The sequence below is a fragment of the Haplochromis burtoni genome, unplaced genomic scaffold (assembly GCF_018398535.1).
Source record: "Haplochromis burtoni strain Fernald_Lab_line unplaced genomic scaffold, NCSU_Asbu1 Contig_278, whole genome shotgun sequence".
NCBI classification, from domain to species: Eukaryota; Metazoa; Chordata; class Actinopteri; order Cichliformes; family Cichlidae; genus Haplochromis; species Haplochromis burtoni.
In genome coordinates this window covers 305,788-376,834 of record NW_024582639.1, presented here as the reverse complement: position 1 = coordinate 376,834, position 71,047 = coordinate 305,788, and the positions used below count along the sequence as shown (strand labels likewise).

Below are 71,047 nucleotides of genomic sequence, written 5' to 3'. Positions count from 1 at the left end.
TTAGTTATGGCGTCACTTCCAGCAAGCTCCATCCTGACCTCCAGCTGACCCCTTACGTCTCTGTGCTCGCACAGGGCGGACTGGGGCAGGGGATGAGGAGGGGCATGTATCCTGGGGGCGGGAACTCACATTGCAGGGGGCCGGCAAGAGCTGGGTTGGCGTGCTGCCATCGTCAGACCTGGGTTTGATGGGACAAAGGAAGAAAGTTGGATGTTGAGGAGCTAGAGGGGAGAATAACTGAGACGGAGGATGGGAGTGCTGACTTCAGTGCCGCTACTGTTGAAAACATCAGTTTCTTCCCGATGAATCACTTGAGGTTAAAGGCATCCCACGTCTCAACTCCCCCTCTTAAGGTCTGTTTTAGTACTTTCAAAGCAAAGTTCCCCCTTGAGACAGGAACCCCACAAGCTAATGTGGCAGCAAGTCTGCCACATTAGATGGAGGGATTGTTTTGAAAGTATTAAAATCAGATTTTCCTCTCATCCTGCCCGGTGGAGATGGGTGGTGAAGGTCGGCGATTCCAATGGTGGCTCCATGGATTGAGTACATTAGAAGCAATGTAGAGCAGACTGGATTCTCTGTCTCCCTTTTTAGAACGGAGGATCTTTTTTGCTCTGCAGTGTCTATACACTTCTCCATAGGATCTGTTTGTAGGCAGGATAAAGGTAAAATGTTTATGGGGAGATAACTTCACCTGAGACACCTAAGGGGAGGCGGGTGTTAATCCTAGGATGTGTGATTGGTGCGCTGAGATTCGGGGTGCCTGTGGTGCTTTAATTGTCAGCTAAAGCCCTCCGAATGCGGGCTCCTTCACTGAGACTGGACCAAGTTGCCTGTTTTGTAAGTTTCTGTAAATATGTGTGACATCATCACTCCAGATTGGACTCCTCATCTCTCCTCCTTTTAAGTCATCCATAATTAAGATTTTTGTTTTTTATTTTCTTTTTCTTGGCTTTTGGCTTTTGGTCCTCTGATGATGTCACTCATCACTGCAAACCTATAACTGCTTCCTTGCACTTCTCTGTAGAGTATTTCTGAGGCAAGGCTTGGCCGTTTGCTCATGATGTTTCCTTTTAATGGCATTATAGCAGAATGTGACAGAAGTGTGAGTTTGAAGCATCTCTCTGTGTTTCTAATTCGGTTTTTGCCTTGCTGCCTTTCGCATGTGGGTGTCCTGTGTGGTTAATTCCTACAAAATGTTCTCGGGAGACACACCTTCAGATGCTTTCTAACACATTTTTCCTTTCTCATCACCGAGCTAGAATCTTGCTCGAGGGGTGAAGCCCTCCTCCTGTGTGTCACCTTGACCTCTACCCATCTTGCCATGTTAAATTTGTGCTAGAGAGCATGTGAACGTGGTAGTCCCATGCTGTCACAGTAGCACCCTGGTGACTGCTTGATAGAAGATGTAGCCAAATGAAGAGCAGATGTTTGCACTGTGAACAATCAGCTCTCCTTTCTCTAGTTTTTGAATGAAAATGAAAACTGAAAATTAAACTTTATTTTTTTTTTTTTCCCCTTTGGATGCTGCATGGCCAGGCCAAAGTATAAGCTGCTATCAATGCAACAGCCAAGATTAGGGAGCATGAGTTTTCACTTGATATTGTTTGCTGCTGTAAATGCTGTGCCCCTTATCTCTCCTCTCATGTATTGAAATACTAAGCCCTCTCTTAAACCCTCCCCCCTCTTCCTTCCCCCTCTATCCCTCTCCAATTTCCTATTGGAAGGTAAGAAACTCAAGATAAGATTTTTGGAACCTGTGTGTGTTGGTAGAAAAACAAGAGAAAAGCAAGCAAGAGAGAGTTGAGAGCGTTAGACTGAGAGGAAAAGTGACTGGAGCCCTTAAAGGAAATCAATGATTTACATTAACCTAGCTCATCACTGTCAGTCCTGGCGGCAGTTTGAGTCTGGCCATCATTCTCTTTCTAGATCTGCTGGGGTCTTCCAGGCAGGAAATGGACTGAGGAAGTTTACTTTGCTCTCAGGTTTCTCTTATATCCCCAGATGGCAATGAATGGATTATGATGTGAATGGGTTTTGCAGAGTGTAGCAGCCTGTACAGCCAAGGGGCATAAAATGCCCGAGAAATCCATTAAATGCATGTTGTGCTTTGGAAACATCTAAGCTTACTTTGTCACAGTGACTGAGGTGTTGGGGATTCATAGATGTAACGTAGGTTAGAGGTACGAACGAACTATCATCATCAGTAAATCTTAACTTTTCTACCTGTTTCTCTCCCCTTCTATCCTCCTTTTTTCCACAGCATGCAAAAGTTTACTCAACAAGAAGTCAGATTCTGCTAAGGTAAGGTTCTCTTCATCACCTCTCTGCCCTCTTTTGTTCTGCTACATGGTGTCCTATCTCTCCTCTGTCAGCTGACCTCGATTTTCTGCCTTCTGTTCTTTTTCTGTCTTTCACAGTCTTTCTTTTGCGCACTTTTCCTCCTATTATTTCAATGAATATCTTTTGTTGTGCAGTAGTTATTATTCATTTTAAGGTTGGTTTTTTTGGGGGGGGGTTTTCGTTTTCACATTGACCTTGTTTTATATCTGCAGAGGAGTTTCTTTCTATGGTGTGTTTTTAGATCCCATAATCCTGCAGTCCTTTCCACAAGTTTTTAACTTTTTTTTTTTTTTTTAAACCAACGTTTTCACTCATAATTTATAAATATTAGTTCCGTAATGCTGGTTTTATTCTTTCACCTTTAGTCAGTTTCAGTCAAATGTCTGCTGCTCTGTTTCCCAGCAATCTCCATCAGCCTCTGCTGCTATTAAGCATCTCGCTCCCCACTCCTCTTTTTCTTTTCTGCCCCAGGGGTCACTCTGTGTAGTTAAGTGGGAGCGGCATAGAGAGTTAGTGAGGCAGTAAAAGGGATGATCTAGAGGCCATTCTGTGGCACTCACCCTCTCATTTACCCTGTTAGCTCTCAATAGCCCGGGAGCTTCCACCAACATTAGCCCCGTTTCCTGAAAGGCGTGTTTCAATTCTAATGCATCTTTCTCTATGTGTGTGTGACGTATGTGTTCACTTTGAGTGTTTGCGTTCTCGTCCCAGCCTTCTACCAACAACAGTAAGAACAGTATAGTGAGCGCCATCAATGCCCTGAAAGACACCAACATGGCAACGAACGCACAGATGGTACAGTAGGCCGCCGCAGTGTCAGCCCTGCCTCTTAATCCCCCTGTTCCCTCAGTAGTTGCATAGTAACCCATTGGGCCTCATCCTCCATCATCTGCTTGTCATCCTTCATCTACCACCCAGGAGATCTTGCTCTGTAACATCCCCTGTCCCAATAAGCTTACCAACCGTGGTGCACGTGTGCTCCTGATTTAGGTGAAACACTTCTGGAAATTATTTAAATTTAGTTAAAAAAAATCTAAACAGGTGCACATGTGCACCCTGTCAGCCACAGGAGCATGACCTTGTTTGCAGGACTGTGTGTACCTAAAGTGGCAGCTCGTAAAGCTGTCGAGACCCCGTTTGGAGACCTCCACCTGTTAATATCAGAGTACAATTCAGTCTTATGTAATGGGCCCCATGTTTATATCTGTATATAATCCTCAATCGGCTACTTTCTTATCTTTTTCCCATCCTAACATCTTTCTTTGTCATCTACATATTTTAGCCAGCTGTTCTTTGTCATTCTAACCTCGCACCATCCATAACATCCCCATTGACATCCTCATTGTAGTGAAAAACTTGACCATTGTGCTCCAATCCAGCACTAGCATGCTGTGGTTTTGAGAAGCTTTTACTAGCATGCATTAAATTACATCTTGTAGTGTTGTGGTTGGATAACACTGTCGGGTTGGTTTGGTAGTGCTTCTCAACTGGAGGTACAGGTCCCCAAAGACACAGATATTATGTTTAAAAAACCGTCTAATAGAGAAACTGATGATCAGCTCAAAGAGCAGTTCCCCAGTTATGTAATGCATACACGGTAAAACTACACGGAGCCAATCAACCTACTGTTAACCTGCAGCAATTATCATGAAATATTACCCGTTTAACTGAGCAGCTTCTCATTCTCGAGGGTTTGTTATTATGTATTTTTTAAATATTTTAAACTGAGTAATAATAGTTAAGCTTTTCATTTATGGATTTGCACTCAGGTCTCAAAAGTACAAAACTCCTTCCGTAAAGTAATTTATGCATTTATTGGTTATATGAGCAGAATTGAAAACAAACAGAAGGACAGACTGTGTGGTGAAAGGAAAGAAGCTCCGTCCTGAAATGGGACAGAAACAGTTGCCAGATCTCGTGGTACTTCTGGGTGCAGCCTCGGGCGTTGTATTTAAACTGTTCCAGTTTAAAATGGGACGTTAACTCTTTGACCCAGTGTTTGTGGGACTGTGGCCACATTTTCTTTGCTCTGTGAAGTCTCGGGTCAAGTATCAGGTGTCTGTTTTGAGGTTATTTAAAAGCTAACAGAATCTGCGTCTTTTTTTTTTCTTTTCAAAGTAATATTTATGATACTTTCACATAGGGCTGGGCCATATTATACCGTTCACGGTAATACCGGTATAATGTTAGGCAACGATAGGAAAATGAAATATCGCGATAGAATGGGAGTAAAACGCGCATGCGCAGTGCCTTTGTTTTCATACGCACATGGCCGATTGTTGAGTGAAACAGATGAACCAGAATTGGTTTGTAAAAATGGTGCAACTTCAGTGATGTGGAACTGGTTTGGTGTTTGTCCGTCAGATACACAACAAAGCACATTTTTTTGCAGAACATGCAAGCGGCCGTTGTTATTGTCGTATTTGTCGGACTAAGATGCTCTTAAATCTGGGAGTAATCTGGGTCCTAAACTCCGTCTTTTTCAGGTCAAACAACACTGCAGCATCACTGAGAGTTAAAAAATCTCTAAATTCTTTCATCTTTAATAAAACGATCAGCGTTGCTGCTTTACCAAGTGTAACTATGAAGTTTAACTTCCAGGCATCCATGAAAACAAAAGTTATTACATTTAACGGAGTTAGAAGTTAGCAGGAAGCTAGCGGAAGTTAGCTCGCTAGTTTCGCTAGTTACCTAAGCATGATATTGCATGTTCTGACTGAGAGATTTCTGAAAAAAATCAAACGTACAGCTCTGCTATCACTTCCAACATAAATGAAGACAGGAAACTAAACAGCAGTGACGTTTGTAGGGTTACTGAAGTTGGGCTAGCTGGTATATAATGATGTGCTACGTGATCGCTAGCGACACAGCTATGTTAGCATAACATAAACAGTGAAGCTGGAGGACGAACACTAACACTTTTCCACTTATAAAAGTTAACGTGAAGGTTCCTGATGGTTAGAGACAAATGCAATCGCATGGCAGGATGCTGTAAACGGACCAAACTTCAGTCAGGAGAACAACTGAGATAATCCATCCACAATACGAGGTTAGTCATTAATATACTGCAACAACATGGGAATAGAGCAGCTGCCAGAGAATTCAACATTAATGAATCAATGGTACAGAAGTGGAGGAAGCAAGAAGAATGAGTTTAATAAAGTTTGATTTATCTGACTGCTTTGTTTCGCTTAATGTGCCTTATAATCCCGTGCACCTTATGGTCCGAAAAATACGTACTGCACACTGCAGTTTAATGTTGCAAAGCACCTCTTTTTAACTTCAGTGGATATTATACATGGTTATGCTCAGGATATGTCAGCCCATTTCTACTGGAAATGCCTTTTGGTTAAACTTTCAGCAAGGAATTTGCATTTGCACTGTTACATTTTTATAAAGCTTTAATGTACATAAAAACCAGCTTCTTGTTTAAGTGAAAATAAATGGAAGGTTGTCTTTTTGCGCTAGTAATGTTGTGGAGTTGTATTTTGTCTCGCATCAATTATATCGTCAGTTATATCGTTATCGCAAATTTTCAAATATATATCGTGATAAATATTTTTGGCCATATCGCCCTGCTCTACTTTCACACATAAAACAGAAAACTGCAGCTAATGCATTTAATTCTCCTAACTGTGTTTTTGTAAAACAATAACGCTGTATGCTCTCATTATCTCGGTGTAGTTCCAGTAAAATCTGATAAATGATAACAGACCAGAAATGATGAGGCTATTAATTGATTGAGTGAGCTCTCAGCAAATGATTCCCCTGTGTTTCGTCTTCTCTGAGAGCATCTCTGTGTTTAGACTAAACAAACATCTGAAGATGTTAGTGTGTGACCAGCGTTTGGGGAAATTACAAACTCTTTTCTGGTGTTTTATAGACGAGACATTCATTATTTACAGCTCAAAATAAGTATCTCCTCTCCATTGCCACGGGCACTCTTGAAAGTTTTGGATCCACTAGCTGTTGTGAAGATGTTTAAGTTTTGGCTGAGGTAAAAAGTAAAGGGGCCCACTTTAAATCCAGTTGAGAGGCACTGTTTGAGGACAATATTTTGGACTAACTGTCTTGTTCTGTATCGCAGGAATCTCAGAGCACAGTGGTGCACAATGCTCCCGATGGCGTCAAGGTGAGATGTATGTTTTGTTGTTTTTATTTCTGTCTGAAAGCCCGACGCAGAGCATCACACGCACCTGATGGGCTCGATCCTGCCGGATCCTGGCAGCGTTTGATTTCAACATGTGTCTGTCTCTTTCCTCTGCATCTCAGGGATCAACAGAAAGCAATGCCACCAACGACGAGGAGGAAATGAAAGGTAGGAAAGGTACTCCAGTGTTTTATTCCCTTTATCCTGTTCTCTCTTTCTGTCTCCCATTTAGTGAGTTTTTTTATTTATTTATTTTTGAACTGTACTGACTGGCAGGTGTGCTGAGATATGACGCGTGTCTGTCACACTTTTGACTGTGTCTGTCGTGTGTGTATTTATTGTGTGTCTGGCTGCGTTTTGTATGTGTGTTCTAGCGGACAGTACGGCGCTGAGTCAGGGCAGCGCTACAGAGGAGATGCCCCCACTTCTGCCCTCACCTCAAAGCTCACCTGCCAGTAAGTTTATCCATGGCAACCGGAAAGCTATACAGGCGCCTCTGGCCAGGACATAACCGCCCCCCCCCACTCCCACTCCCACCCTGGCTTTCTGTAGTCACCAGCAATAACGTCTTACATCTCTGAGCCCCCACCCTCACTCTGATCCACCAAGCTTTTTTTTCTTTTTTTTTCTTTTAGGGTTCCCGCTGGTTTTAGATTTTTGAAATGATTCACCTTTGTTTGGCTTTTACAAATTTCTGTAGGTTAATTCCAGTTTATTGCATTTTTGATCTTCGTTTGGTAGTTTTAGCATAACGACACCATTTGGCCATCTTGTAGCAACGGCTTTCCAATTAATGCTGTGTAACACGGCTTAAATAATCAGTTTTTCAACAGGATCATGGGGACACGACAGCACTAGCTTGCTCTGAAAACTATTATTTTCAGTAGCATTTGCTGCACATTGACAAATGACAGATTCCAGTAGAAACAAGTCATTGAATTAAATGACAAATCTTTATTTCCCCAGTAGCAAAACTATTTCTTGGACTCAGGTTTCCATTGAGACGTTTCAGTATTCAGATAATTAATAATTAATTAATCTTTCATTCACCGTACCCACAAATGCACAAAAAATGTTCCTCCCTTTTGCTCTACTCTGTCAAGATGATCCCAAACTGCTTCAATCATTTTAAAAACAGTAAACAGGCAGATTATAAGTGCTTCAAGCGAAGTCTTCTGACTGTGACCACACGATCAGCATCATGTTCTCTTCGAAAACCACCAAATCACTAAGTCACTGCTTTACATCTTTACATCTTGGGTAATCGGTCAATTGTGTTTTTGGCCTATTGGATTTCACCTCAACAGTGCCACTGCATTCCCAGATATGAGCAGTTAGTTTATATGCAGTCTTATTGAAATTAAGTTGTAATAAACTGGAATAATCTTTCAGCAGTTATGAGAAACATGCTATTTGTTTGGGTTTGCTGACACACTTCCTGCTCTCCATTCTTGCTCGCTGTGTGAGAGCAAGGCAACATAGATCTTGTGTAACTTCTTCTAATGGACACTTTAAGGGGAACCTGTTATGCTCCTTTAACACGATCTTGTTTTTAATGCTTTGACTCAACTAATGTTGTTTTGTGTGATCAATAGTTCATTTCAACCCCCCCCTTCTTTACGCTCACTTCTTTCTGATTGGCTGCCCCTTGCAAACAGAAGGTTTTGAACAGTGGACGGTGGGGACGGGTGCATCAGACGACCGTTTTAATTATGTTTTTGATATCATCTAGAACCAAGAGTAGAAAAAAAACGTAATTTATTCTGGCTATATGACACTTTGTTTAACATGAGCATCCACTATAGTAACAGACAGAAAATGAGGAAAAGCATCACGGTCCTCTTTAACATCACTGTGCTCTGATCAAACTTTTAAAAAATAACAGACCCCGTCTTATGTTTCTTTTCTTCTCATTTTAACTCTAATAGTGGAAAGTCATTTCAAAAACACAGATTTTTATTGTCATCGGGGCCACTGTGGGAACCCTGAAACCTGCGTGCGCGTGTGCGTGCGCGTGAGTTTCTTTTTTTGGTGATGGCTACATCTATCCCCTTGTCCTCCTAACGTGACGGCTCCATCTGGAGGAAGTCTTGCTTACCTTGCGGCTGATCGTCCTAAAGTAGTCGCCCAGTCTCACAGACCTTGCAGCCTGTCTGACTTCAATGGAACCTTGCACGCCATAGAGCGTCACGTCCTCACACTTTCTCAGTCTTCCTGTACTCTCTCTTTTTTTTTTGTGTGTGTGTGTGTGTTTTTTTATCTTCTAATTTCTTTTCCATTTCTCTTAATACACCATTCTTCACCAATCAAATTTTCTCTATCATCTTTCCTCTAGTCTGTTGACCTCTTCTCTTCATCCTCCTGCTCTTGCAAGGCAAACTTTCACTAAAGTACAATCTAATCTCTCCCCCTCTCCCTTCCTCCTCTTCTAACTTCTTTCCTGTGTGCATTTTCCACTCCTGCCTTCCTTCCTGAACATGCTAAGTTTCCCCACAGGCATAACTTGAGCAAATAACAAACAATGGCTTCGATCGTCTCTTTGCTCAGTGTTCCAGTTCATCAGAGGAGGCTTAATGTTAATGTGTATTAGCGTTATGAGTAGAGTAGATGTGAGCAGAGCAGGCATTTAACTGACTTCCACATCGCACAGCATCACGATCAGAGCGGCACTGATCTGGCTTCCAGCTACCACCCTGTCCTCATGTCACCCATCTGCATGTCTGTCATAAACGCAATGTTAGCCGTTTCTTTCTTATTCTACCAAATGTACTAACCCACATCACCTTCATCAACCTTTTTTTCCCTGCATGAGCTAAGTGTGTGCGCGTTATGTGTAAATGATCATATTTCTGTCATTTTTGTCTGTTGTCCATCCACATGTTTTTGTTTGTTGACCACCCCTTGTGTGTTTCAGTTCCACCGCATGACGTAAAGCGCATTGCATGGAACAGCACAGGCAACAGCTCCTGCCCCGAGTCTGAACTCTCACAGTCATCCATACCTGCCGCTCCACTAGGGAGCAACACTGTCGCTGCTAAAAGCAACACTAAGCAGAGTAAGAACACATCCGCACTAACTGACTAACTCGGTTTTCCCTGCCAGCGCCTCACTGTTACCTGCTGCTCGCTGAAACTTTGCATTCGTTGAGTGTGTTAGTGGTTTTTTTTTTGAGTATTTATTTATTTATTTTTAAAGCTGGTTCTGAATAAATTGTCTGGTCGCCAGTTTTGCTTCTTTACAGTTAACTTGTCTTGATTTAAGTTCCATGTTGAAGTAGTGAAGGCCGATGAGCTTAAACACCCGGGTCAAAAATCCGAAGTAAAGCCTGATTTGCAACAAAACGATGACAGCAAGACTAAAAGAGAAGATTTCCAAAGTTGATAGTGAGACCTGCTATAATGTGTGGCTTGGAGAGGGTGACACTAACAAAAAGAGAGGAGGCAGAGCTGAAGATGCTAAGATTTTCATTGCGAGTGACTAGAATGGACAGGATTAGAAATGAGGACGTCAGAGGGACGGCTCGGGATGAGCTGTTTGGAAATGAAGTTAGAGAGGCGAGCCTGAAATGGATTGGGCATGTGCAGAAGAGTGATGGTGGCTATATTGGAGAATGGAAGGAAGAAGGTAAAGAGGAAGCTGCAGGGGGTTTCATGGATGTAGTGAAGGAATACATGCAGAGAGCTGGTTTAACTTTAACCATAGTGTGAGATGGAGGCAGTTAATCTGCTGTGGTGACGCCTAAAGGGAGCAGCTGAAAGAAAAAGAGGTTATTCTGGTTTTGTTGCCCTTCTGAGTATTTCAGGCAGCCAGATGGTGTGTGTGTGTGATTAAAGGTGTGTTCATGCCTTATTATTGAAGTAATGATACAACTTGTCAGGTGGGGGAAAAAAAGACATTAATGTCCCCTTAATTCAGTGAATCGCGTCAGAAAGCTGTCTTTAACGTCACATGTATAGAAACATGCCAGATCATTTACAGCAGTAGTAGATGGCAAGAACTTTTATAGCAAATTGTATTATTAAACTACAATTTCTTAGTAATAATCCCTGAAATCGTAATAGGCAGCCATTAAATATGGCAGTGATTTTCAAATTATGTGGGTGCACCGTAGATGAGAAAAACATGGAAAATGAATAAGATGAATGAATGAATATGATTTTAATTTTCACAGCAAAAATAAATGTGAATTTCCCAAGTGTCTGTCATGCTGATCTTTATTTCACTTTTTACATCATTAGTAACAGAAATTGTGGTTTTTGAGGTGTGAATTTATTTTTTTATTTTTTTTCCCCTGAAGTGGGGCATGCAACACAGTTTTTATGAACTACTAACATAAAATGACCTAGATAATACTGTAATACTGTATAGTAGCAGTAATCCTGACAATGCAGATGAAAGGATGTTTAGCAATTATTTACTAGAAACCGTTGATATTTGTTTAAGTGCTCCGAGTAATGAAATAAAACTTCGTTGGAGTGTCTGTATTGTTTCTGCTTTTCATCTTAAAAGTAGAAGGAACAACTTAACAACTACACGAGTCAAGATAAGCTGTAGCGCTCATGCTGATTTTAATAACCAAGCATGTCGTCTGGCCCATCGGTGTGGTTCACTGATGTGTTTAGAAATCAGAGCTCTTAAGGCACAGAATAAAATGCAGTGCTCTCGGTTTTTTGCTGGTTTTAGTGTTTTTCATAGAATTTGTCGACTACAAGAAAATATCGCTTGATTGATTTTGTGGAGAGGAGGGTTGTACCACGTTTAATCTCTTCATTTGGTTTTACTTTTACTTTAAAAGTGTGTGAGGCACTTTACACTGAATAACAACTAGCATAAATAAATGGTAAACTTGTAGGTTCATGGCTTGTTTGGTGTGGAACAGATGTTAACTAAGAACATATAAAGAAACTTAAAGAGGAAAGGGATTGAAGTTGATCAGACTGTTACTGTTAATCAGTTCATGGAATAGCTGAGGGAATAAAACCATCAAAGTCTGGCAAGTTTGCTCACTTGTGCCTCTAACAGTTGGTCATAGCAGGAGAAAGCTAAGTGGGCCTTGAGTGAGGAAGGCTGTGATCTCTACTAGCAGAGTTGTTGCTTCTGTTTGGTTGGCAGTGTGTGCTCACAGCGGAGAGTCGTGTTCAGTCAGTTGTTGTGTCGTAGCAAAGGCGAGAAGCTGAGCGAGAGACAGCGATGGGGGTCGAGCTCCGGTGACGAGGCAGCTTTTGGATCCGGGCGACCAGGTTAAAGAGGGGACTTGAGCCGTAGCCACAGAGGAAGAGCGCGTGAAGGAAGGCAGGAGCTGAAGTGATGAGACAAAATGTCATTGTGCAGAAACCCACCACACTGTTATTGTCTCACCTTCCAACTGGCATCTCACCAGCTGCCATCTGTTTGCCTCTTTCTGTCTCTTGTTCTGTCTGCAGCTCGTAAACAGGAGATCATCAAGATTACGGAGCAGCTGATTGAAGCAATCAACAATGGAGATTTCGATGCCTACACGTGAGTACAACTGTGTGTAAAAGTGAAAAGCAGCAGATGCTTTCTGTGAGTGAAAACGAGTGCAATTTGGTAACAGGCTCATCTTGTTTTCGTTTTTTTCATGTTCAGGAGGATTTGCGATCCTGGACTCACCTCTTTCGAACCAGAGGCTCTGGGAAACCTGGTGGAGGGCATGGACTTTCACAAATTCTACTTTGAAAACTGTGAGTCTTCTTCTTTACTTGCATAATATACCGTTTATTTTAAGGGGTTTGAAATACCAGGCAAGTTAGGAAATAGCAAGAATAGTTGGCAGTGTGGATAAACTCCACTATTGGACTATTTATAACTGCAACTCATCATTATTTCATTATTTAAAGAAAATAAGCTCCGCTCATACAGCTTTGGTGGCTCTTTCAAGTTAGTTGTAAACAGAATTATGTCCAATAAATAAAAGGGAAATTGTTGAATTTTGAAGGTCAAGATTCCTGATTTAAGCAGGAAAATGTAACCATGATGATGGTACACATCCAGTCCCTCATTTTTCTGTCAATCCACAGCCTGAACTAGTGTTCAGCCCTTAGTTAAGACGAGTATCTGTCAAAAATGGTTGTGATTGTGTTTTTAAAATATTTATTTTAAGGATTTAAATATGAAAAAATAAATTCTAAATAAAAGTGCATTAAAAAAAAAGAACAATGATCTCAAGAATTCAAAGCTACGACAACTCTTGTAGTATTACTTGATCAACACATTTCAGCCTTTTTTTTTTTTTTTTTTTAATCAAGCAAACAAACAAATAACAGAAGAATACACTATACAGTATTAGTACCAGGCATTAAAGCATGTAGTGAGGTACACTGTAGGCTCCTATAGGTAAAGCTGGCAAGTCTGCTAACTGCACAGTTTATGGGACGAGATGTTCTTCCAGTAATAGCTGAATTGTTCCCAGTGAGAGTCAAAGAGTATTTTTGCTTGGCTGTCAGTGTGAGTTAATCCTGTGGTGTCTCTGTATCCAGTGAGGGCTGTGATCCATAGACTGTAAGTGAAATATGAACACAGCCACACTGAAATCATGTATGCATGAGAAGGTGAAGGGCTAAGCTTTGTTAGCATGGTGCATTCATGGACTGTTGCATCACATCAACACAGAAAACTGACATACACGTAAATGGCATTCTGTAACATAAAAAGACGAGAGGTCCACTGAAGTGACATGAATAGTTTCAGTGAGCCAAGCCCTTAATATTTACAGTTTACGTCCTAATAAATACTAATGGGTGATTTCACGGTTTACATTAAAAAATGAAGGGGAAATCAGCTATACACACCAATTTATGCCAGGCTTAAATATGGTTGTTTCACCTTTTAACGTGAGGAAACTTCAGGTACGACCCGATTATGGATTGAAGGAACTGCAGCTCATTTGTCATGCTTGGAGGTCGCTGCTGACCATGGACATATCTTCTACTTTGTGCAGTGTTGAGCAAAAACAGCAAGCCCGTGCATACCACCCTGCTCAACCCACACGTGCACCTGATCGGCGAGGACGCCGCGTGCATCGCCTACATCCGGCTCACACAGTTCGTGGATTCCACCGGCCGCCCCCGTTCCAGCCAATCAGAGGAGACCAGAGTGTGGCATCGCCGCGATGGCAAGTGGCTTAACGTCCACTTCCACTGCTCTGGAGCGCCTGCTGCACCACTACAGTGATCAGGTACACATCCTTACTCCTCACAAGAGTTTTTTGTTTCTGCATTACTGGGTTAAACATGATCGGTTACAGAAAAGTCTAAATAGTCCACAGGAGACCGTTTTAAATATTTAAAATATATATTTTTTTTAATATTTTTAGTAATGTTGAGACATCCCAGTAGTCACATCCAGCTGGGAATCTCTGCTGCAGGCAGACCAAAAATGCCCCCTAAAACTACCCCTGGACCCTTGATCATTTTAATCTTGTATTGTTTTTCCCTAATGTGACTTTATTTAGTGTATCTGATATCAACAGGTTGGTGTTGTTTCCTCAACTTCAAATTAATGGTGCTTCATGGACTATTTCAACTGGCTTAAATAAGGCTCGGTTTGGTGTTATGGGATGGAAGGAAAGGAGAAAAGGTTAGAAGGGAAGGAAAGAAGGAAAACTGATAGGGATGAAAAGAAGGTAGAAATGAAGTTTTGGGAAGAATTGGGAAGGAAGATAGGAAAAAAGGAAGTGATGATGATGGATGATGGAAGGGCTTGTTGGACTATTATTCGAATTTTTTTTTTTATTATTTTTTTTTTTTTAATCATCAACCGTTATCTGTGGCCATTTTCCTGCCCATCTGTGGCCAAACTCTTGAGATCAAGAATCTGGCCACAGATGGGCAGTGACAGGAAAAGCTGAAGCTCCTGGAGAAAACTAGCACAAAGTAGCACAAGCCTCCAGTCTAACTCCACGCTAAAGGGCCCTATCAAGGTCCAAACACAGGACTGTCTGCTGTGAGGCAACAGTGATAACTGCTGCACCACCAAAATGGCAAATTTAAGCAAAAAGAAGAGAATATCAGTAAATCAGATGCTTTGACAGGAGTAAGAACTTAAGTTAAAGAAAAGCCTTTCTGGCAGAAAGCGTTGAAGACACACCTGCCATCCCTAGGTTGCAAAAATGTGATTGGTTCATTTCAGTGATAGTCCTGGAGCAGCACTGACTGTGATGTTGTAAGAAAAACACAAACTTAGTGAAACAACAAAAATAAGAACCAGCAATAAACTCAAACTATTCTTGGAACTGTTTACATTCTGATGATTCCAGCTGTGGTACCAACCTATCCTCTCTCCTCTCCCCTCCCCTCCCAGTGGTCCTGAGCCTCCAGTCTACTGGAGTGTGTGTTTTGGGGGGCAGTGTTTTTTCAGCGAGCGTGTTTAAGAGGTCCGTCCTCTGCGTGGATTGGCTAGTGCCAGGAGCCCGGCCGGGCGAGATCGCATCCCTCTCCACGATACCAACCAATCCTGTCCCTCCTTTGACCTGCTGGGGGCTGGCTGAACACAAGACTCCGCCCCCATGGGATGATGCATGCATCTGGCGCCTGATTGGAGGGCGCGTCTTTGCCCTCTGTCCCTCCCCTGGCAGCCATCTTTTTTCTGCCCGCGCGAGATGAGACGTCCTGGGGGAGCAGAGGATTTACAGTTGAACTTGTGACAGTTTATGAGTATGAGTTATGAATATACTGTGTAAATTATGACTAGATGTACCAGAAAAACCACCAAAACCCAACCAAGCATTTATATTCACTATCTAATAACGGAGGAACAGGGAGGAGTGTCAAGTTAGCAGCTGAGATTTTGGTCACATTAGGGATTACTGGGTAGAAACTGCTCACTACCTGGACTGTTGCTGTTAAGATGTAGGGAGATTTTTAGTTTGTTATTTCCCCCACTGAAATAAAGAGGGAAAAACAAATCAGGTTGGCTCAGTCAGACAGTCGATGACCAGAGAAACTTGATATCAAAAACATGACGCACCAAAGTGTAGAACTTTAGGCTTTTTACGTGTTTGTGTGCTTGTTTAATTATTATTTTGTTTGTTTGTTTGTTTTTTCACCAGAACGGAAACTGTGTTATTGTGGGGGTGGGGGGGTGGTATGTGTTCTGTTGCATTTTTAGCGTCCTGATCCCTTTTGCGTTCCTGTGAATAACCGGAGCCTTTTCGCTTCATTATGTTTTCTGGCTCCTTTTTAAAGCAGCTGAGTTTTTGTTGTTTTTTGGTTTTTAAAAATGAGGGATTTTTATTGTGCAAATTTAAAGCTAACCTTAGCTGCTAGCAGGTTCTGTTATGTCTATATGCAGTGGAGGGAGAGAGTGGGCTGCTGCTGCCGCCTCTCCCTCATTAATCCCTTCCCGCCTCTCTTCTCTCTTTTAACCAGTTTCTTTTTTAACCTTCCCTCCCACGCTGTTTCTCTGCTTTCTGCAAGGCCCTGGTTTGTTTATAATCACTGTGTAAATACAGTGTATGTATAGATATATGTAGAAAAGTGTAATATATGTACATGTATCTAAGAGACACTCATCCTGTGCACTTGGGCAGTGGGAATCACCCCATGACCTCTGTGACCTCCCCGAGTAGATTAGGAGCAACATTTGTTGTTGGGTTTTGTTTTCCCCTGTAATTTAAATTCTCCAACCGATCACGACAAACATGAATACACACGCTTGTGTAGGCTACCAGCTTTAGATCCATGGCCGTACGACTGTTTTTTGTTTGGTTTTTTTTTTTGTTTTGTTTTGTTTTTTTGAGACGGGGAATAAAAATAAAATAAAAATAACAGGTTGAAAAGTAGTTTGAACACCCCTCCCCCCAAATTCAGCCTAATAGATGCATATTTAGATATGAAGACCTTCATAATAGTGTCGTTAGTCCTGATCCCACAATGCTGTGAGCCATCTTTTCATATCATATTATGCACACGCGCACGCCTGGTGGTGTTTTTAAGCTGTGTAACATATCCACACCGCTGCTGCAACCATCGGCGCCGCCCTCGCCGTGCTGCTTAATCGTCTCCATCCATGTGCGACAGTTGTATCCGAAACCGTCCCCACCCCCCAACCTGCAAGGTGTCCGCCTCCCCCTCCCTCTGTGTTCAGACTCTGCTCTTGAGATGTTTATTTGTACCTCTCTCTCTCTCTCTCTCTCTCTCTCTGTTGTTTCCGTGTTACTGGTTTGAGTTCTTTCGTTGTTGTTGCTGTTAACTTTGTCGTTTTGGTAATTTGCCGATCTGCCAAGCTGGAGTTCTGCACTGTCCCTCGCACACAGGAATTTAAAAAAAAAAAAAAAAAAAAAAAAGAGGGAAGCAGTAAAGACAAAAATGAAATGATAGATATTGATCAGGACTAAATTATTTATTTATCTAATCTACCCTTGGTGGTTTTAAATCGTGCCTGCTCAGTCGGGAGGAGTTTTGAGAAAGTTCTGGTGTGGGCGTGCAGGTTTTTGGGACCTACACATGTCACGAAGCAGAGCGGGAAGACCTAGTTATATGCATGTTTCAGTTACACATTTCTACCATGTACCTACCGGAATACGGATGGAGCTAGTGTTAATATATGATATTTGCATCTTTTGAAATATGAATTTCCTCCATCCAGAATGTTTAATAGGTGACATGAAAAATATTTGAAAAAAAAGCAAAATTTAAAGAAAAAAAATAGATTCAGGAGCCGTAGCTTGGTATGAGGCCCTCGATGTTTTCCCTGCGTTGTAATGATATAATATTGGGCTGCGCTTTCTCCCCAGCCTTCACATGGATGCTGGAGTTTTTTTGCATGATCATGATGTACAATGAAATACAACCATGAATTGACGACTATCAAGTGTTTGTCTGAGTGTTAGTTGGTCTTCATCATAGCTTTGTTATTCTTCAAACTTGGATCTTGAAAGTATTTAATAAAAATACTATTTCAGCACTGGTTTGTCTTTAGAGTCATTTATTATCGTGAGAACTTTCACAGAGTGCTTCAACACAAGCCGATGTCAATACGATGCACTCATCTGTCGCTTTAAGTACACCACGTTAGTACAGATGGATTCCTGTCCTTTGTGGCAAACATTCCTCTTAGATTTTGGTCCATATTGACATGACAGCATCACACAGCTGCTGCACATCTATGACGATTCTGGTGACTGGAGGCTTTTTGAGTACAGTGAACTCACTGTCATGTTCAAGAAGTCAGTTTGATATGATCAAAGCTTTCTGACATGACATGTTATCCTGCTGGAAGCAGCCATCAGAAGAAGGCAACACTGAGGTCAAAGGGATGGACGTGGGGTATTCTTCGGTATTTAAACAATGTTTAATTGGTATTAAAGCCCCCAAAAGTGTGCCAAACTGCACACTACACCAACACCAGCCTGAACTATAAGTACAAATTAGGATGGATCCAATTTTTACACCAAACTCTGACCCTACCATTCAAGTATTACAGCCGAAGAGACTTTTCAGACTGCACAGATCAGTCTTATATTGCCCAATTTTGGCAATTCAGTACAACTTGTAGCCTCAGCTTCCTGTTTTGTTTTAGCTGACACGACTGGCAGCTGGTGTGATCTTTGCTGCTGTAGCCCATGTGCTTTAATAAACGTTTGATGTGTTGTACGTCCAGAGACACTCCTCTGCGTACAACAGTTGGAATGAGTGGTTTGTGTCTAATCTGGCCATTCGCCTCTGAGATCAACAGGCATTTTCACCAAGAGAGTTGCCACACACTGAATAGTTTCTTTTTTAATCAGACTGTTATTTGTAAATCTGTGCAGATCAGGGTGGACCACTTAAATCCTTTCTTTTCCTTTCTGATGGTCAGTTTGGACTTCAGCAGGTTGTCTTGATCAGGTGTAATGTGCTAAAATGCATTGGTTTGCATTGGCCCCAGTGGGCCCCAGAGGATGATAATGCTATGCTGTTGACCTGTTTTTCATTCAATTCAACTTAGATTCTTTTTTGTTGCTATTTTTTTTAACCTCATGAAAGCCACTGTCAAATGGAAACATTTTTGTCCTTTCTCTTAAAAAGAAAAAAATCTTAGTAGAAAGGTATCCATCGCTTGCACTCCATCCATTCCCAGACAGAGGAACCTGCCAAAAACCCTTTGTGTTTACCCAGTGTGCTTTCTGTCACCATGGTCGCTCATACTTGTCCTGAAATCACCAAATTTGGCGCTAATAGAGATGTAACACACTTTGCAGATTATGTAACACTGCAACATTGATTAGTTATGCTGAAAATCTCTGCTCCCATACTCGCTTTTGGGGAATTTTAGGAAGGATACTAGTTTGTCCCAGGCGATGTTAAGCAAGGAGACACTGGCTTGCTGCAGGAGGAAGATTTTGATTAGAGCAGAGTTAAACAAACTGGCAGTAGGTTGTGTGTCACTGGTTGGCAGGATGCACTGAGCAACAACAGCTGGCATAATATTTGCCCTCTGTGCAGGACTGTCATCGCATCACGAATTCAGATTAAGCCCAGAGTAACACTGCAAAGCCTGCAGGCCATTAACATGCATACAGACTAAAGCAATCGCTGCTCAACAGATAGTGCAGCTTCCCTTCTCACCACTTCAGCCTTTACCGTTTTCCAGTGGTCTTATTTGAGCCGAACACTGAAGCGTTGAGTAATGATTCAGCTTCATTTAAAAAGGTTTTGTGCTGTTATTTATGATGGTCCCGGTTATTTTAAGGGTCTGACTTGTGTGTGTGTGAATCTGGGATGTAGGACAGCTCCCCCTGGTTCCTTTGCTTTCTGTGTGATTAATGAGAAGAGCTCTGCAGTTGGTTAACTTCCACACTTATACTTACTTTATCAAAGACACAGAAAGGGAGGAACTCTGGAGGGAATGTGTCTTGTTAGCTCTCTCTGACCTCTGACTTTTTAGTGCCTATGAAATTGGGAGAAAAGCCAGAACAAGTCTCCTGAATGTAAATTACTTTTGACTTTGAGGTCTGAAAGGACTTTTCCCCGTCTTTCATTCTTTCATCTCAGAGTTTGTAAAAGTCTTTTCAATCATGCTCAGCTTTTGTGGCAAGGTGATCCTGCAAAATGCTTGTAACTACTTAAAAAACATCATATAAAATCACACATTTGCCACCGAGGCGTGCCGGTATCCAGTCCACAAACCCGCTCCACCCATTTCGGTTGTTGTCAGCCTCGCACAAACAAAATCCCTCAGCCTAAGGTGGTAACCACTGATGTCACTACCACTAGAAACTCACCAGTGACTCATAGATACAGCCCACAGATTCTATCCACTGTGAGTTTATTTGGTTAGTTTGCAAAACTGGAATCGTTTTAAAATATAAGTTTTAAAAATAATAGTGAGAAAAGAGCAAATGTCCCAGCTTTCAACATCAAGTGTCCAGGTGAAATATGTGCTCACTGACTGCAAGTCCCAAAAGTCAGCACATCAAAGAGTACAAAATGCTTTTAAAGTTTTAAAGTGCTTTTAAAGCATTTACTGGGGACAGTTACAGGGACATAAAAACTGAAATTTGACAAAAACCACTTAAAAGGTTTGCTGACTTCACCCCAAAATAATGTTTTTAAGCTCTTTTTAACCCCTAAAAGTTAAACTTGTTCCACTATCTTTGCTGTTGCAGAGTTCTCTTTTAGATTTCAGTGTCTCTGGCAGTACAAAAAAGCAAAGTTTCAAAGGCTATCACAGGAAACAGCACAGCTAAGGGGGGGAAGTTGTATGTGTGTTAGAATAAATTCAGTATCTTCACACTATTCACTCCAAATCTTTTGTCTCATAAAGCTTTTACAAAAGTCCTTGAAGCCCAAAAACTGTTAACAACGCATCAGACCATTGCATCATGCAACCATGAGCATCAGCATTGCAGTTTATTTTGTGTTATTCCTGCACACAGCACCCCGATACTATATATCCTCTCAGGTGTTTATTCGTGTCTAGATGAGCCACACCACAATGTAAGTTTACTAAAACATAAAGTGTTTGAACATCTGAACATATTACCTTAGGTCTGACAGGACTGAAATGCCCACTTTTGAACCTTAATCCTGTTAATGTGTAGAATACATATCTTGATATTAAGCTTTTACAAGGATTATAGCCATAGGATCTGTGCTACAGGGTAAATATGGGTCGAGTTCTTCATTCAAAGTCTAGAATGAGTGCAAACACGCTCCGTCCTGCTAAGCAAGTCCAGAAGAAGGCTGCGATTCTTGTGCATCCTGTGGTCCACAGTGATCTTAAGATTGCACAGCATGTCTTTCTCTTCAGGCCTTCAACCCTGTGGAGGCTCCAGGTGACTCTCATACAAAGATGTCAGGCGTTCATGGAGAAATTCTGTAAAAGTGCAGCTCTCGCAGGCTTCACCTCCATCCACTGTGGCAGGTTTGTCTGTGCTTCTTTCTTTTATTCCTTTAAACTGATCTGAGACCTGCTTGCAGTTTGCAAACTAGCAGTGGTCATTATTGTCCCAGCAGGCCTCACAGAAGTTGAGGAAACATTGCAACAGACATGGGCTCAGTGAAGGGCTCAGTGAAGACCTCAGAGGTTGAGCACTGAAACTGTTCTTCACACCAGAGACTGCTGCAGGAAGCCATGGCGGCAAGCTTACGTAAACCACAATGTTACTTCCTGGAAAACAATATCAGCTTTTGTTTTTCATCTCCGAGCTCGTGTTTTCTTTGCCCTGATACTCAAACATACTGAATAAGCCAGATTAACTTGGCTCTAATCTTTCAGTTAAAGGTGAACTAACATATTATCTTGTATCCTACCGAAGGCCCACATAACACTATTCACTGGCTCACACAGATGCATCCACTCACCTGAGGGTATGAATGCAGCCCATACACGTGCTCTGCAAGCTTAAATTAGAAAATGACACAGCAATTATCCGTGTGCACGCACCTCTGTGCGCTGTTTCTCTATAGCTCATCATTATCTGTCTGAACTTTTGCTCTGGTGTTTGTGTCAGTATTACCGCTGCTGACCCTGTTTTATCCAGATGTTTTTATGTACCATTTATTTCTTACATTTGACAGATTTATCAGACAATTTAAGTTGTGTTACTTGGAAAATTCTTTTTTTTTTTAGTTTGCATTATCTGAAGGGGTTTTATCACAATTTTCCTTCATTTCGATCATATATACACTCATCTGACACATTATCGACCGATTGCTGATCAGATATCTTATCCTCCCATCAATGCATTTACACATGTAGACAGTAAAGATATCCATCCTTTTATAACCACCAGAGTGCATTTGGGATGTGGTGGGATGGGATCAAACATGTGACTGCTCAGATGCTCAATTTCACACTTTTTTTTTCTATTCTTGGCTTTCTATGACATCAGAGGGAGGGGATTTCCCTAATATGGTCATCTGCTGTTTGTTAGTGGCAGCCAATCAGAAGAAAGGCAGTTTAAAGGGAGTGGAGCTAAGGCAGAGGACCCAGTACAAGTTAAATAAGGATTATTTTGAACTATAAGTCAGATAAAACTAACTTTTTTTCTAGGTTTTTTTTTTTGCATTGTGGTATAAGTACCCTTAAATGAGAATAAATTGTACTATTTCATCCACGTCTGAAATAAAAGGAATAAAGGGAAAATTAAGGAAAGGTTACAAGAAGACAAACAGTGAGAAAGATAAAAAGCAAAGATTTTTTTATACACTTTAATGTTAATCCGATATTCCCAGCCCAAATTCAAATTTGTATCCCAATAATCGCATCCCATCTTGTTCAAATCATTAGCATCATTAGTCAGATTTATAAATAATTAGCCTTGTCCCAACAAAACCATCTCAATTATACTCGTTATAAATCACTTGTTCTACAGTTTTCAATAGTCTGGTCAATCCAGTCCAGCAAGGGTATCCTCTGATCCCCTTTTATTTCAGAGGGGAGCCCATTCCAACAAAAGAAGAGATTAACGGCGCTCATGGGTGACTGAGAGCAGCAGCTAAGCAGATTTACTTTTCAATTACTTGGACGGTAGAAACGTTTTGTAAGCAATCTCCCACTTTTTCCCCCCCAGTTTATAAAATCCATGTTTCTAGTATGGAAACCAACCAAGATTATTAAAATCAGAAAGATTTTTTTGTAGTTTAATATTTCTTAGTGGAAAGTGTTGAGACAATATAATCTAATTCAGCGGTCCCCATCAGCGGGCCACAGACCGGTACCGGTCCATCAGTCATTTGGTACCGGGCCGCAAAGTTGAGGCTCGGGTGTAAAATTGATGGTTTTCGGGGTTTTTAATCGTTATTTTTTTTTATCGTTAGCTCGGTTTCCCTGGGTCTTTGTGTGTTATGAATAAATCTTCTTTTTTTGGTACCGTTACTGCTTTTATTTCGTTGTATTTATCCGCGACACCTTAAAAGGTCAGTCCATGAAAATATTGTCAGACAAGGTTGGGGATCGCTGATCTAATGGACATGAAAACATAGACTGTAAATAAAAGATGGACACAACCACTAGTTTAGGTTATTTACAATTTGAATTTTAGCATTTTGGCCACATTTTTCTTTTCTTCTTGGCGTGAGAAGTGCCCATGTGTAGAATAAAGTACAGTCAATAAAAGTAACCAAACCACCGTTTCAGGTTCTAAACTTGTTAATTCACTCCCTTTCAGAGCCTCAAGTGGTCATTAGAGGAACTGCATTTTTTAGCTCTTTTCTTGTTTTCTCGCCACATGGGGAAAACAGAGTTCAGGAAAGCTAATTAATAAATATCTGGTGCTAAAAACAGAGATGACAGCAACACTCACTTGTTCTCAGCAGGTACACATTTTTAATACTCAACCATGATTCAGCACATTACACTGAGGAGCAGCTGATGGGTTTAACACAGGTAAAGCAGGAGTACATCTGAAACCCTTTAGCCTGTCTGCGCCCTCATCGCCCAGCCAGAGACATACAGTATTTACATGAACCAACAGGATCTGCATGGTCAAACATCAAGTCTGTGGTAGCAGGGCTTGAGTTTATGTACAGGATTATAACAACAGGCTTGGAGAAATGTTGGAGTTGAAGGTTACAGGATGCTTCACGACACAATGGTTCACAGTATATTAAGCACAAGTCCATACACTTACAGCATAAACAGTATAAAAAGAACCACCAGGGTACCTGATGGACCCTGTTAAAATAGAGCAATGTCGCCATCGTCTGGTCAGATCACACATCTGCTCAGAGAACAACAGATCAGACAACGTTTAACTTCACCAGCTCGGCTATCTAATCCAGTCAAGAATGAATGCAGAACACATACTATCTAAATGCAGAAGTAGCAGCTAGCTATCTGTCTATCTGAGGACCTGTCTATTTATCTATCTAGAGCCAGTACAAAAAGATATTTATGACCCAACAGTCAGCTTCCAATGGCTTTAAAAGGAGAGTCCTGTACAATTTTAAAGGACCATACCAGTGTTTTTGCACATTTTAGCTCTTTAACCAGTACACTTAATGCAACCGTGGACTTATTTCCAAACAAGGTTGTTGTCATTCAGCCACCGTTTCCTTTGTTTCCCTGCTCAGACATCAGAAATCAATGATCAGACGCCTGCAGCTGTTTGTTCTATGCTGTTATCATAGGATGAGCGGCCTGGTTTACCCCTAGACTACTCTGAGAAAATATCTACAGATAAGACATTTAGTGTCATGGATTTTGATTTAGTATTGCACAAAAATCACATTAATTAATAACACATTAATCACACTAGCAGGGATTCTTCTTTTTAACCACAGCCAAAAGAAAATCATTGGCATTATTATAAAATTGTATTTTAACCATTTTTTTAAATTTATTTCATTTAACCAAGAATAATATGCATTTTGTTGTTATTAAAGGTTCTGGCATAATAGAAAAAATCATATATTTCTGTAATATAATGTAACACACAATGATTAAATTTCTCATATGTATTTCAATTTTTCTTATTTCCTTTTGGTTGTATTGGGTTAGTCTAAGTTTGTGTGATATTTGCGGCTTACTGCAAATATCAATGATCAAGACAAAGCACATAATAATCCCTTACTTTGCATGATTGTACTTTATCACTACATCAGTTTGTTAAGGTAGAGGTCTGTCCATAAATATTTGGACAATAAGATTTTTAAAAAATTTTTTGCCTCTGCACACCTTCGCAGTGGATTTTCAATCACGCAATCAATATGTGGTTAAAGTGCAGAGTCTCAGCTTTAATTCAAGGGGTTTTACTAAAGTATTCCATTAACTGTTTGGGAATTACAGCCATTTTAAAACATATTAACTGGCATTATTTTCAATATAGCGGTTGTTTTTAATTCTTGGATCAAAACCCCCGCCTGAAGTCTAAAACCTATGGACAACATCAAATGCTCGGCTTCCTCCCTTGCAAAGCTCTGACAGAACTTGATGAGTTGTTTCTCTCCTTCTTCATACATTTGTCTTCCCATCATTCTGCCACAAGTTAATCTTGGTTTCATCTGTCCCTCTGTTTTCTGGCAAAGCCTAATCTGGCCTTGTTGTTCTTGAGTGTAATCAGAATGTCCCAGATTGCTGATTTGGCCATTCCTAAAGTTTTTGCTATCTCTCTGATGGGTTTATTTTGGTTCTTCAGCCCAATGATGGTCACCTTCACTTTCATTGCTTTGTGCCTTAAATATTTCAAATGCATGGTCAACACTTAAAATCAACTTTGCATCTTTTATCTGTTTAATTTATTATAGAAAAATTAGGGAACTGCCCTATCTGGTCATGAGACTGTTTGTCAGTCAATCGTACAACAACTTTGTATTAATAATTCCCAAACAGTTGATGCAATAGACTTTTTTACTACAATGATCAGACAGTAAGTACAATGTTGGCAACAGTGGGAAGGAAGAACTCAATTTTACCAGGAAGAGACCTCCGGGTCAACCAGGATCAGGGAGAGACCGTGACTGGTTGAGAGGTGACGTGAAAGGAAGGAAGATAAAAGAGATTACAAAGAGATTGGCTCAGTAAGGCATTAATAAGCGCTTTAAAAGGGGCAAATAAGGTTAATCTATCCAAATAAGAAACAAGCTAAAGGAGAACGTGTGTAATGCAAAGTGACCTAATTTGTTAATAAATGCACTAAAACTTGCTAAATCAGTGGTATGGTCCTGAGTTAAGTAGCTTAGTCATGGGTCCAAATGAACAACTGCACTTTCACCAGTAAAGGTATAAGACAACAGCCTGAAGAGAGAAGCCCTGTTTGAAAAAGAAAGCCACATCTGGATTTTTATAAAAACCTAATGTGGGACGAGCCTCACCTTCTGCGAGGAGTTTGGAGTTTATCTACATTAATCATCTCAAAGGGACATCAGTGATGATCAGTCAGCCTTTGTACTTGATGTTTTGCTCTTTTTCTTAAGCTCACACAATGTAAATAGGTGAAATTAGCATAGATTCTTGTGTGACCGTCTCAAAATTTTCCCCCCGGAATACTTTACACGAGCAGTAGATTCCTTAAAGTACATGCAATTGGGATTTTTTTTTATTTTCAGTAAAAGGGCCTGATCGGCGTGCTGATAAATCTGTCGACCTGTTTTGGTCTAAACGGGCTGAAACTCACACGTCGAGCACCGCAAATGACCCGTACAGCTCAGGAAAGCCTGCCCACAGCACACACCCGCGATTCACGTAGACTGAGTTCAGATTTGACAGACGGCCATTTGCACTGACTGAAGTTTGGGAGCATCTTTCTTTTCTTTTCCTCATCCTTTAACCCTCCTCAGGTGGTCACATGGCACAGGTGGTAAGCCAACGGCACGGCCTCAATCAGACCAGAATTTGTGTGTTTGCGTCCTCCGCCCGGTGTGTGTGTGTGTTTTTGGTGTGTGAATGATGAGAGTGTGTGTGTTTAATCTCATTGATTTCATTTGATGGCTGCTGATCGTGTGCGTGTTTGCTGTGCGTGTGGAAGGACACATCTTTGCCCTCGCTGTGCATGTGTGTTATGTCATTGTGTGGCAGATCTCCTTGTATATGTGCGTTTGGCGCCTCCGGGCGTGCTTGCACATTGATGACCTCGTCGATCCAGCTCCTGAAGCGGCTGACTCGCGTGTAGAGCGCAGGTGAGGAGGGATCAGCGCAGCCGTAACCCCCGGCGACAACGCCAGTGAGGATCCATCGACCTGTCTCCGCCTGACACACTAACCCGCCTCCAGAGTTGCCCTGGCAACTGTCGTCATGGAGGAGGCTGGTGTCTGGAGGACTGCCAGCACACAGGGTGCCGTGACTGGAGAAACTGTTGCCATAGCGCTTCTTACATTGCCATGATGACATCAGAGGGACCCAGGAAGCAAGAACAGAGTCTAGAAGAAGAGAAAGAAGACAACAGGATTACAAATACTAAAGCAAACAGCTGATTGAGGCGATGCTACAGGTATAAACATGTTTCTGTGCTCATTTTGGGCCGTGGTATATAACATGTTAGGCCAAAGGACTCATTAGTGCTGTGTTTAAGCACATGAGAGAGTACCAACAGAGCACTCTCACATCTGCAATCAATAACTTATAAACTGATTTTAGAAACAGAATATAAAGTCATCTTTCTGCCCGACTGGTCTCATGTTTATCCATGTCCAACCATCTTTCAGGGGTGTGTCTAGAAGAATCGCATAGAGTGGCACCAACCCTTCCTGAACCCCCACCCCACCATAGCCACTGGAGTAGAGTACCATTAATCTTATAGTCCCCAAAACCACTGGATGAGAGCATGGACAGAGCCAGCAGGAATGTTACAGAGTATATTTATTCAAGTACTTGTACTATGCTGCGCTCTGATTTTACTCCATCGCATTCTGAATGTGAATATTCAACTTCATACTCCATTTACTTAATGTTTTAGTTACTTATAACTTCTCAGATTAATTGCATTATTTTAGATCAAGCTACTAAGGAATATATAGAAGTATTTAAAATCATCAACATATCACTAATTCAATAATTAATAATAACAATATTATACTAATACTTTACTAATTTTGGGTTTTGTTGCTGTAGCCCATCTGCTTTAACTACGGTTGGATAAAGGTGTTGTTGCCATTCATTGTATGAACTACTGATCGTTATAGTAAGAATCTGACGATCTGTTTAAACAAAGTCTTGAAAATTGATGTTGTTCTGTGATCAGTACCTTAATTTTTCAGTTATTCAAGATTATTGTTACATTTTCTTTGCATGTTATCATAAAAATGTAATCACTTTGTGAAGGCCTTCAGTTCGAAATGTCGCAACAAAATGAAACAATAATTTTGAATATGGCTTAATCCAACATTTATATTTCTGCTTTGGAAAAAGTCTGCAAATTAGAGCATTTTTAGAAAGATTACAGCAGCTCTGTGAAGCCGTGATTATGCGGGGGGTGGGGTTGTTAGTATTCTAATGTAAGCCCTAACTTTTGCTAATTAGCACCCGACAGTACAGAAGCAGCTGATGGAAATGCCATTGTTGTACAAGTATTTGAACAAAGACGATGAAATGTGATGGGATCTCCAGAGTTATTAAAATTCATCTTGTGGGAGGGCTTAGATGTGCGTGTGTCATGTTTTCTGTTTCTTCGTTGCCTTTTGTGTTACGTAGCCTGATGATTGATGTGCATTTTGCTAATTTTTTTGTCAGTATGAATTAGCTCTACTGCATGTGATAACTGAGACAATTCTTTTTCATTTTCAAGCAGCTGCTGTAACTGGCTTCACCAGACAACAGATACAAATGAACCTTTAGAGTCATGGCTCATTTACAGTTATTTTCCTATTGGTCAATTAGCACTTTCACTATTAATTAAACAAAATCAAATCACAGGGAATGAAATGAAATGCAGTTTCCTGTTAATCCATGTACCACTGAGGGCTAGTTTCATCAAACAGTGCACATATTAACCACACGGTGGCGCCAGAGGAAAAGTTAGGAACTCATTGATGTCATTGTGATTTGTTTGCAGTGGAAAAGGAAAACCTGTATTAAATTTCATAGTAATTTCATAGCAATCCGGCCACATGTTGTTGGGATCCTGCTCCTGACACTAGTCCAGCTCATCTGCTCTCTCATTTATATTCTGTCCTCTATAAAATACTGATATGAAGATTTGCTGATTTTCACTGTTCTATACGTTTGTTTGTTGAATGTTAGACTGTCATTAAAGATGTTACTGCAGATGTAACTGAACAGATTTTCAGAATGAGAGTGTTTCTGATTTGTAGCCCAGCACCTTCTATAAAACTTACTGGTCAAAGTAAACCTCAAAAATTCCACAATTCCAGGTTATTCTTGTACTTCTGCAAATTTGTGCACCTGTGTTGAAACACACTACTCACAAACTGGTGATCTCCTCCACCCAGATGTTTCATCTAAAACATATTTTCAGACTTTATCTTTATATAACTGCCTACCTGGACCCGTCCAGCCAGCTGTAACCGTGACCACACAAGAAGATGGAGTACTTCCCCCTGAGTCTGTGTCAGTGGCAGGAAGGCATGCTGCATTGGTGTTGGGATCAAAGGTCAGACAGTGATTCTTTGAGTTAGGTAGCTTAAGCAAAGCCAGATCGTGTCCACCGCTCTGACCCTTAAACTTCCTGTGAACCACCACCTGCTCCGGTGTGAGGCGCCGCTCGGACCCCCCAACTATCACCACGTACCGGGACGGATCGCCGCCAAACCTTCAGGAGAGAGACAGAAGCAACTTAAGGGTAATTTACACTTGTGTATTACTGCGCTGAGTGGTTCCACTGCAATGTAGAAACTGATTTATTAATATTGCTTTGGATTTACCTGGTGACACAGTATGCAGACGTCAGGGCCCAGCAGGGGCTGATCAGAGTGCCACTGCAGAGAGGACTGCTGTCTTCTTCCTGAGACCGAAGCCACACAGACACCTGCCATGGCCACGTGGTCCTGAGCAAGAAGAACGAACAGATCAAAACTACTTCCTGCTTCTCTTTTTGATCTTGTTGCCCTTTCAAATTAACTTTTGTTCAACATATAAATGTCAGTCAAACCAAAATAACCACAAAATATGTGATGTTTTCCAACTCGGAAGCAAAAGTTGTGCAAGATTCACCAGCTAGCCAAACGTTTCATATGTCTGCTCTGGGAGCAGCAGGTCAGCAGGTCCAAGTCAGACACACCACAGAAAAGAGGAGCCGGGGTGGAGGTGGGTTGCAAAGCAGCTTGCAGGCAGGCAAAAGCAATTTAAATAGTGTGTCTTATATGAAGTTTACTAACTGGATGTGTAGAAAGAGATCAACTCAGCCATCAGCTTTTTTCTACTTTTTATAAATTGCATACAAATTATTATAAACTAAGAATCTTAGAAAACCCGTTTTTAATAGTATTAATCCTGTAAGTCCTGCATGTGCTGTATATGTTATTTCTGTGAAAGCCACAGGTTGCATGAATAATCCAGCGGGAGGTGGGAGGTGAGCCAAATATTTATATATATATTTGTCTATCCAGTTAAGCTACCAATGAGAATATTTTTGAGAATATTTTAGAGAAAATGGTCTGAGAAGTGAAGCAAAACAGGTTTAAATTTTCATTAATTCTGTTTTACCTGATTTTTTTCCCCCTACCTGAGTATGTTTTCCTCTCCCTGATTCCTCCTCTTGCCATCTTCCTCGGCCATCTTCCTCAGCCCACAGCTCGGCTCTTCAGGCTTAATCTGTGCCGTTGATTCTCGTGGCGTGATGTCACACCGTACCCCTGCATCCTCCCTTCGTCTGCAGCCCTGGATGCTCTGGCCCAGAGAGGGACACTCGCCTAGGAACTCCTCTTTCCCTGTGCACCTCACCTGGTCCAGGTGGACGGGTCCTTTCCCCTGACCAAACCCTCCAGCTGCAACTGCTCGACCGCTGGGGATGACACACATTCAAGAAGATGTGACTTTATGGTATGTTTTTGTTTTCACTAAAACTGTCATCTCTCATTCACCCTCACAAACATTAACCTGTGTCCAAGCTGTCTGCACACCACGGCTGCGTTCAGATCGTTCCAGCCTGAGTCGCAAATACTTCCCCAGTCACCATGGAGATACACTTCGACTCGACCTTCCTTCCTGCTGCTGCCACCCACAAGACGCACCAGGGGACCTAACCAATAAAAAGAAAAGAAAAACAACGCTCATTCATATTCATGCCTGTGCATCTACAGAGACGGTAGCTGTATGTCCGCTGACGGTGTTAAATGTCATCTAGTGTCTCTTTATCCGGCCGCTGTTCTCATTCTAATGGACTGTGTGTGTCGACAGGAGAAGCAGGACCTCTGGAGAACAGAGCCAGTAACATCGCTTTATTTTCACAGCTGTCAGCATGTGACATGTAAACCATTTGGACAGAAAAACACCAGTGTAAACAAGGAAGGCAGGCAGCATGCGAGCAGCGGCCTGCAGCAACATCTTGCCCTTTTGTGGCAAAATAAATTTCAGCACCACCAAATTTCTGCAGTGCGGTGCAATGATACTCCTGGTTTAACTGGTTTATTTCTTCCACTATGTGAAAAAGAAAATAAACTCTTTAAAATTGTGATTATGTTCTGAGACAGGAAATATATCTTTGTAAATTTAATTCAAGTTATTATTTTTAAAACCTGATCTTTATTTTTGTCCATACAAACACTGGGCATGAGTGGCTTAAAGGGTGAGGAGGAGAGCTCTGGAGGTTTGCCAGTTTGGGGAAATAAATCTAAGTGGTGAGTGCTGCTGCTATAATGTCCTTCGGCAAGGCGGTAGCCTCAAGTTGTTCACAACAAAGGCTGTATATAAATTATGACTTACAGTTGGTTTAAACTTCTGCGTTCAATCTGCGTCGTATGTGTGCAATAACTCCCCTGAAACAGCTGTGACTACTCCGATTGGCCTGTTCAGTACCGCAGATTCCTCCTATGCATTTCTGACTACGTTTTCTTTGCAGCTTTTTTAGCGTTTATCAGTTATTATTGAGAGAATAACAGCCATCGCCTCAATATAAGGTCTCACAGATGTCAGAATCTGTCAATTCCTGGTGGGACACTGCCGAAACTATCAGGAAGGATGTGATGGAATCATAAAAAGTGGAAAACCTTGAGTGACAAACATGTTTGCCTCAAAAGATGCTCATAACACAAAGCAGGGATCCAGCAGCGAAAATTTTCCCAGGAATGTATTTGTCTACTTGACTCCCTCTCACTTAAAAGCATTATGTGACACTACCAGAATGTATTGGAGGTGTGTAAAGGGCGGATCCTGAGGAAAATTATCCCAAAAGTTAAAAATGTTTCAGAATTTAAAAAACGAATCGGCTGATTCATCCTAAACTACTGCATGAAATCATCCCCATCACTCACCTGTGGAAGGTGCGATGACCGGCACCTCATTAGTCTCCTCATCGGACCTTCCTCTGCAGCGAACACCGACGTCCTCGCTGTGGGAGCAGTCGGTCCGTCCCCAAATCCCATGTTGGCAATCCAGCAGCGAGGTTTCAGATCCCTCGCACTGGACATCGTCCAGGAGGATCAGGCCCACGCCCTCGCCAAACGTCCCATCAGATACGACCTCAGCGTGACCCCTGGAGATGAGAAGAGTTTATCATCTACTTATAAAGTGATCAAAATGCAAACAGCAGTCTTCTTAGTTTTAACTATGGCAAACTTGGGGTGCAAAGAGTGCAGCTGCAATTTTCACTGAAAAAAGCTGCATGCAAAAAGACTAAAACTGTGTTCATACCTGTAACCCAGCTGCCTGCAGACCACCTCTGCATGCTGCTGGGTCCAGTGGTCGTCACACACCGTCCCCCAGTCACCGTTATGAAACACTTCGACTCGGCCCTCCCAGGGACTGTCTCCTCCAACCAGACGCACCACACCGTCTGAAACATTTTGTGGTTATAAGCAAAAATCAGATCCTCTTTTCTCAAAGGGAAGATTCTGTTTTATAGATGCTACATCTGAAATTAATATTAAAATGTGTATTTTTGGAGTTTGGTCACATGTATTGATATGTTACTGCTCGGCTCACATAAATCCTGTTCCTACTTGTCACAAACAGGATGTTGCTGCTCTATGCAGTAATGATTTATTGATGTTCAGAGCCCAGCGGCTATAAATAGCAGCTTTAAGCTCATCAGTGTGTACAATTGCTATGTGTGACTGTGTATATGTGCGTGTGTTTGGGTGCGTGTACCTGTATAAGGGCTGCAGGAGACCCCAGCATCCTCCATGTGGTCACAGTTGTGCTGCTCCCAGTTGCCATGAGGACACTGATCCAGGAACAGCTCGTTTCCTGTGCATTTCATCGCATCCAGCAGGATGGGACCTGAACCCTGACCGAAGTGAGCCCAGGACCAGGCTTTCGCCACACCGCTACAACACAAACACACACACACAGGTTTTTCCAGAAGGTTACTTAAGATAAGATAAGTATATTGTCTAAAGGAGCAGAGAGGGTAGTAGAGGGACCTGAGAATAAATAGGCCATTAATAAATAGTTAAAAACCAATTACCTCAACACCTCAGTTTATTTATCAGGTTAACTGACAGAGTCAAACAAGTGATGGCAGTTTTACTTAAACAAAGGGATCAGATAAAATGCTGTCAGGCAGCCAAACAGTGAATAGTACAAAACTGTCGTCCCACAACATTTGTGTTGGGGTGAATTGTTAAATGTTGTCATTGTTGTGCTTAAATTTGTAAACCTTGTCTTAAACTGCATGTTTAGATATTCTTCTGTTCTCCTCCCCCACATGCAGGATGGTAGAGAAGGTTATAGTGTTTAACTGCAGGCACATTCCATCTAAAGCTTCTGGTTCCTTATCTGGTAAGGGATGGCTACTCCCAGCCATTTAGGGGCTCGCCTGTGCTTGTATATGGCGAACCATTAAAGGGGTTAAGCCATATACAGATGAGGGGAGATGACCTTTGGATAACTAGGAAATGTGGTTGAACAGTTGTAAGCATATATTGTGTGGCAGGAAGTCACATCTACAGAGACACATACACATGCACTCACGTGCTTGCACATGCATGCACACACACACAGTGACTTAGGTTTTACGATACACCACATGGGTTTTACGGTGAGAGGTTGTGTAACGGAGTGAAAGCTGTGAGGGGAGACTGGAGCTTTGGAGTTGGCTACAGGTGTGCTAGCTCTCCCCTTGTAAGTAATACGTACGAGTGGATCTTGTGTTCTGTTCGCAGTCTCTCGTGGTCTGATTCCAGCAGGGTTGCATGTTTAGACCCAACAATTTGGCATTGATAAAGCTACACAGTGTCGCACAAAACGATCAGCTTTCCCAGGACGATTCATTGACACAAAATCTGTCAGTCTGCTGGATATAACTCTGAAAAACACGACTACGACAAAAAAAATACTCTAAAGATACTCTTTGAATAAATAAAATCATCCAAAATAATAAACTGCTTTTTTTGTGATGTCTTCTTAATCCCAGCTTGCTATAAAAAGCCCTTTTGTGCTTCTGCTTGTGCTAAAAGTGATGTTTAACCTAAAAATAGCATGCAGCAGGTTTGTTAAAAAGAAAAGTAAAACATATCAAACTACAGGGTGGGCCATTTATATGGATACACCGCAATAAAATGGGAATGGTTGGTGATATTAAAGTCCTAAAGGAGAGGGTTGCATTGACAATCCAACACAATGGGCAGCACATTGAACACATGTTATAAGTGGTCAGAAACTTGTAAATAACTCATGAAAGAATAAAGTTACGTTGAAACCAAGCACACCATTGTTTTTCTTGTGACATTACCAATAAGTTTGATGTGTCACATGACCCTCTTCCTATTGAAAAAACAAAAGTTGTATCCAAGATGGCCGACTTCTAAATGGCCACCATGGTCACCACCCATCTTGAGGAGTTTGCCCCCTCACATATACTAATGTGCCACAAACAGGACTTTAATATCACCAACCATTCCCATTTTATTACGGTGTATCCATATAAATGGCCCACCCTGTACAAAATGTTGCAGGAAAACCATTAACTAATTATTTGTTATTTATAAATATGAAAAAATAGGAGGAATCAGAGTACGGGAAGCAGGGAAGGGCTGGAAATTATCTAGAAATGATTTTATACAGTGAAATTTATTCAGTACAGCTTCTTAAATTTTAAAAGGCGCACAGATTCTGAACTCTTTGCCATCAAATCTTAAAAATTTTAATTAACAGGCAAAATTATGGCTTGTGTGGTCATTGTTGCTGTTTTCTGTTTGATCTGATATGTTGTGTCTTTAAAAAGCCCAACCAGGGACACGGTCTGCAAGGTAGCTGTGGCTAAACGTTTTATATGCACTGTATAGTTGCATTCTGTTTAAATGCACTCGTGTTAACATGTGTTGTTTAAATTTTACAAATAAACGTTGTATAAATAAAATACAAATATGGGTGGTAAATGTATACTGAACATTTGTAATTACAGCCTCTCAGATATAATTTTAAAAAGAATTCTTATTTTCTTTCATATGAATCATCAATTCATTAGTGAATTATTTATTAGTTCAATAATTTACTTTTTTAATCAATTTAAAAAAAAGTAAAACCTTGTGTTTTTCATTCATTACTTACATTTAATGTTTTTACTTCTCCATTTTCCTCATTATATTTAAAAACTTGCACTTCAAATTAAAGTACTAAATGCAGAACTCTTGTAAATGATTATTGTCACAGATTTGAGTTTTTCTTCCTCTGCTGTTTGTTCACAGGGAGGAGTAGTGTTAGCTAGTGCCAACATGCAAAGTGTCTACATGTTTGACACGTATTCTCTATCTATTGCAGAGCGAAACAAAAAATAACGAATACAATCCATGTGGGGAAAAACAAATCGAGTTTGCTTCGTTTTGTTTTGCGTGTCAAAACACATCAGCGCACAGCTGTACACAGCTGCATCAGTGTCAGGACATCTATTATTCACACGCACAAACACAGATGGTGAGGTGTCCCCCGGTGTTTCGGGAGATGAAATGCAACCTCGTGTTAAACATGGAGGAAGATCTTCACTTTCTTCTCCGTAGGGTTTACATTCTGTGTGTGAGGAAGTATTTTCAAGATGAGACAAACTGTAATCTGCTCTGCTGGAGAATCCTGAACATCTCCAGCTTACTCAACGGCATCTGATAAATAATTCAGTTTTAAATCTTTTTTGGGGCAGCACGGTGGCACGGTGGTTAGCACTGTTGCCGCACAGCAAGAAGGTCCTGAGTTCAATTCCAACATCAGGCCGGGGTCTTTCTGTGTGGAGTTTGCATGTTCTCCCCGTGTTTGCGTGGGTTCCCTCCGGGTACTCTGGCTTCCTCCCACCGTCCAAAGACATGCAGCTTGTGGGGATAGGTTAATTGGATAACCCAAATTGTCACTAGGTGTGAATGTGCGAATGAATGTGAGTGCGAATGGTTGTCTGTCCCTGTGTGTTGGCCCTGCGACAGACTGGCGACCTGTCCAGGGTGTACCCTGCCTCTCGCCCTATGACAGCTGGGATAGGCTCCAGCGCCCCCCGCGACCCTGAAAAGGATAAGCAGAAGCGAATGGATGGATGGAGGGATCATTTCTGGGATTTTAAAGATACTGGCATCTTCTGTTTGTAAAGTGATTAGTGAAATTTCCAGAGCTGAATGTTCCCTATATTTGTGTCATCCACAATGCCCCATCAATTCAGTCAGTTTCAGTTGCCACACTGCAAACCTGTAAATCTTGTGTAATTGTGGTGCCATTAGTCTTTCCACTGAGAGTGGGACAAATAAACACCTGCACAAGCAAAAGGTGCAGTCAAAAAGTTATGCAACTCCACACATAAAAACCTGGACCGGATTTACATTTGGCTGCTATCCCCCTAAAGGTCGTCTCCTTGAGCAGCCCTGCAACAACCTGCACACTTGGGATATGTGCTGGATCTTCTCCACTGAGTCAAAAAGGCAACACTTTAAGGACAAAGTCACAGGGAGCCAAATCGGGCATCTAGGGCAGGTGGTGTGATACATTTGCTTTGGCTAATAAAAATCCTGCATTTCCAATGTGCCGTTTGCTCTTTCTCCATCAGATGCATCAAAGAGTTACAGTAATGTAAATGCAGTCAGAGACCCTGGGGGAGTTCAATACACAGCACACACCCCATATTTATATACCATGTTCAAAAAATTAAGGGAACACACAAACATCACAGTATACACAACGTTAATTAAACTTCAGGGATATCAATCTTTCCAATTTGGAACCATAAACCACTGTGAATCCATTTCATCTGCTTTAGTGCAAATAAAATTGACAACAGGTGCACTTGAGAGGCAGCAACAACTGTCCCAAAAAGGGAATGTGTCATGGTCCGTGGGAACAGGTAGTGTTCGTATTGACTCAGTGGCTACGCCCTCGGGTTGGGTCGACAGCATCGCACCTGTATTCCATCTAATTACCAATTACCGGAGAACTATTTCACCCAGCGCGGATGGCTGCTCCACGCCAGTCCGTTAGTCACTCTTAGTGGTCACCGTCTGGCAATTGAAGACATCTCCTGCATGTTTTGCGTGCAAGAGAACTCCCTCAGTCTCCGTCTCTCCCTCCTTGGATTCTCTCCCACGGACACCCTCCCATCCGAGCCCCACGGTCTGACTCTGATTGTAAGCCACAGCATTCTAATTCTGGTTTAGTTTTGACTCTCTCCCTTCCTGCACACAAGTAATTGTTCCCCTTTCTGTTGCAGCTTCCCACGGTCCAGATCACAGCTTCCCAGGGAATTTCAGTTCCTCGGCTTGAGTTTTATTCTCGTTCCCTTGGTTGTTCCTGATCATTTATGTTAGAGAAATAAATCTGTACATAGTTCCTGTGAATTTTGTATTGAGTCTGCTTTTTGATCCCCACTCTGTGTGTATGAACCTTGGTTCATGACAGAATGGTTTTGCAGGTGGTGGCCACAGAATACTACACTCTGAGTGTTGCACAGATGCTCCAGTTCCTTCAGGCTGGTGTATCCATACGTCCCGTCACAGGAAGGTTTGCTGTGTCTCCGGGCTGTTACAAGAGGAGAGCTGGGCAAGGCTATAGAAGGACAAGCCAGCAGCTGAACTGTTATCTACTTCTTTGTTTGAGTACGATTGTACAATCAGGAGGCTCACTGTCAGACCGACACAGGGACCTGCAGCGGGCTACTCAAGTTCATTCTTCTAACCTAACTGTCGCAAACAGACTTTGAGGGATGCATGAGCACTCATCATCTTTAGGCAGTGCCAGTGGCACCCGGTTCTCTTTACCAATGAGACCAGGTTCATGCTGAGAACATGTGACAGACATAAAAGACTCTGCAGGTACCGCAGTACATATGCTGCCTGCTACTTTAGGAGTACACTTATCCCCTGAAAACTGTTTGGCCTCTTATTCGTGAACAGAGATCGAGCCGGTGACGATCCTTGACATGAAAGTTGGGTCAACTTGCCAGGTGGTGAGAACAGGACATACAGGGAGTGATCTAGAAATAGCAGCAGTTCTGGACCTGGTCCAGAGGTGCACAAGGAGAAGACCTTAGAGGGGATAGAAAGCCAATTTAAAACAGGCATAGTGTTTGCTTTCTTCATCTGTACATTTGTGGCTCTCCTACTACAGCAGGTGTCTCTGTGGCCTGAGGCTCACAACGTAACCTTTAAACTAGGACAAAGATCAGAATGTTTCCATACATCTCTTATCTAGTTGTGGTGGAGGTGTGAACGTACCCAAAACCGAGCTGTCTGCACACCACCTCTGCGTCCCTGTCGTCCCACTGGTCATCGCAGATAGAGCCCCACCTTCCTGCATGAAACACCTCCACACGACCTTCAAAGTCTTCCTCACCTCCAACCAGTCGCAGAGGAGGGCCACTGCCTGAGAGGAGATGGCATGAGATCCAGCAGCATCCACCTTGAATGCTCTCACACACATTTTATTGGAACCGAATCGCTCTGTGCCTCTTATGTATGGGCCGAAACATTCAGGTGCGTTTGCCACAACATTGTGGAAGTCACACTGACCTTCTGGTGGTGCGCACACCACTGCTGCTTCGTTTCCATGGCTACAGTCACCAGTGACGAACATCCTGCTCCGGCACTTACTCAGGGTGTTCTCATCACCGCGGCAACCTAGACGTTCGTAGTGAAATAGGCCAGAGCCCGAGCCGAACTGAGAGTGCTGCAACGCTGTGCCGATATCGCTGAAAATAGAAACGTCACCGGTGAGAATGAACTTTTTACATCAGTCGCACGTCACTGTAACTCGTAGCAGGTGTTTCATCCGACCTACCCCAGACCCAGCTGTCTGCAGATCACACTGGCATCCCGGTCTGTCCAGTGAGAGTCGCACACTGCTCCCCACTGGCCGTTCAGGTAAACCTCAACTCGCCCGCTGCCAGAGATCGAGCTGCCAACCAGACGTGTAGCACCTAAAATCACAAACACGCAAATTTTAATGATCAGAAAACTCAAAAATTCACAATGGCAACACAAGTAGATAATAAACATAATTTTGACATAATAACCCAAATACGTTCAGTACAAACTCATCTTCACAGGCATCACACATACTGTGAGGTTAACTGCTCATCAAGGTGTTTGTTATTCAGTTATTAGATTGTGATCGTATCTCTGGCAGAGCTCCACTGTTTGATTCAATATTCAGCACTGAACACCTCTACATCACTTTATCAAGCACTTGTCTGTTGACACATCCTGCAGACAAACATTAGCATTCCTTTGAAGTTTGGTTTCAGGTGTATCTAAAATCGACAGTCATCCTTTAAACTCGTTTGTCCAGAGGGGAATATCTGTCTCTTCAAATGCTAATCCCTCCAATACATGCAACAGCTCGTAATCATCTGTGGCTGTCTGTTGTTTCATAGCAAATATATAGCTATACAAAACTAAACTTGTTTTCCCAGCAGACCAGTTTTACAAGATGACACAAAACCAGTGGCCTGTTTTGTTTTTTTAAAAAGCATTTACATTTATCAGATAAAATTAACTCAACAGACACTTTGTTAGGTACACCATGTGGAAACAACTCAGTGCATTTAATCAAAATGATACTGTTGAAGTTAAAACTGAGCAACACAAAGTGGATAAAATGTGACTTTGAATGTGGCATGGTTGTTGGTACTAGACAGGCTGGTATTTGAGGAACTGCTGACCTACTTGGATTTTCCCACACAACCATCTCTAAGGTTTACAGAGACTGGTCTGAAAAAGAAAAAATATGTAGTGAGCAGAAGCGTGTACCTCTGTCCTGCTACTACTCATTACAAGGTATGCAGAAGAGTATCTCTGAACATACTGCATGTAGAACCTTGAAGCAGATGGACTACAGCAGAAGAAGAAAACATCGCGTGTCCTTCCTGTCAGCTAAGAACAGGAAACAGAGGCTACAGTTTGCATTTGATTGGAAATACATTGCCTGGTCTATTGAGTCTTGATTTCTGCTGCAACACACACATGTTAGTGTGAGAACATTTTGTAAACAACATGAAAGCATTCCAGCAGGATAACGTGCTGAGTCACAAAGATCGGGTATTCTCAAACAGGTTTCTTGAACTGACTGAGTGAGTCCACAGTCACCAGATCTCAGTCCAACTGAGCACCTTTGGAATGTGGTGGAACAAGAGATTCACATCACTAATGTGATGCTATCATGTCAGTAGGTACCAACATCTCTGAGGATTGTTTCCAACATCTAGATGAATTTGAGCGACAAACAACTGAAGCAGTTGTGAAGGAAAAAAGGGATCCTCAGTGTCAGGTGAGTGTAAATAAATACTAAAAGCCCCACAATCACATGGATTTGAAAGCCGTTATTCTATTAAATACATTAAATTCATAGATGTTGGTAACATTTGAAATACCTGGAACTCTAATCAGTTTAGAAATTGGTTGTTGAGCCAGTCAGAGGCTTATTTTTAAATTGAGTAATACTGATATAGAAAGTTTAGATTTTACATGCCAGAAACCAGATTTAGAAGTTATTCTCCATTACAAGAGGAACTGGGGTTCGGTTTATGACTGTTTTACTGTAATTGGAGCCACAATTTACAAAATGAACATGCTGCTGATTTAAAGAACTCTTCAAACTTGCATTGAGAATATAAACTCATCAGGAAAATATTTACTAAAATAAATAAAATGAAAAACAGCGTCACATTCCCCTTTTGGACATTTAAAATAATGCAGTTCAAGGAACTTGTGCACAAAGGGTCCATACGTTATTGAAGCTCAGTCATTAATCAGTCATGACTGCCAAGTATCAATAGAATTTTATCTTTACACACCAAATTTCTTTGGATTTTGAATTGTTGCAGTTGTTTTGCAGATATTACCTTTTACATAAAAGAGTATCTTCCCCTTTTTTTTTGGTGTGAAAACCTTGTGAACAGCTTAACCAACAGCTAACAAATGTTTCATTTGAATCTGCTGGGGGGGGGGATGCGCACAGCACTAAATGTGGAATGAAATCATTTAAAGGTCAACTTGTTTTTAATCATGCATGAACTGTTCAGAGCGTCTGTGGATATACCCTGGTGGCAGTCGCAGTAGGCCCAGCCAATTGCTCCTGAGTTCTGTCGGAAGAAACACCACGGGTTGGACTCGCGATCCGGGTTCCTGCAGTAGTTGTGGTCACCCAGGCCGCGGCCCGGGTACTGCATGACATAGTCTGGAAACTCAGTCCATTTCAGACAGGGGGCACCAGAGTCTGTCTGCGACACGGTGCCGTTGTAGTATCCCAGTTCTGTGAATCCCTCAGAGCATGACAGAGGCACTGCACACCAAAGGGAGAGGAGAGTAAGTATATGTTGAGGAAGATGAGAGAATGAGATGTTTTGGATGAAAGGACGGGTATTTGGGTCAGCGAGGACAATGAGAATAAAAGAGATAGTTTGGTTGGGAAAAGAGAGGTGAAATGGGAGTAAAACGGGTCTTATTTAAATCACATTATCCCCGTGTCTTTATTATATCTTAACATAAAACCCTACATGGATGATTCTCCAGTACTGCAGCAGGATCCCCTCTAAGGCATTCAACCACACTGATCCATGGTGAACTGGGGAAATTTCCATGACCCTGAACCTCCTTATTTAACACGGTGGTGGCCAGATACTGCCAGTAATCTTCTCTGAGAGGGAGGAATGGGTGAGTGAAGCTTCGACAGTCTGAGAGGGAAACTGCTGACATCAAAGTTTAGCAAAATTAGGCCACAAAATGTAGAGCAGGTTTTGTGCTGCAGCTGATTAAAACGCACACAGAATGCGCTAATGAAAAGAAATCATGCTAAAAAATATAATGGGGAGAGTGGTGCACATACAGGCACTGCACAGCACACTCAGAGGTGCAAAGTCACTTAAAAAGGTCAATTATTTATACAAGTAGAGTGGAAAATAGGATCTCTCTGACTTTAGTTACTTGATCTTTTTATTGTATTTGCATATTTGTTGGAATGTTGGTCTGCAGGGCCACACTGAACTATATATTAGATACAACAGGATCCTGAACTGCTGTTTATGCTGTTTATTTTTCCTCCTGCATCAGTAACACAATTCTCTGTCAACCTTAGAAATAGTTATGAGTACATCAGCAGTTTCTGAAATAATCAGATAAGCCCCTCTGGCACCAACAACCACTGCACATTTATGTCACTTAAATCACCTTTCTGTTCAATTCTGATACTGAATTGAACTTCAGCAGGTCATCTTAACCATGTTAACCTAAATGCAGTTTCTGCTATGCGATTGGCTGATTAGGTAGTTGAACAGCAGTTGCATCCAATAAAGTGGCTAGTGACTGTTTTTTTCTTCTTCTGTCTTTTCAAGTTTCGCTTTGGCTGATCTGTAAGTATGAAAACCCCCTAAACCAAAGAAAGAGCTCGACTGAATGTTGTTTTCTACAGCTACAGGAGTGTTTTCCTCTTGAGTCGTTGCATCTTCCTCTGAAGAACTTCAGTACTTTTCCCGCACCAAAGCTTCGGGGGTTTCGGAGGCCAAGCGGCTACTAAACCATGATTAATGGTAGCAGTGTATCAGCAATCCCCAGCCCTTATCTCTTCAGCACACACCGCCCTGCAACCCTGAAGCTCACCTCACACACTAACGCACATCCATAGATTTCACTGCAGAGTGACCAACACTGCAACACACAAACACACACAGACAGACTGGAGGCAGATAAGAGGAAAAGCAATTCTGAAGTAAAGCACAAATGTATCCTTAAGAATTAAAAAATCTAAATCAACCTCATACTGGACTCAAAACCTGAATGCAAGCAGCAAGAAAAAGGGTGCCTGTCCCTTTAAGGAAATTTGACACTGAGGAAACCAAAAGCAAAATACTTCTGGAGAAAGGGAACTGAGCCGTGCTCATTATTTTCACTCCCACACCAACGAGCAACAAGTAAGTAGTCACTAGTAACCTAAGCTTTCTTAATAACACATAGCTACTGCAATTAATATTATTTATGTGCTGTACGGTCATAAACTTCTTTGCTGGTAAAGCCTTTTAGCTGAGAAATGTTGTCACAGCTGTTGTCTCAAAAATATGATCACACTTCTCTTTAGTGATATTCCCGATTGAAGATATTTGTTGTCTAAATGTCGGAGTCGAATTTCCCACGTTTCACTATGTTTCCGGTGTCCGTAGTGAACTCTGAACTGCAGCTTTTAGGGCAAAAAGCATGAGAAGTGAAAGTAACAATAACAACATACTTTCCAGCTGCATATGCAAAGGATACAAAGGCCACGTGGGACTAATTTTATAATTTTCTTTTTTTTTTTTAGTTTATCTGATTATGACTCCAACAATAGCATAAAGTTCAAGGAAGTTGCCAGTCTATTTGAAGGTTACCGACAGAGTGGGATGATACCTGTGTACCACACATAGTTGGCCAAATGAGTAATAGTTTAAGTGGTTTCTCTCATTCATTGCCTCACCGTGTCAAAACAAGTCTGGAAAGGTTGATAAAACCGAATCCATTAATAGAAGTGCTAGAAACAACAGTTTCTCTAGTGGCCACTTGATGCTAGCTTTAAAAGAGGAGCGTGTTAAGATGGCTAAACTTACAGCAGGAGAGCATGTTTGAAATAAAAAAGAACTGAACTGAACTGAACTGAAAAGCATTTGTACATCCTGAGGAAAAAACAGATTTGGTTCTTATAGATGATTTCCCCCATTCATGGCAGCTGTACAAGGCGTGGAGATTTTATAAAAAAAAATTCTACTTGTTCAAAGGCTTAAACATATGGATCATAAGCAGAGTGTGATATGTGCTTTTCTTTTTCCATGAAAATAATTTAGAAACTAGAGTGGTCCTGTATATTTTTAAGCCTATTAGAACTTTTTTTAAAATGTATTCTATTCTCAATGTAATGTTTATAGAATAATTGTGAATTTTGAAAGTTCAGAACTTAAACATATAACAATAGCGTATACTCTGCTGTGTAGTTTCTAAGTGAAACTAAAATGTGTAATATTTTATTGCCAATAAAACAAGGCAATACAGACTGTTTCGTTTGTGACTTCTTTCACTTTGTGCTATTTGGCCAGCTGTGCTAATTACAAAACAACACAAAATATGATATTCTGTCCCAGCAGATTTTTTCTTTCTCTGCTTTAATGACATATTTTTTTCCCATAGAGGAAATCTGTCATCTGTAAACCCTCTTTTACCCATATATGTGAATCTTCCGACTGAGAAGGAGGCAAACGTGTTCGTTTGCTGAGATCAACGAACTAATAAATGTGTGAAAATGACTCAGCTCTCTAATGTGTTTTACAGCATCATGGACCACAAGTTCTAAATGTGAACAATGCACTAAATGACAGTTATATTAGGGATGATGTAACGCAGAAATGTGGTTGCAACCTCCCCATCAGCCCATCACCACAACTCCACCATCAACTGCAAAGCCAACAATCCGTGTACATAACTTTTCTTCACAGACATCCTGAAAACAACGGTTTCTAAGTGCAGAATGTGAGACAGCCGCCCTGGTTCAGCGATATAAGAAGACTTCACCAGTGTAGGAAATTCTGATGTCAACAACCAGGTGAGTATTTGATATTCAGTAGAAATGTTTCTGTCTTTTTCATGAGAATACTGCAAAATCTGTCACTCTGAATCCTTTTTAATCCTCTTTTATTTGATTAGGAGTAGCTTTTGCTCTGAAATAGCTAAGATCATCCTTCCTGCTAGTCTTCTCAGACTGAAAGTGAAAGCCAATTTTACTTACACTTTAACCCCACTGGGAATTTGTTAAATTTTTATCAGGGGCAGGGACTCGTAGACCAGCCTGATTATAAGGGGTGTAAGCCCTTTGATTGACAGCTGGGTTTGCCCTATTCAGCACTGAGATATAAGAAGAAAAGGAATCAGCTGTTTATTTTCCCCAGTAGGTACATTTTGTTTCAAGTCTGTTGTTTGGTTGCCAAAATCAGCATCCTATTTAATATCACAGTGACAGCTCGGTAACCATCCACCCTAACTAGTGAAAGCATTAACTAACTTCCAAATATGATCACATGTGATTTAAAAATAAATAAATAAATATATAAATAATGACGTTCAAGATATCAAACGAGCAGTTCCTCTTAATGCACAACTACGATCATCTTTGATAGCTACTAACTCCTTTTAGTAAGACTCAATATTAATCAATCAATATAAGTCAGTATAAATCAGTAAAAGTCATCACATTCACATGGGAAAAAAAATGTTGGTCTTATCCAGTTCAATTCGTATTAATTCATCGTATATATCTGTTTTAATTATACAATCTAAAATATACATATATGCTATAAATATACTTGTAAAAATATCAAATGCACAGTCCTGTGTTATATTAACATATACACCTTTATACACTGATCTATAGTCATTTAACTACACCTATCCAAAAGTATTGCTTTTTATAATACGTCATTCTTAATATAAAGATTTAACACCCCACCGCTTCCATATAGTGCTTTATTGGTGTTTTATATAATTTTTTAACTGATTTATATTTGTATAGCCTTCTCCACATTACTCCACAAAACCACTCCACACACTGTTAACTGCATGCTCCTCGTTGTTGTCCTTGCTTTGTGTTTTTTCAAATGTAGCTCCCCTCTCTGTCTGTGAGAACTTAACATTTAAAATTTTTGGTAACACATTATTTCTTCTTCTGAATATTATTTGACCAGTTTTAAATCTGACCAGATCTGTGAATTTCCACATTTTTGAATTTAGAAATATATCCGATCTTATTAACTGTCCTTACTGCACTTTTTGTGCATAGTGACTGTAGTGTGCTTTTATACCCACATAGCAAAATTTGTATGGCCCGGATCTGGCCCACACAATGTGCTTACACATGGCCCACATACCGCAAAGAATGACGACCCTTTGGTGGCCCAGATCAGGTTTGCCAGAGGTGGCCCGCACAAGGCCAGTTGCAGACACACTGCTGGCCCAGAACAGTTTCAGCTCTGCCCCCAGATGTCAGCCTAATGTGTACCTTAATCAAGCCATGTAATAACAACATGTGCCAGAACACAATAGTAACATGAGAAAACTCTGTTCAGACAGTGAATGGACTGATTCTTATATAGTGCTTTTCTACTCTCCCAGATTACACAAAGTGCTCTATACAACATGCCACATTCACCCACTTCCTCTAAATTGAGTGCTTCATAACTACGTTCAAACTCTTGACATGCAGACTGGGATCGAACCACTAACCTTCCAATCAGTAGGTGACCTGCTCTATCTCCTGCGCTATAGCCAACCGGTAGTAAACATGAGTAAACCCTCACTAGGTTTAGTATAAAGTGTACACTCACAAACCTGTCAAACCTGCATTTGAAACGTTGGCTACCATAGCAGTATAGTATTGCAACATGGCATTTGGGTCTTCTAACTAAAATAGGAAAATAGGAACATAAATAGTGCTGTCATTGCCAGACCTGGCCCACGTCTGGTTGACATACACCCTGCCATGACACCAGTCAGTCAGAAGTGCCAGCTTGATGCCGGATCCTGGGAAGACCTGTTTTCTATGAGCCTGGGCCACATAAACCAAACCACAATCAGGCCAGATGTGGCATGCCATCACATAAACAGTGCCATCTATGCCAGGCCTGGCCCATATCTGGATGACATACCACTTACCCATGCCAGAAGTCACCCAGCAGTGCCGGCTTGACACCAGGTTCGGGCCAGACCTGTCTGCTCTGTGGGTATGTGTTACCCCACATCTCCATATAGTGAGCTCTCACATTAGCTCATCTAATCAGTCTATTTGTGAATAACATCAGTAGTTATGTTATTAGAGATCTGCAGCTCAGATCTGCACAGCCAGGTGCTGTTTTTATATGAGTTAGTGGCTTTAAATTCATAAGGTTAATAAAGTTAATAAAGATTCATGAAGTTAGCAATAAATTCATCTTTATTTATACAGGAAAATGCCTTTTTACTACATAGCAACAGGTTAAAAAAAAGAATGCAAATACATAGTTTGAAAATGAAACGAGAAAGAACGGCATTTATTAAAAACCTAGTCTATAAGCATGGGTCCATTTAATCCTGAGTCTCGATGATGGTGCAGTTTGGTACATTTGCTCTGTGGTTTAAGTGCAGACTATCTGGTTATGAAGTGATTTGAATGTTATCAGGACGATGCTTGGTGAAAAAGGAAAAATTTGTTCCCGGGCAATACTGAGGCTCATTAAGGTGATCGCACAGGTCGCATCCTGTTCTGCAGCCTGAAAACAACAGAGCGAAACCTGCCATTCGAGTTTTAACTTTAATGGTTAAAGTCAGCGTTAAATAATTACAGCACTAAATGCAAAGATAAGCCTTTTGCTTATATAAGTAAACTCTCGGGGGTTGTTTTAAAGAGTTAGGCAAAAATTTAACTTCCACTAAAAATGCAGTGACAGCTGCTGTTAAAAGCTCCAGAATAGCTCATGAACTTATTTTAGCTAAAGCAGCTAATCTGAATGTTGGCCTAGATTTAATAGTGTTTGTCTGTTTTCTTAGAAATGGCATCTGGCAGCAGTCTCTTCTCTGAGGACCAGTTTCTGTGTCCCATCTGCCTGGATGTCTTCACTCGCCCAGTTTCCACTCCATGTGGACACAACTTCTGCATGTTGTGTATTGAAACCTACTGGAAAGATGCGCAAGTCTGTCGGTGTCCTGTCTGTAATCACGCTTTTGAAAGAAGACCGGATCTCAAGGTCAACACTTTCATTTCAGAGCTCGCGTCAAACGTCTTGTCACTTAAAGCTAAAGATTTTGACACCTGGAGTGCTCATTCACTGCAGGCCAGCCCTGGAGCTGGGGTGCTATGTGGCATCTGTACCGACACGCCGCAAGAAGCAATTAAATCATGTGTGGAGTGTCAGACTTCATACTGCGACGTTCATCTGGCGCCTCATCACCTTGCCCCTGGACTGAAGAAGCACACGCTGATTGAACCTGTGGCGAGCCTGGAGGGGCGGATCTGTGAGGAACATAACAAGCTGCTGATGTGGTTCTGCAGAGACGACAGCGCTCTGCTGTGTGACGTCTGCTCCAGCTCCCGCCACAAGGAGCACTCTGTTGTTCCTGTGGAGCGGGCGTACGACGAGAAGAAGAACCTGCTGGAGCACACTGAGGGTAAAGTGCAGCGGATGATCCAGGAAAGGCTCCAGAACGTTGTGAAAGTGAAGGAATCAGTAAAGCTAAGCAAGACAGAAACTGAAAAGGTGACTGCCAGCGGCGTGCAGGACCTAACAGACCTGGTGTCTGAGATTCAGGAGAGTCAGACAGAGCTCATCGCGGTCATCGAGGAGAAGCAAAAAACTGTAGAACAAGAAGCAGGAGGGGTAATTAGTGATATGGAGAAGGAGATCACAGAGCTGCAGGTGACAAGTGTGAAGCTGATTGAGCTAAAGCAGACTAAAGATCAGCTCCATTTTCTCCGGCACTACCCAAGCTCCTCTGTCCTGCCTCAAACAATGGATCCTTCCCATCTCAGCTTTAACCGACACCTGGAGATACAACACATAGGCGAATCTTTGAAAAACTCCGTCTCCCAGCTGCGAACAACGCTCAACAAAATGAACACAGACATACAAAAACTGTGCGACAGATCAGACGTGTCAAATAAAGCCACGCTCAGATATATGCAGCAGTACGAGGTGAACGTCTTGCTGGATCCGGACACGGCTCATCCTCTGCTCATGATATCGGACGACTTGAAACAAGTAAGATACAGCATGCGCTCAGGATGGTTGGCAAACCAAATCTCGAACCCAAGCATGTTCACTGAGCATCTTGCAGTTCTGGGAAACAGAAGCTTCTCATCCCGCAAGTTTTACTTCGAGGTTTACGTGGGTCAGAAGACCGAGTGGTGTCTGGGCATGGCTGCTGCGTCGGTCCAGAGGAGAGGGTCACTCAGTCGGGATTTGCGTAGTGGGCTGTGGGCCATGTGGTTCCTGGAAAATAAGTTTGAAACCTTCAACTCTCCGGATGAGCCGGTACACTTTGGGAAAGTGGAGCGGATCGGGGTTTTTGTGGATTACGACCGAGGTCAAATATCATTTTGGGACACGGAGGCTGCAACACTTATTTACTCTTTCACTGAGTGTTTCTTTACCGAGGAGCTCTATCCGTACTTTAATCCCTGTGACAATGAATTTGGCTCCAATTTAGATCCCATGATAATAGTTCCTGTTGGTGAAAGCGAGTCAGCGGGGCTTCAGAGACTCACCCTTTGAATCAAATATTTTATTCTGTTTGAGTCTTTGTGGGGTAAAAGCCAAGTGCCTAACATTTAAAGACATATATCCAATATGAAGGACGTTTTGGATATTTAATGTCTTTATCAGATATTTATCAGTGAGATAATGTGAATACGTGAGGTTTTCTTGCTAAATTTGCTAATCGCCTATCCAAGTACAGATTTTTTTCAGTTTTGTTTGGTTTCTTTTTGCTATTAATTAGCTAGAGAAAAATAGATCAACAATTCTAACGTGTTTCAGCTCCTCGTCAAACTGACACAACATTTGGGCGTTTTTCTCTCGTTTGAAAATGTTCAGGTACAAGGATGGGACTGAAAATGATGGAAAAATCTTCCAGAAAGCCTGAAGAACTATTGCTGCAGACCACTTTAAAATTACAAGAAAGACTGGCTCCTTGGAAAGAAAATATAAAGAAATGACAGTAGAATAAATCCAGTTTTGACAAATAAAAAGGAAAAGCAAACTGATAAAAACAGTGAATGTGAATCTCAATATGAAAGTCTCTCAATGTTTGTTTTAAGGAGGAAAATAATATTCAAACCTTCAGAAAGTTTAGATGTGCATTTAATGACTAATGAGTTATTTATTATCACAGTTTTTCGTATAATAATTAAATTATTTAGTCTATCACGTTTTGACATATTGCCAGGCAGCTTCATAATTGTCTTATGAATGTAGGACGGTGGCTTCATCTTATAAACAGGCAGACTAATTCATTACACTACAAAAAAAAGACTAAACTATAGAGGGGTTTTTTCTGCTACATATGGTGACGTCAGTTTAAGGGTGAAAGGTTCGAGGCTTGTAACGAGTTCGGCACTTCGTGCACAGAAGATCGAACAGCATGTTAACGGGGGAGAAGAATGGGTGGAAATAATAAAATTGAGGATTTAACTGAAAAGAAAGTGGTGCTGTAAATGGGAGCAACCCCTGTGATTTCAAGACAAAATATGAATTCACCAGGTGTTCTTACTTATATAGCCGACATGGAGGTACGAGTGGAGTCTGTAAAGTGGTGAAAGGACTAAAAGGATGTGCGTCTGTAAGTCACGAATAGATGCACATTTTGCACGTGTTTACGGATTTGTAGAAAGAAATGTTGCTGCGGAGTAGCGTATTCTTTTGTATGTGTTTTTGGGCACTGTGAGCACTGCTAAAGTAGATTCCAGTATATTAAACAGATACAACAGATATATCCACATAGCAAGTCAGAGAAAAACACTGTCCCTTTAATTTTGATATATTTAATATTACATATATACCTGATTGAACATCGATCTGATTTAATTTTCAAGTGTCAAACTGGAGTCATAATTCCCTGACTCATTGCAATGGTTTTTGTATTTTTTTGCAATATCCAAATAAATAATATTTGTGAGGAATGAAAGTCAAAATAAATGACATTTTTTGCCTACAATTTGCGGATTTTGTAGCTCCTTTTTTCACCTCTCTCATATCCAGCACAGTTTAGAAGTTAATGTAATGTGTACAGAAAGAAAGTGATAGGTTTTTGTGTTACTGGTTAGTTGGCAGTACTCCGCAAACAAATGAGGCTTAAAATACACTGAGAAGTCAAGGAGGAGCCAAACAGTCATGTCCAAGGCAAATTGATGTTGTTGCACTAAAATCTGGCCAGTACCTACGGAAGAGGATTAGGGCCACAGGAAGAAGAAGAAAAAAAAGGGGGGCACGTATTTTTTTTTCTTCTTTTCCAGAATTCTGATTAAAAAAAAGTCAAAATTCTGAGATTAAAGTCAGACTTGTGACTTTTTTCTCAGAATTCTGGAAAAGCAAGGGGGGAAAAGACGTGCCCACTTTTGTTTTTCAGTGGCCCTAATCCTCTTCCATAAATACCCGAAGTTGAAAAATGGTAAAATTTCCAATAAAGTGACAAACATGACTTTGGCCTTGAGCAGAATTTGGGTGAAAATCCACTATATGATCACTGTGCTCAAGTACTACACCTGCAATTCTTGTCCATCTGACACATATTCGTGGCATAAAACATCAGACGTTTGGCCAGATGAGCTAAAAATGATTGAAAATCAAAATAAGTTGAGCATTTTAGAATATCGGCAAGAGAAAAGAAATAATAGATGAGATAAACACAATTGGAGATAGGAATTACACCTCAAGGTCATTGTAGTTACTAGTTGGGTCGCTGGAGAGTTAACGCTGACATTTTGTGTCGATGCTGATGAAAAATAAATGCACAACTTTATCTTTGAGCCATTTTTCCTTCTTTTTAAGCACTTAGGCACAAATACAAACAAACAATCATCAAATATTTAAAAAAAAACACAGGATACACTGCCATGTTCCCTTACTGCTTTGTAATTCGTAATCTTACCATATAAATCATGTAATATTTTCACATATATATTTTGCATTTGTTGTGCTGAATGGCAAAAACATGCTTAAAAGCTGCACAGTAGCATTAATCGAACTTTTATCTTCAGCTTCATAAAATTTTAATAAAGTAAAAAAGCGTTACGTAACTAAACAAAAGCAACATTTTCAGTATCGCTCAAAACTAACATTTATTATGATTTTTCATGTCTCAAAATGATCCCTAAATTCTCCCCTTGTTTATATTTCACCACTTTAATATTTCACTACGCTCTTTAATGCATTTCACACAATACTCGACACCCTCCTCATTGCCACGACAACCGCACTCTGCCCATCGCCATGGGAACACTCAGTCTCCCTTCTCCCGTAATCCGTTTCCCAGCCACAATGAGTATTTGACACGGTTCACAGTCGGAGGCTGGCTGTATGGGGGGTGGGTGTGTAGCAACAACATCCTCTACACAAAACACACTAATAAATCTGGAAACCTGAGGAAATTTGCTTTTACACCATTTATCCTCATTTCCACCCAATAAAAAGAGGCAATTTTAGCAGCATGTGAATTTATGCAGGTGTTCAGTATTGTTAAAAAGCCACAATTTGGATTCCCCGTGATGGATGGTGTGTTTCTGACTGCATGGGTCTGTCAGTGTGTAGCGAGTGTTAAAGCGGAGATGTTTCACCGCACTGGAAATGAGCCGAGAGGGAGGAGTTCTTTGCCCCAACCCCCCCTCCTATCTTCATCATGCCCTTCACTCCTCTCAGGGATGCGGAGAAAGAAAGAAGAGGAAAATGAAAGGCAGAGGGGCGCAGGCCAGGATGAGGGGGAGAGGAGAGGTAGGAAAGAGTGGGAGGGGCTTTGTGAGAGTCTGAGTCAGAATGTGGGTTAAACTGGAGGGAACGGAGAAAACAGCAGAAAGGAGAGCGATGGTGTAGGAGGGTAGGACAGATGGGAGGAGAAAGTAAATGCACAGAAAGAGGATGAGAGCGTCGCCTCTCGCCTACCTGAGTTCTGCACCTCATTTAAGTAGCTGTCTTCAGCCACCACCTGCATGCACAAAAGAAAGAGAGTGAGACAAAGGACCAGAATTTCATCTTGGTATAATAGTAAACAAAGAACAAGAAAAAAACATGAAATTCATTTAAAAGCAAACATAAAAAGGCAAAGATCTTCTAAGCAGATTTGGTTGAAAACTGGTGGAAATTAGGCCACCAGCGCATGATTCATTTTCCACCACAAAGTCTGAACTTTAGTGAGTCGTGACGCATAAACAACATTCTAAAATATGCATGATGATTAGTTACAGGCCGTATCTGACTCCTCATAATTATGAATTGCAAAAAGCAAATGTGAAAGCACCAAAACAGCTGGACTGCAGCTTGATAATAGCGCCTTAACACCCCCAAAAAAGGAGAAAAATCCTTTCATTGAGTCTAATTAGAAACAAATTTAATGGACAGAGAGTCATAAGGTCTCGAGATTATCTCTACAATTACCTTCACTGAGCACGAAAGCAACTGTGGCCATTGTTATAAAATAAGACAGGTAATTTTCTATCTATAAGGTGTATATTTTAGATAATTTCGTTTCATTTCATGCCTCATACACCGATGCTCGTGTTAAACATGGCTCTGTAAGACGTCATAAGGAGTGGATATATCTGAAGCACAGGTGCCCTGCTCACCTGCTGTTCCAGCCTAATACTTGTGAGGGACAGCCACTCAGAATAAAAGTTAACTGAAGAGTAGAGAAACTGAAACTCTCTATTTCAGACAAAGGATGAACTGAGGGGGTGCACCAAGGCCCAGAATAAGATAAATAAGGATTATTTTGATCTGTGAATCATGCAAAGCTACTCTTGAGTCATAGAATAAAAAACATGGAGCTGGAGACGAGCAGAAGAGGTCCTCTTTAATGGTTTACCGCACACAGGGTAATCCCTTGAGTACTGCGTATATTTAGTTTTCGTGCAACTTTACATGCAGATTCAAGCATTTCCCCCTAAAGTATTCTGATTTGTTGGCATTTATCCTTGAACATGAAGTCGTCTCGATGTACTTTCGATGTATTAATGAGTTTACTCCCTGATTCTCACCACTTGAAGTATAAGTATAAGCAACCCAGGGACGAGAGTACAGCACAGTAACTGCAAACACACACAGTACTAGACAGCATCAGAGTTTATATTGCAGTGTTTATTTCATTTTAGATATCAGATACACATTTACACAACACACAGCCCATCTGCTCTGCTGAGAGGGCAGCGATATACAGCGCATTTCACCGTCACACAGGTGAGTTCTGCTCTCTGCTTCCTGTCACTGTTTCTGGCCACTGCACATGCACGCGTGAAACCAACACGCAAACGCCTCCCAGAAGACTCAGCTTAATGGTATTACATCAGGAACAGGCGACCTGTGATAGCAGACACGGGTGCCGATATCTCCGCTCATGTCAATCACACGGCTCAATTACGGCACTAATCTGCTCTTGCACCTGCGTCCAGTGTTTGGCCATGTAAACAGACGCACCACACCAGATGGAAGGGCAACAAATAAATAAGCAATAATCGAGACCGCTGCAGCACTGAGATAGGAAGTTGCTCCAAAGTGATGCTTTTAGTCATAAATGATCACACTCGTGCGTGCCACCTAGATGACTGTTGCTGGTAAGGTTTTGGGATATTAATGATGATTTTTGTCACTTTTATGATGTGAAACCTTAAAAGGGTCAAAACCTTTAAAGGGTAGAGTGATTTTACTTGGCATTTCCTATTATGTGTTATTACAAGGGAGCCTGGGGACCTGCAGAAGACTTCACGGTGGTGCTGAAAGCATAGTGACACAATGATTGTCAGGCACAGATAAGAAAAGTGAAAGTATTTATCAGGTCTGACAGAAAACCAGCTGCAGAGAGGGTTAGTTTATAACCAGCAGAGCAGGATTAGGAGGATTCTCCTCCACTAACTGACCTCACTGTTAAATTGAGGTTGAATCCTGATGTTTAACAAAGCTGAAGTAAAGTAAAGTAAATCAGTTGATTATAATACATGAGCATGCTTCCACCAAGGCCGAAAGGTCCCCTCACACCACACATTCATTGAGTCTTTGGATCCAGATTAGTTTATGACAATGTCTCACAGTTTTTCTTCTTTCATTATGACTATTGTGAAAAAGGGGCTTCAGATCCAGATTAAATTCAAAAGTTAACCACTTGTGGGTCAAGCCACACCTTTGGTAAAAAACTAAAACAAGTAAAACAGTCTGCAACTTTTTATTAATAACTCATAAATCTTGCACAGAACACTAAACACTGGACATAGTATGGCTGAACATTCCTTGACAATTAAGGTTTAAAGGGTTCAAGGCCATTGTGACTTTATACATTATGAATGTATCCATACTAATTCACAGCTTCGCTAACGCCATTATGCGTGTGTCTACAGGATTTGTGGTAGTGGTGATGTTTTACTCCAGTTAACAGACATGATCTTCTTGGCAATGAACACGGGAATGGGGTCTTGTCCTAAAGTGTTCTGAAGAGGTCCTCCAACTGAAAGCAACATCTATACTCAATACTCAACTGTTTTTGCTCCACTCTTTTATCCAACCAATATCCCTGGAGGACTGCAGTCCCTGAAGACATGCGAATGATCATTCATGAATCTGCAGTTCCTCCAATACAAAAGTGATGCAAACACAGGACCTAAAAAAAACCTCATTCCAATCTTACAATCAAATTCCTTAGATTCCATAGATGACTACAAACAGCTTTGTTCATGCACATGTCCTCACTGGCCAATTCAATTTAAGCTCCCTGTTTTATTTCACAGTGAGGGTGTTTTCTGCCACCCTCTGCTGTTACTAGTATCCTGTAGATTTGTGAATATGATTCTTAGTTGGATGTTTCAGTTTGTGTGATAAAATATTGTTCAACCATCCGATACATCAAATAACCTCCTTGGCAGAGGTAAATCATAAAGCAATTTTATCACAAATCCCATTAACTTTGATGTTGTAGCCTCTAATAAGGGTTCATAATCTGCCGAAACATTCATTTTATTTAACATTATGCTACTGTATTATTAATAATATAATTCATATTTGTAAATCTGCTGTATATTGGCTCTTTATTAAGTGAAGCTGACACAAAAATGTATTCTGTGATGTAAATTGGAGGCTGGTTTCTGCCTATTGTTTACATACAAGCATTTTAGTCTCCACAGACTGAGCCACAGGAAAGCAGTTTGTAGGGTATAGAGATCTCCAGATTAATTTTCTGTTTTGTTCACATGTTTCCAACAAAATGAAGAGCTTCTGAATTCCAAGAATTCCTGCCAGGGGGAAAAAACAAACTGTCTAATAAAGATGAAAAATTAAGAATTCATCTGCAGCGTGCTCGGTGTGCTCGATGTGCACGGCTGCTTTCAGTGTAAGTGGGTCTAATTAAATCCCGCACACTGCTGTACTCCACTAATGACTTCTACACTGGCTACTCGGCTCATATGCTGCATATTAACGCAACACACTCCAACTGCAGTGAGAGGAAAACTGGACGAATGTGACGAATAATTGATTGATTGATCATTAATTGATTGCGTTGCTTCTGCAAGACACGGAACAAATGAGTGAACCTGACTTCCAGCTGACCCACGCATGACAGAAACACCTGCTTCCTCGCGTTTCGAATTTAACATTTCTGCGCTGACATGCAGTGACAGCTTTAACAGCCCGTGCTGGGTCCGTTCCCCAAACACCGCGGGGGCAGAGGAGGCACCGACGGGTTCTTCTCATGATATCCTGCCGCGGGGGGTGGAGGAAGAGGATGAGGAGCAGGAGAAAAGAGAGGAAGGTGGAGGGGTTGTGTTTGTCACCCAGCACGAATGGGTGTGTGCGACAATGTAGACTCCGCTTAATTGGGCAATGTACCTTCATGCCACCATTAATTGGCTAAAATGTGGTGCTCTTTAAATTTCTGACCTGCACTTGCATTGTTGGAAATGCAGCCCAGAGAGAAAAAACACGAAAGCATCCTTTCTGTGATATAGACCTTACAACGTGGCGGCACAGCCCTGAATTCTTCTACAGGCTTATCAATACAACTGTCAGTTTAATCAGGCTGTCGGACTCATTAGGTTTTTTTGGTTTTTTTGTTGTTGTTTTTTAATGAAATGCAGCAGAGGTCAGCAAAGCGTGACCGTCACGGGACATGGCTTCAAAAAAAAGGAAAGCACACACAAAGAGACACACAAAAGAAAAGAAATAAATCAGGGCACATTGCACTATAAAGAAAAAACACATCCTCAGCAGCAGCAAGCAGGATACAGTACCTCAGCTAACAGTGGCAGCCAGAGACAGGCGGTTCCGATCAAGCACAACATTTCCCGGCTGGTGAGAGCCATCCTTCCCGCCCGCTGTGTCTGTGTCATAGCCAGAAAAGCCGCCGCTCCTCTCCCATCTCTGTGTCCAACCTGCCCGTGAGGTGAACCGTTATCCTCCGCTGCTGGAAGAAACGTGGTGTGCGGTGATGATGATGATGATGATGTCGGCTACGTGGTGGCTTTTACGCACAGAAGGCAGGGTGCGGCACTATAAACGGGATGAAACACACAGTGATGCATGCACACACACGCACACACACGCTGAACCAATCTTGGGTGAAATAATGTTGAGCTCTGCAAAAACTTAATGCCACGAGCATGTCGCGCTCACACGCCCGCGCGCGGACACATTTTTTGTCAGGGTGAATTACTTAACTGAATTTAACTTCATTTTATGTCGTTGGTCTCAAGCTGTAGCAGGTTTAAGACTATGCAGAAAATTTTCCTCAAAAACTCTCCAAGTGACCTTTAAAATGTATGAAAATGAATACATTTCTGAGTAAGAGATGTCACTTAGGCATGATTGATGATGGCTTTTTAACATTTTATAGGGGGCAAATGGACACATAAAAATATTAGTAGTGATATGACAACCAGAGACCCTTGTATGTCAAGGAAATTCAGCAACTTGAGTTAAAACTGTCTCAATTTTGAGATGCCACTGAAAAGAAAGCAGACTGACTTATGATGGGGTGGTAAACACATTCGAGGATTACCTGCAAAGCAGAGCCTGGGACGTTCACTAGCAGCTACAAATTGCTTAGATGGGACTTAACTCATTTATTAGTTTTTATTAGGAGCATGGTTCTTCTCAGGTCAGCAGAACAGTGGTGTTTTGCTTCACAGCACTCAGTCAGTAATGTGTTTTAAGCAGCATTTTTAAGCCAGGGACTGCCATCGGTCGAGTAACCCACTGCATTCATGGTGTCACAGCTTCACTCATCTCTCATGAAGATAAAACCTGAACATCAGTGACGTGGAAGCTCATCCAGCTTAATATTGCACATAAATCACAGATTATTGTGATGTGTGAAGTACAGGAAAAAAGGGGTTACCTCCATTGCACAAACTAATGAGAATTCCACTGGAAGGTCCCATCTGCACCGTCTTAATGTTGGAGTCAACCAACAGGACCCTTCCTTATATGATTATGAGAAAAAAGATTCATTTACCAGGATGCAACATGGAACAGGATTAAAGCTATCACATCACTTAGTTCCTCATTTCAGTTCAAGGTCTTTATCAATTTGTGCATTGAGAAGCTTATGTTAATAAATGGTAAAGGCTTTGAATTGAATATTGTTCAGTACATCATGAGAGAGAATGTGGTGAAATTATTAGTGTCCATGAAGATCAGCCCATAAAGCGATACATGTGACCTTGATCTGGGGCACAATTTGGATGAAGACCCATTAGGTGACCACTGTCCGCAAGTTTGATAAAATTCTGATCAATGCTCTAGGAAGAGCAGTGACTCTTGTGAATTTGGACAGATGGAAGACCAATGCCTCCTCATGGCACAAGCTCATCAGTCCTAAGGCCAGATGAGTTAAAAACACAAACTGAGAAACTGACCTTCATGGAACAAACACAGAATCACTTTTTATGATAGAAAATACACAACATTTAAACCACTGTCCATAAGCATTTCTACAAATCCATATTATTTATTGCAGATGCAGACAAGTGTGTGTTTTGCGTTTGTACTTACTGTTTGCTCAGTAGCATTGCGGTGGTTTTTAAAAGTAATTTTCCCAAGTGGAGAAGATCCGTTTATCCAGATATTCCTGGTTGTAATGGCTTTAGCTTACCTTAAAGCTTAGTTTGGATTACATGAATAGACCTTGCTATGTTTGATGTTTTAAATGAGTTTTAAATTACTTCATTACTTCATTAAGTTGCTGTGTCTTTGGCTTAAAAAGATAATAATCTTTTCACTAAATTATATAAAATTTGCAGTTAGAGATCACAGGAGTTTGAGAAAAAACTGGGACCCGAAATTTTTCTGCTTTTAAATATTAAAGGAGTAAAGATTAACACTAAAACATATAATGGAATTAAGCCTTGTGGATAGAAACATTAAGGTTATTTTTGGACTCTAAACACCAGTTTACAACCTGTATTTGGCTGAAAACGACTCAGGAGTTCATAACCATAAATATCTTTAAATATATACAGAATTATGACTTTTTTTGAATCAATAAATGAGCAAAGACATTTAAGCACAACTCAAGTAGTCACTGATTATCTGCTGTGAACTTGGACCAACATGTTAGAGCTCTACCATCATCATGATGCTGAAAACAATGGGAAAATATAAAACGTATTTGCAAAACTGATCCAGTGATTCGGAGAATCTATGAGTGTAAGCACTAAAGCGTTTTTTTCAAAGCTGGTTTTAGACAAAACCCTCACCCAGACACTCATGAGTCATTCATCTATAAATATACAGTTTCAATAAAGAAAGCCACACGAGGCCCTGTCCCTGTTTGTGCATGAAAGGTGCTCTTCTTCAATTATTTAAACTGCTGTTGGAAAAAACGTTTTTCTACTATTTCCTTTTTATTGCTGCAGGTTTGTAAGAGGAAACATCCAAAACAGAAACTGGCTGCAAAATAAATTCAGCACAGCAGCAGGTTTTGGCTGACGGTGGCAAAAAGTGTTCCAAAAAAAAATACACGTTTTGATTTGTTGTCGGTAAAATTGTCTGAGTGTGTTGCTTCAGAATGCTGCATTTGAAGCTGATCCAGGAAGAAGCATTTCACATCAGAAGGGATAAAACAGAGCGAGCTGCCAGGCCGGTTTGTCTTCCCTCAGCAGTTGGACTGCACCGCACTGCTGGGCAGAAGTGATCTGCTCAGCTTTTTCCAGTTTGTGAGCCTTAAACTTATCAGATACACAGAAATGCAGTCACAACAAGGCTCGGCTTAAAGAAGAGCTGAAACTTGCTTCTATAAGGACTCTCATGCTAGATTTGACCAATCTTTAGGCTTTGAGAAAAGGGAAATCTAAATGATCAAATGATATCAGGGACAAAGCACATGTGCCAGATCTGTTCTGTAAACCTGATTTTATCTACAACAGCAGTAAGGGTAGGTGGTCTGTGAAGCATGCATGACTTCAACTCTGTGGGTAGAACACATCAAGTGCCGTAACAAAATATTCTGCAATAAAATGTTATGATGCAAAATACTGATTGTGTTTATCGTGTCTACAATCTCACTTTTGCATGTAAACAAGTAGGCTTGATGGGGATATCATCAGTGAAAGTATTTGGTTATAAAGCAGTGTTTAAAATGTAGCCCGATGATCGCTCTGTTGTACTGTACTACATCACAGAAATGCAAAACGTACCTGGATGTTGGAAGGCTTTTAGCTTAAGCTTGCAGTGTGCACCTGACCTGTTAGCTGGTGTGGAAGGAGATCAGATCAAGTTCTCACCATAAACAAAAAACAACTGAGACGATATGGAAAAGTAAAAAGGCAGTGCTCAAGTCCCTTAAAACTGTTTTCTTTTTAATTGCCAGCAGGGGGCGATTAGTTTTTTAGAAAAGCAGTATAGAGGTCCATAGAAAAAACATCCTCCCTTCCTTTTTATGAATAATCTTATCAATTGTTACCGCAATAACACTATGGTCTAAAATTCTAGGTTCACATGTACTGTACTGAATACAACATGGTGCTAGTTTTCTAAATCATGGTCCCACAGGTCGCTACATCCATCTTTCTTGTACAGCTTATGTGGTAGCGCTGCAGACCTCAACAAAATTTCTTGGCCATCTATCTGTTATTTTGATGGGATATTATTCATTGACTCATCGTTTCAGCTCTAAACTGAAGGCTTTTTCTCAAACCAACATTTAGCGTCTGGCCTCACACACACCATCCATCATTGCTCCAGTCTGCTACGTCAGCGCTGCGCATTGATGCAACATCAGCCCTGTCGCTTTTCATCTGCAAACACCAGAAAACATCTGAACAGGAGACAGCTGCCAGTCATTATTCAACCTTTCTTCTCATCCTCAGACTCTACAGCTTCTCTTGGATCTTGATTCAAAAGCAGGGCAAAACTGAACCCAAGCCATAAGATGTCTCTTTTTCATAAAATTTCAGCACCAAATCAGGCACTTGGGCAATTTTCTATCCCTGTGCCTCTGTGATCCCCCTGAAGCTGTGGGAAAGAGATTAGCTAAATTCATCTACTTCATAGAGTTTTGTTTTACCCACGAGCCCCGGGCTGGGAGATTACTTATGAAATTAACTTTTTTTTTCTTTAAAGTTTAGTGTTCCCAGTCAACGATTGCTTTGATGTTGCTGTTCAGTGATAACACTTTGCTATCTTTCAGCCAAATCCAATTTCTCTTATCGTAATCGTCATCTGTCTCTCCCCATGTTATCTCTCCTTCTCTTTCCCCCCTCATTTCTCTCACTTATCATTTTCTGTTTATTGCATCCTGTCCGTGTAAACAACATGGAGGAACCAGTGTAATATAAAAGTAATATCTTCTTTAAACACACGCGTGGATGGCTTCTGCCACCGTCTTTGTCTCCCCATATGCGATCCTGCATGAGAGTTGGCATCATGCTGATTTTTTTTTTTTTTTTTGCAAACGCCTGGTTGTCACGGCAACACTCCTCTCAGCACCAGTATATCTCCCCATCCTTGGCTGTTTGTGCATGTGTCCAGAACAAAAGGCAAGAAGAAAGAGGAAGCGGAAAAGAAAATAAGAAATCACAACAAATTAAAATCGCCGCAGGCTCTCTGCTCTCTCTGCCTGTCAGGGAGGATTTCTGCTGAAAGACAGAGCTTTGAAGATTACCTTAAAACAAGCACGCACGCACACACACACACATGCACACATGCACACAGTCAACATACAGTATGTACTATATGTGTGTTTTTGTGTTGAGGTTCTTCCCCACAAGCACTTCCTCAAATCCCATTACACCCCCCGCTCCCAAACACTGAAAGGATCCAATCCCCACAGCCAAGACAGTTGGTATGGAAACGGATCAGTAAAGCTCCAAATCTCTCTTTTAACGACTCATTACTGTTTGCTGTCGCCCATTAATGTCACTACTTCCACGCTGTGGCAGCAAGAAACATCATTACTAACCCAGATCGCTGCAGGGATGAGGAGGAATATGTGAATTGGGTGGTGAGCACAGTGGCAATCATCTTGTTTGCCTTCACTCTTAACTGTAATATTTCATTCCCCCCCTCAACCCCATTAGTTTATCTGGCTTTCGTTTATTTGCAGGGCTATTATTGTGCTGCTTCACTTTACTGAAACACAGAAAACATGAGTGGAAATCTAGTCTGAGATGCTCTTCTAATCATTTTCTACCGGGGAGATAAGACAACAGGCCAGGCTGAACGAGCGCATGGGGTCCCATTCTGCTGTTCTGATATTTCACACCCCATAAAATCTAAAAGGCAGAACGGCATCAACATAAAAGTAAAAAAAAACATGGGTGTAAGTGCAGATAGGAGAAACACAAGCCGTGTTGATTTTGCAGAAAGGAGATCACAGCTTTTGTATCACTCTGAGCATCCAAAGCCCCGTGGAGAGCCCCTGCTCTGCCGTTGCTCTCATCTCGCTGACAGCCACAGAACAGAGACGCAGAAATCAGGAGGATGGTGGAGGCTGGATGGGGAGAGAGGTAACATGCTGAGGGTGGAGCGCAAAAAAGCGAGAGCACGTTGAAGATGAAAGGGCTGGAGCTAAGAGGCCTTAAAGGAAAAAGCTTATGATGTTACTGCAACTAATCTTCAACCTGCATGAGTAATCTTACCTGGGGTTGAGGAGGCACTGAGACGTGTGACTTCAGCTATGACGGCTAGCACCAGCAGTGAGCGCTCCGGCTTCACGACTGCTCACACAGTCTTGGAATAAAACTTCCTCTGACTCAGCTTCCTGGCTAAAATGACACGTAGTAATTAGGATGTTTACTCATGGATAGTATTGTGCAGATGGCTGATGAATGAATTGCACTGTCAACATGAGAGTTTTATTGGAATGTTTCTCAGTTACACCCATGTGCTAATTACCCTTAGCATTGACAGCCTAACATCTCACTCACAATCTTTGCCTCAACAGAAGCAGATGCTGCAACTGACTGAATCGTCTGTTGCACCACATCCCAAAGGTGCTCCACTGGATTCAGCACTGTGGACTGTGGAGGCCATCTGAGTACAGTGGACTCACTGACATGTTCAAAAAACAATTCTGAGATCATCTGAGCTTTGTGATATTTGATATCCTGCTAAAAGCATGAAGATGGATACATTGTGATCATAAAGGGATGGACATGGGCAGCAACAACACTCAGACTGCCTGTGGCGTTTAAAGGGTATTAAAGGCTCCAAAGTGTTCAAAGAAAATATCCCCCGCACCATTATAAATCAGCAAAAGGCTGAACAATTTATACAAGCAATGATGGATCCTTGTGCTTCTTCTGACACCACCTTCCAAATGTTGCAGGAGAAACTGAGACGCATCAGACCAACATTTTTCCAATCTTCTGTTGTCTAATTTTGATGATCCTGTGGAAAATGTAGCCTCAGTTTCCATTTCTTAGCTGAGTGGCATGCAGTGCTGCTGTAATAGCCCATCTGCTTTAAGGTTTGACTTGTTGTACTTGGGTTGTAATGATTTACTTTTGCTTTCCTATTAGCTCTAATTAGCAGCTTAGCCATTCTCCTCTGACCTTTGACATTAACAAGGCATTTTTGCTCACTGCTGCTCACTGGATATTTTTTGTCTTTTTTAGATCACTTTCTGTAAAGCCTGGAGATGGTAGTGTCAGAAAAAATCCCAGCAGATTAACAAAAAAAATCCTGACAAAGTGACCTGTGGGTGTATGTATAGATATAATACTATAATACGATATAATCCATATATTGTTCCTTGTACAGTGACCAAGGGTCCCCTCACCGACACAGAAATACAGAACCCAGGTTTGTTTGGTTATATCTAAGTTCAAAGAGCTTTGTATAGAGGAAACTGCAGAGCAAATCTCTGGTTTACTGTTAGCTGTTTCTGTCACGCAAATTGGATCTTATTTAATGTAAACTAGACACTAAAAACATAAAAGGTTTATCATATCTGTTCCTACTGCTATGTACTTTGGTTTGGAGCTATTTTCATGATTACATAATAAGTGTCTACATATTTTATTTGTCTGTGCTTATACTTTTGGGCTTAAGGTGTATTTCTGATTTTTTTAACTACATTATAATATATTGTGTAGCTGTCTGCTGTTATTGGCTTGTTACAACATATGCAATGTGCATAATATTGCTATACAGCCATAACAAATAATCCATCTGAGGTCTCAAAGTCATTCAGTGTATACTGTTGTTTCATCTGTTTTATGCACAATAGTAGAAACAGTGATTAAACAGATGAAAGATTCACATTATTTTACTAAATAAAGGGAACTCCTGTTTGGATAGGAGGATATACAAGGTGAAGGGGCTGAAGCTGTACTCATCATCATCATCTCACATCAAACTATTATTTATAACAAGCTGGCTGGATGGTTCCCAAAAGAAATCACGGAGAGTGTTTCATCCTCTGCATCCAATAACAAAACTGATTTTTGACTTCAGCGCTGATCAAATGCTTGTTTTTGTGTACACTGTGGATCAGCTCTTTGTGGTGTGTTCATTTATTAGAGCTTGGTTAGTTCGTTTGATGTTTTCAAATAAACAATTTCTTACAAATCAGTGTGCATGTATCGTCTTTGTCTGGTTTAAATTAGGACTTTCATATCTGGTTTATGTCATGTTTGTCAAGCAAATTATGAAACTACACTGCCACCATCTGATGGTAAGAAACAGGACACTCAGTGAGATGTAGAGTAAAAAGCCGGATGCTTTTATTTGAAATGAACAGTTTAAAAACGTACATTTACTCACAGTGATCTTATGTTTTATGATAGTTAGGCTTAAGACTAATTTATTTCGTTTTCTGCGGTTTTACAGGAAAGTTTTTGTTTGTTTGTTTGTTTGTTGACAGTTGTAAATTGGGATTTTCTATAACAGACATAATCAGCTTATTAAATATGAGGAATTGAAGAAATGGTGAGGATAAACACTCCTACACTTGGTGGAGCTTAAATGTTAAATACTGCATATTTGTCCTCATTATCAAGGTTTTTTTAAATATCACTGACTAACAGAAATGGATTTTTAATTGCAGCACTTTCACTTGTAATGGATTAGTTTTATGTGATATTTTTTACTAAATTTAAATTGATGAAGTAGATTATTTAGAGTCACTATAATGGAATAAGATATTTAAAATTAACTAAAGAAGACATTTAAAAAACCACCAAAATAAATTATAATAATAAAAGTCTCTGGGAAGACAATGTCACTCTTATATTTTTGTAGGAACTATTTATTGGATAAAATCTATAAATTAATTTAAATGAAACTTCTTTCACTTTGTTAGTAATGAAATATTTTTGTGTCAAAAAAAATCATCCATTAAATAAATAGATAATAATAACCTCCGACTTAAAAGAAGATCCGTTTTTTAATTAATTAAACAAATGTAACAAGTATAACAAATATGGCAACATTTTCAAAGACTTTTTCCAACTTGAGAAAATACCAATACAGGCTGTATTTCAATATATAAAAGACTGTCCCTATGTGTTAGCCCTGCGACAGACTGGCGACCTGTCCAGGGTGTACCCCGCCTTTCGCCCTATGACAGCTGGGATAGGCTCCAGCGCCCCCCGCGACCCTGAAAAGGATCAGCGGAAGCGGATGGATGGATAAAAAAAAATTCTAAGAACCGTTTTTCAACCACTTCAGTTAAACCACAATGGTACGGTCGGTTCTGGTTGCTATGGAAACGTGTAGCTGTTGGGCAAAACAGCGCAGGCGCAGAAGCAGATTTATTCTTTAAAAGCATGCAAACCCCTGATCCAAATACATTAACGTATTTGTCAGTATAATCATCGCGACTGATAGCTAAATTGAAATGTAAACAAAATTCTAGAAGAAAAGCATACCATTTGAATCGAATAACTGGTTAACTAAAATAATATTGTTCCTAAACCAACTATCTAAAAAGTTAGATTTTCTGCTGTTCATTGATGACCGCAGATTAGCCTACGGTATTTCTGCGGTTCTACCTTCGTGCTGTCATGGTTCTGCAGCGCCCCCGTGTGGTGGCTATTAATCTTTGGCGGACCAAACTCGGAGGAGCAGGTGTGGCGACCTGATGCCGGAAATCACGGGTGCTAATCTTCACAATAAAACCACAATTTTGTTTTACCTTTGTTAACCAGACATTACTACACCAATGACGTTTAAATATAGTGGAATCATTTTTTCTCAAATTAGTTAACATCCAGTCCGCACACGTTCCTGTTGCTTTTTCATCTGTTATTCACAGATTCCACAATAACACGATTTAGTTTTTGAACCCAAATTAATATGTTTCTGCTAAAGTGCCCAGCTTTTTAATTAGTGTACTTTAAGTTTTACTTTGTATCTTTAGTTCTCTTGCTGTTTATCTGTTTCTTTCTTTCTTCCTTTAACATATTTGTATTTTTAAATCTTTATGCGCTGTCGTCTTCTTTTTCTGGTGTCGTGGTGCAACCCTTATTCTGAAAAACCAAACCGGAAAGCGTTCCCGCGCGCAGACGATTTCACGAGCGGTGAGCTGGAAGTAAGACTGTCCTATGATGAGCGCGCACCGGTGCCGGCTGTGGGGGGGAGAGGACGCTGACTGAACCGGTTATCTTGGTATATCAAAGTCCTTTTTCAAAGTGTTTCATGTTTTTAATGTAGATAAATCTTTAAAGAGTTTGACTGATTAAATAAATTAAAATAAAATCCCGAGGATGCTTACAGACATGATTGTGGAGGAAGAATTTGAGATAAAGGAGGAGGAACCGTGGTACGACAAGCAAGACCTTGAACATGGTACAGTTTCCTTTCAGTCTTTGTGTCTCTGTGCTTAAAGATAAAGATTCGCACTTAGTCTTTATTTACCCTGCAGGCAGAGAATTACAGGGCTGTTACAGCTGATAATGATGCGCGGTGTTTAATATATGAATGGCATTATAAGTAATTTTAAAAATATGCACGGGCAATATTTGCATCAATTTCTGTGGGTTTTAAGTCGGGGTGGTTTTAGTCTGAAGTCTGATTTAGTGGAAATTTTGCGAGTCCTGGGGTGCCAGAGAATCCAGGAGTCAGCAGCACACTCACATATGCGGCAAAAACAGAACCGCTCTGCCTGAATGTGCCTCTGACTTTATTCATCCTTTCTGCCTGCATGGGCTGCTTTTACGCTAGTGGCCGTGGGTTTGTGTTCCTGTGTGTGCAAAAATCACCTTCAGATTTTATCATGTTTTTGTCCATGTAGAGTGAAAAAGAGCTTCGCCTGTAAATGTAAAAGTGCATGCCTTTATTCCTTTCCTTAATTGAGTTTCTAAAGAGACACTTTGTGTTACTGGATTGCTGCCAACACCAACAGCACCTCTGAAAGCTGCTTGTCAGGTCTCCTTCACCATTAGTACAGAGCCATGAATGCTGAAGGACTTGCAGTTTCACCTCTCTTCGTGTCTCCTGCAGACCTGCAGCTGGCAGCCGAGCTGGGGAAGACCCTTCTGGAGAGGAACAGGGAGCTGGAGCAGGGGCTCAAGCAGATGTACTCCAACAACCAGGAACAACTGCAGGAGATCGAGGTAAATACCTCCCTTCTCTCACAAAGTATAGTCCTAAACAGAGCTCTCATTAGGCCAGGCTGTGCTGAAAACATCAAGAGATGAACCCGCTTCTCTCACACAGCACTGATTTCCTCTTTAATGCTTTCAGGGTGTTACTAAATGTTAACACGAAACATTTTGCTGTACACAGCCATTTCTTCTTCTGGGGATGGACAGTCATGTGTCCCTTTACCTTCAAACTCCCGGAAGGCTGTGGTCCAAAACAGTAGAAGCTCAGAGTCAAAACCTTTTCCAAGAGACTTCTGACTTCCTGCTAAATTTAAGTAAATAGGCTCAGCCCGGGGGGGGGCTCTAAATCCATCCCTGCATTAAACTGCTGACATACACAATTAATCTCTTAAGACCTGCAGCAGACACACGTGACTTCAATGTTGACCAGTGCTAGGATCGATTTGCTGATTTACGCTCGCTCTTTGCTGGATTGAAAAGCGATTAATAAAAAGAAGCACCATGAACACCTCATTTAAAATGTACAGCTTGCCTTGTTGACTTTGGACTGTTTATGTTAGCGTGTCCGGGCAGAGTGAAGTTACTTATCAGCTGGGCTTTTTTCTTTCTTTTGATTTTACGCCAACTGATTACATGATGTAAGTTTCCTGGCTGTGACGCCCTGTTAGATAATACGTCCTCAATTAATCTGGGACTTAAGGGAGGCATTTAGGTGTTACTGGGAAATAAAATTGTCAAGCTGTTAACCTGCCAGAAAAATGCTCAAATAGCAGCATGTGGATAATAATAGTAGGTTTATGTTTACACTGTCTTACTGTTGGTCCTCACATCAAACATGACGTTTAAATATTGAGTATCTGCTCAAAATGCTTATTTAAGAATTTGTTTTTTTTTGTAAATCTACTCTCGACTCTGTTCGAGTCAGTGAGAGAAGATTCCTTAAAGGTGCAGAAGCTTCACCTACAAGCTGTTCAAACCTTTTGTTTGTGAGGGGCAGCCAATCAGATGAAAGTGGGCTTACAATGAGGGGAGCTTGGAAAAGAAATTCAAGCTAGGCTTTAAAGGGAGAGGAGCTAAAATATGTCAGCTGGATAATGAATTATTTTAAACACTGAATCATGCAAAGCTACTGTAGAAGATGGCGAACATAAAAAGATGAGTTATCAGCGATTTTTGTAATGATTTAATCATTAAAAATAGCTGCTCATTTGACCTGCTAATGACTGATAGTGTAATTGTTAACAATAATAGATGTGTTTCTCCTTTTAAGCTCTTATCGCCTTTTTCTTTCGCCTCCAGTACTTGACCAAGCAGGTGGACCTCCTCAGACAGGTTAACGACCAGCACGCAAAAGTGTACGAGCAGCTCGACCTGTCGGCCCGAGAGCTGGAGCAGAGCAACCACAAACTTGTTCTGGACAACCGGGCAGCCCAGCAGAAGATCCAAGGGTGAGACATTTATCACCAGTTTCTTATTAAAACCTTTTTTTTCTTTGTTTTTGTTTTTTTACTAACTTTGTTTTCACTGGTTTTTATTTTTTTCTGTGCAGGCTTACAGAAACAGTGGAGCTACTGCAGATGCAGGTGGAGGAGCTGCAGCATCAGGTGGAGGAGCTGAAGCTGAGTCCCTTTCCACCTCAGAAACCTTCACACAGAGAGAGCTGGCCTCGCAGCACTCGCAGCGTGTCCTGCCTGCAGGAGCTGCAAAACACACTCAGGTGGGTAACGCGCAAACACAAATTATCACAGACCAGTGGAGCTTAAATAAGGAGTCGAGAGAGCTGACTTGAGACGGGCAGATCTGAAGCTTGCATGTGTTTATATCATCATGAATGGTTCTGGGAACCATTTATGATGATGTCGTTTTCCATCTTCCCTGCCTAATGTTACACGCTCACAGTAAAAGGGGCCAAAACCTCCAATTATGAGGTAAATGTAAGTAAAAGTAAACACTGTGGGACAAAATTGACCACTGATATAACGATATCTCTGCACTGATTTCATTACACGGTCATCTGCTGCAGGCACAACATGCTCCATGATGACTGTATGAACATATTCTCTGAAAAACATCTGCAGGAAGTCGTATTCAGGCACTCGATCTACTCAGGGGTACAACAGTGCAGGGAGATACTGTAGTCCTCAGTTCAGCTGATATTTTAGTTCATTTTCCACAGATACACCTTGCATAATTATTATCTGAGCCTGAAAAATGTGCTGTCAGTCCTGTTCTTGCAGGTGGACATCCTAAACCTGCTAATAATGGATAAACACCTGTAGTTTCAAACTCTATAACAGGTGAAATTTTATATATTCTGGAGACTGTGGACGGTAATTTGTCAGCTCGTTGCTGTGTTTTTGTATTTTACTCTGGTAAAATCGCCTTAATTGCTCTTTGTAGGTCTCAGGAGGAGATCTAAGCTGATCCTCTCAGCTTTAGCTTTAACCTATCTGCACTGATCCTGCTCTTCCTGGCAGCGGCTCGTTTCTACCTCGCAGAGGCCTGCGTGCTTCCGTCACTTGTTCTTGATCTGTAGTGTGACGCGTTCATTCACAGCCTCAGTTTAGTCTCTGTGGTGTGTAATCCTGTTTGCAGGGCTTCTTCACAACATGCAGGAAGTCTCAGTGATAAAGTCAGAGAGCGGCGCGGTGGTTGAGGTTGGAAGAAAGGAGGTCAAAGTCTCGAGCTGAGAGAACAACTGTGTCTCAATATCTGTCTGAAGTTAATGAACTCTCGCACAGGCTGCCCGGTGCTACAATAAGCCCTTGATTCCTTGCTTAGTGTGCTTTCTTTTCACCGGTCGTTACTTATTTATTGTTTTCAGCTCTTCTTTATCTTGGATATATATAAATTTTCACCCACACATCAAGACAAACGGATGAAGCTGCAGATTTGGTTTAAATTGTCAAAACGCTTAAACGGTCACAAAAAACATAAGATTTAAATGCCAGATTGAACAGCCTGGCTGCTGACCTTTGACCCTTCTCCCGATTGCATTTATTGCCACCTTTTAAGTTGTTAAGTAACATTTATAAATAAGTGATAATGGATAAGATTAGCTGAGGAAATAATCTCCATTAGAGATTCTTTCGCCGGGTTCCTGTGGAGCTTTTAGCCATATCACATGGTCTCTATCAGCCAACAGGGTGCTCTCCTGGGAGTCACTGCTTTGGTCAGGACTGTAGCCAACCATCTGCTGGCTGTAGCTTCATATTTAGTATCCAGACATCAGTTCTTTTATTTAAATACTGTATATGGAAATCGGGGTCTAAAATGCACCTGTTTGTGCAGGTACGACTACGATCCCGACAAACCCTTAAAGGATATCGAGCCGTCTACCACATCATGGCAGGAAGAGGAGCAGGACTCGCTGCGACAGTCCCT

General features: G+C 41.2%; 4 protein-coding genes across 20 annotated transcripts in view; 3 read left to right on the top strand and 1 right to left on the bottom strand.

The window, feature by feature from the left end:
* The window catches only part of LOC102288843 (calcium/calmodulin-dependent protein kinase type II subunit gamma), a 42,257-nt gene extending 24,841 nt beyond the window's left edge, over positions 1–17,416 (top strand). For 2 of the 14 annotated variants that reach the window (XM_005943880.3, XM_005943878.3), the window contains 10 exons: positions 2,264–2,304; positions 3,055–3,138; positions 6,431–6,475; positions 6,616–6,670; positions 6,868–6,948; positions 9,408–9,548; positions 11,917–11,992; positions 12,101–12,195; positions 13,452–13,688; positions 14,813–17,416. In XM_005943880.3, the coding sequence (XP_005943942.1) occupies positions 2,264–2,304; positions 3,055–3,138; positions 6,431–6,475; positions 6,616–6,670; positions 6,868–6,948; positions 9,408–9,548; positions 11,917–11,992; positions 12,101–12,195; positions 13,452–13,684 (851 nt within the window). In that variant the 3' untranslated portion in view covers positions 13,685–13,688; positions 14,813–17,416. The remainder of the gene's footprint in view (positions 1–2,263; positions 2,305–3,054; positions 3,139–6,430; positions 6,476–6,615; positions 6,671–6,867; positions 6,949–9,407; positions 9,549–11,916; positions 11,993–12,100; positions 12,196–13,451; positions 13,689–14,812) is intronic. The other 12 variants (XM_005943884.3, XM_005943881.3, XM_005943887.3 and 9 more) reach the window with 9 other exon arrangements.
* A 5,827-nt stretch (positions 17,417–23,243) lies between these two features.
* Positions 23,244–57,256, bottom strand: LOC102314534 (neurotrypsin). Its single transcript, XM_005943877.3, has 14 exons — positions 56,906–57,256; positions 52,581–52,623; positions 40,988–41,230; positions 38,729–38,867; positions 38,461–38,639; positions 38,167–38,314; positions 32,636–32,814; positions 32,180–32,321; positions 31,801–32,021; positions 30,428–30,569; positions 30,054–30,332; positions 29,254–29,376; positions 28,873–29,141; positions 23,244–26,793 (listed from the first exon to the last, which is right to left on the bottom strand). Exons 1-14 carry the CDS (start codon positions 57,002–57,004, stop codon positions 26,258–26,260), a joined length of 2,742 nt encoding a protein of 913 aa, XP_005943939.1. The 5' UTR covers positions 57,005–57,256; the 3' UTR covers positions 23,244–26,257.
* LOC102313928 (E3 ubiquitin-protein ligase TRIM21) lies at positions 41,911–50,928 on the top strand. 2 transcript variants are annotated; one of them, XM_042227724.1, is made up of 3 exons: positions 41,911–42,854; positions 44,236–44,506; positions 47,479–50,928. In XM_042227724.1, exon 3 carries the CDS (start codon positions 47,481–47,483, stop codon positions 49,197–49,199), a length of 1,719 nt encoding a protein of 572 aa, XP_042083658.1. In that variant the 5' UTR covers positions 41,911–42,854; positions 44,236–44,506; positions 47,479–47,480; the 3' UTR covers positions 49,200–50,928. The 2 variants fall into 2 exon arrangements, with proteins under 2 accessions (XP_042083658.1, XP_005943938.1); XM_005943876.3 differs by having other exon boundaries at positions 42,615–42,854; positions 44,400–44,506; positions 47,479–50,883.
* An 8,538-nt stretch (positions 57,257–65,794) lies between the features above and the next one.
* The window catches only part of LOC102313019 (cerebellar degeneration-related protein 2), a 7,813-nt gene continuing 2,560 nt past the window's right edge, over positions 65,795–71,047 (top strand). Inside the window, exons 1-6 of one of the 3 annotated variants that reach the window (XM_005943873.3) lie at positions 65,795–66,725; positions 66,823–66,905; positions 67,560–67,672; positions 68,963–69,111; positions 69,213–69,380; positions 70,955–71,047. The exon at positions 70,955–71,047 is cut by the window's right edge and continues 127 nt beyond it. In XM_005943873.3, coding sequence (XP_005943935.1) covers positions 66,824–66,905; positions 67,560–67,672; positions 68,963–69,111; positions 69,213–69,380; positions 70,955–71,047 — 605 coding nt within the window. In that variant the 5' untranslated portion in view covers positions 65,795–66,725; position 66,823. Of the gene's footprint in view, positions 66,906–67,559; positions 67,673–68,962; positions 69,112–69,212; positions 69,381–70,954 lie in introns of all 3 variants that reach the window. The other 2 variants (XM_005943874.3, XM_005943871.3) reach the window with 2 other exon arrangements.

Bases quoted from the DNA above. Each gene is read 5' to 3' on its own strand.
- LOC102314534 (XM_005943877.3), bottom strand. From the start codon at position 57,004: ATGACACAGACACAGCGGGCGGGAAGGATGGCTCTCACCAGCCGGGAA. The intron at 29,142-29,253 runs GTAAATCCAAAG...TCTCTCCTGAAG, and splicing joins TCTGCATACTGTGTCACCAG to GTTTGGCGGCGATCCGTCCC. The intron at 26,794-28,872 runs GTAGGCAGTTAT...CTCTTCTTCTAG, and splicing joins AGCTGGCTGGACGGGTCCAG to ACTCTGTTCTTGCTTCCTGG.
- LOC102313928 (XM_042227724.1), top strand. From the start codon at position 47,481: ATGGCATCTGGCAGCAGTCTCTTCTCTGAGGACCAGTTTCTGTGTCCC.